Here is a 72,089-nt window from a genome sequence, read left to right on the forward strand (position 1 = left end):
ATTTTTGGGACTAACCTATTAACCTAGAGCCCAGTGTCAGTTTCTGTTTTTTCCTTGTTTTTGAGTTTTACAGAAAAGGAATACCAAACGGAGTCCAATTGATGTGCCAATTTTTGATGATTTTTTATGGACCAAAAGAAGCCCCCGGAGTAAAAGAGTTGGGCCAAAAGAGTCCCGGGCCGTCCACGAGGGTGGGGGCATGCCCTCCCCCCCCCCCCCCGGGCGCGCCGCCCTATCTCGTGGACGACTCAGGCACCTCCCTGACTTGGTCCCGACACCAAAAACTCCTATAAATACTGAAACCTCCAGAAAATAACCTAGATCGGGAGTTCCGCCGCCGCAAGCCTCCATAGCCACCGAAAACCAATCTAGACTCATTCTGGCACCCTACCGGAGGGGGGAATCCATCTCCGGTTGCCATCTTCATCATCCCGGCGCTCTCCATGACGAGGAGGGAGTAGTTCACCCTCGGAGCTGGGGGTATGTACCAGTAGCTATGTGTTTGATCTCTCTCTCTCTCTCATGTTCTTGATATGACACGATCTTGATGTATCGCGAGCTTTGCTATTATAGTTGGATCTTATGATGCTTCTCCCCCTCTATCTCCTTGTGATGAATGAGTTTTCCCTTTGAAGTTATCTTATCGGATTGAGTCTTTAAGGATTTGAGAACACTTGATGTATGTCTTGCATGTGCTTATGTGTGGTGACAATGGGATATTCACGTGATCCACTTGATGTATGTTTTGGTGGTCCACTTGCGAGTTCCATGACCTTATGAACTTATGCATAAGGGTTGGCACATGTTTTCGTCTTGACTCTTCAGTAGAAACTTTGGGGCACTCTTTGATGTTCTTTGTGTTGGTTGAATAGATGAATCTGAGATTGTGTGATGCATATCGTATAATCATACCCACGGATACTTGAGGTGACATTGGAGTATCTAGGTGACATTAGGGTTTTGGTTGATTTGTGTCTTAAGTTGTTATTTTACTACGGACTCTAGGGCTGTTTGTGACACTTATAGGAATAGCCCAATGGATTGTGTTGGAGTAATGGGCCACGGGTAGGCCAACCCGAGCCCCAAAACCTTTCAAGACATCGGGGCAGGCTGCGCCCCTCAAGACCCCAGGACGAAGAGCCGCCTTCGAGAAGTCGACGGCAAGATGGCCGGCTGACCCCTCACGGCCGAGTCCCAGGGACGACTTCAGAGAAAGCCGACTCCTGACTGGCGACTTCCAGAGAAGCCGGCTTTGGGGAGTCGGCCTGCGACTCCTACAAACCCCATGACCTCATCAAGTGGGACGGGGCAGGGGAGTGGCTACAGTGAAGCCCACTCCTGCCCCTTACCAAGGGCAGGCATGGCCACAGCACGCCGTACCCCGGAAGATCTCCGCGGCGTGGCACTGTTGCCATGCCGGCCCTGACATCAGCACCGCAGGACCGAATCTTGCACCCACGATGGCTTGTCTGTACGGCCCAGAGGCAGCGGGTCCCACCAGTTAGTGAAACCCCGGGAGACGGTAAGAGGACCACCAGCCGGCCCCGGGGAGTCGGCCGAGCCCTCCCCCGGGGCCCACGCACCATTAATCAAGATGTGATGGACAGTGGCAATAGTGATCGCCCGCCGGGCGGCGGGGCTGTTGCCACGAGCCCATTATCAAGCCCGCGTCATCAAAAGCACGGCTATAGTAATCAGCAGCCGGCAAGACCCGCCCACGGCGGACGTGGCCTGTCGGCTCCGTACCAGGCCAGTCGGCGGGGCCCACCAATCGGCGGGCCCCAGCAGTCGGCGGGGAAGACGGAGGCCAGAGGCGCTGACGGCTGGGCCCGCGTCCAGCCAGATTACCATTGTACCCCTGGGGGGTAGGCCTATATAAACCCCCCAGGGCACCCATGCAAAGGGTGGGAATCCATTAGTTCTAGGCCAGATCATATAGGAGGGAGAGAGCTAGCCTTGCCCTCTCCTACCTCCAGGAAACAGCTCAAGGAGCAATCGTGTAAGCACTTCGCCACAGTGATCATGCGGAGACCCCGCAGAGCAGCAGTAGGGGTATTATCTCCCCGGAGAGCCCTGAAGCTGGGTAAGATTCGCCGGCGTGCATGTCTATGACTCATCCCGTTTCCAGGCACCGGCGACGTTCTACTCGCCCCCACCATGATAAGCCATCCTTTGGCATATGTCGCACCTAACCCCCGACATTTGGCGCCCACCGTGGGGCCTGATGCACCGCCGTCCGGAGACCTATTCTGGACGGGAACCCTTTTCCTCCCCGACGAGCGCAGCCAGCCAGGCACGCCAGACGGAGTTTGCACCGACGCGCTGCGCGGTGTTGAGATCGCCTGCGCAGCCAGCTGCCTGGCCGAACTTGTCGGCGAGGTTCGCCTCTCCGACGAACCTGCATCCAACGCAGGCACGGGCGGCTCCGAGAGCCTCCTCGCGGGCCTCCTCGATCAACTCCACATTTCCGGCAAGCCTGCCGTAGACTTGGAGTCTGTAGGCTCCACCGACGCGATGCTAGTCGACTTCGACACCGCGTCGCTCGACGCGTTCCCCACTAATGTTGTGGTCTACGAAGAACCTCTCCCTCGCTCGGAGAGCGACGGAAGCACCGTCACCGAGGTGCTCGTCATCAGTCATGACGAGCTCCCCGGCGGAGGAGCGCACGACTCACTCGGCACGGCGCTACAAGACCTAACTGCGCCCATTCCGGAAGATGCTGACGCAGAGACGTTGGAGGCGTGCCGCCTTCAGCTCGTTGAAGGCGCGAAGAAGCTGGCCAGCATGAGACGCTTGTCAGAAGCCTACCAGCGGGAGATGGATCGCGCCGTCGGCGGCTCGCCGGCCCTGGCAGGGCCCAGCCGCCTTGGCATGGTCCAGCAGGGCGGCGTAGCCATCGCCAACCTGTTTGGGGCAAGCTGCCATGTGTACGCTACACCAGCAGAGAACATCCGAGCCACCCAGGCAGCGGCGGACGAGCTGGACAATTTTGAGGGCGAAGAACGCCGCCTGATGGTGGAGCGAGTCCAGCGGCTCCTCGACGCGGCTGCCGCGCAGAACGAGGCCGGCTGCCACACGGAGGTGCCGCAGCGGCAAAACGACGACCTTCGCCGAGATCAAGGCGCGACGTCTCGGACGCCGACTGGCAGCGCCCGAGGAAGAAGAGACAAGGATCCGGCTATCAGCCACAGTCAGACTCGCATTACCATAGAGCGCGACCGAGACGGCCGCCCGAGAGCAGTGGAACGACGGGACGACTGTCCGCCTCCCCCTCCTTGCAAGGAGAGGCGAGTCTACCCGCCGCCTGTTGACCATCCGACTCTCAGCGACCGCCTTGGCCGTCGAGAGGGAGTTGGATAGATTGACGCCCGCCACCAGATCGACCGACTTCACCGATCCCTAGCGTTGGAAGAAGAAGACGAGTTGGGTCCGCCTTGTTTCCGGCCCCGCATTTGAGACGAGCCCTTTCCCAGAGGGTTCACGCTCCCAAGAGACACGCCCATGTATACCGGCTCCGTGAAGCCGGAAGACTGGCTAGTCGACTACTCCATGGCTGTCAGCATAGCAAACGGCAACAAGCGTGTCTCCGTAAAGTACGTTCCGCTCATGCTCCAGGGCACGGCCGGACATGGCTGAACAGCCTGAAGCCCCGCAGCATCAACAGCTGGGTCGACTTCACCGAAGCGTTCGTCCGCAACTTCACCAGCACGTACAGGCGTCCTCCCAAGCCTCGTCAGCTCTCCTTGTGCGTGCAAGGCCCCGACGAGTCGACTCGCGATTACCTCACGTGTTGGGCCGAGCTTCGAAACTCCTGCGAGGGCGTGCACGAGGTGCAGGCCATCGAGTACTTCACAGCCGGATGCAGAGAAGGCACCCTCCTCAAGCACAAACTCCTCTGCGACGAGCCAGAAACCCTCCATGAGTTGCTGATCATAGCGGACAAGTATGCCACGGCCGACTCCTCCATGAAGGCGGAGATTCAAATCAGCACAGCTGGCAAAGTGGCCCCTCAAGCCCAAGAACTCCGGCGGGAGACGCCAACCGGCGACAACAGCAGGGCGACCACAAGCGCAAGGCCCCGCCGCCGGCTTCCAGCAGCCGGCAGGTCGCGACCGTTGAAGCCCAGCAGCCGGATGGGCAGCCTCCGCTCAAGCGACAGAAAGGCGGCAAGCCAAACTGGTTGCCGGCCTTCTCCTACGAGCATACTCTGGATGGACCTTGCAAGTTCCATAGCGGCGCGAAGCCGTCGAATCACACCACCCGGAAGTGCCACTGGCTCACCAGGATCGCCAAGGGAGACGGCCTCCTGCCTCCCCCGCCCGCTGGGCAGCCACCTCCGCCTCCGCCCCAGCAGCCAGCTGTCAAGCCAGTTGGCGCAGTACAAGACGAATACCCTGAAGAACACGGAGCCTACGTAGTGTTTACTAGTATGGCCGATGATCGACGCAGCAGGCGGCTGCGGCGACAAGAGGTGAATGCAGTAGCATGAGAAACGCCAGAGTTCATGCACTGGTCCGAGAAACCCATCAGCTGGAGCAGGGCTGACCACGCAGAGGTGATGCCAAGTCCGGGCTCCTATGCCTTGGTCTTGGATGCCACCTTTGCTACGGATAGACGAGCCACGCGTTTCTCGCGGGTTCTGATAGACGGAGGCAGCAGTATCAATATCCTGTACAAGGACACCGTGGAGAAGTTAGGAATCAAGCAAAGACAGCTTCAGAACAGCCGAACTGTGTTCCACAACATTGTTCCTGGGCTTTCCTGCTCACCAATCGGCAAGATCCTGATGGACGTCCTCTTTGGAGACAAAGATCACTTCCGCCGAGAGTCTGTTTGGTTCGAGGTGGTGGTCCTCGAGATCCCATACCATGCACTACTCGGCCGACCCGCCTTGGCCAAGTTCATGGCGGTCCCCCACTACGCCTACCTCAAGATGAAGATGCCCAGTTCCAGGGGAATTCTGACTGTGGCCGGCGACTACCGGAAGTCGTCTGCCTGCGCGGCTGAGAGTAGTCGGCTGGCCGAGTCCCTGGTAATCGCGGCCGAGAAGCGGCTCCTTGAGCGAGTTGTGGCGATGGCCGGCAAGCAGCAGAGGTATCGCCCAACCCGAAGGAGTCGGAGGTTGAAGGTTCGTTCAAACCGGCCAAAGAGACAAAGAAGATACCCTTGGATCCGGAGCACCCAGAGAGGTACGTTGTCGTAGGTGCAAGCCTCGACAGCAAATAGGAAGGCGAGCTCGTCGATTTCCTCCATGAGAATCAGGACATCTTCGCATGGTCCCCCAAAGACATGCCAGGTGTACCGACGGAATTTGTCGAGCACAAGTTACATGTCCGATCTGATGCAAAGCCGGTCAGGCAGCCCCTGCGCCGCCTATCAGAAGAGAAGAGAAGAGTTGTCGGAGAAGAGATAGCCCGACTCCTAGCAGCTGGCTTCATCATGGAAGTGTTCTTTCCAGAATGGCTAGCAAATCCGGTCCTGGTACTGAAGAAGAACAAGCAGTGGCGAATGTGTATTGACTACACGAGCCTCAACAAGGCCTGCCCCAAGGACCCGTTTTCTCTACCAAGAATCGATCAGGTGATAGACTCCACAGCCGGATGCGAGCTGTTGAGTTTTTTGTATGCATACTCAGGATATCACCAGATCAAGCTGAACCCGGCTGACAGACTGAAGACCACCTTCATCACGCCATTTGGAGCCTTCTGCTACCTCACCATGACGTTCGGCTTAAGGAATGCCGACGCCACCTTTCAGTGCTGCATGCAGAAGTGCCTCCTCAAGCAGCTCGGCAGGAACGCCCACGTCTACGTGGACGACGTGGTGGTGAAGACGGAAAAGCGTGGAACACTGCTGGAAGACCTCAAGGAGACCTTTGAGAACCTGCGCCGATTCCAGATCAAGCTCAATCCCGAGAAGTGTGTCTTCGGAGTGCCAGCTGGCCAGCTCCTTGGCTTCCTGGTCTCTGAACGCGGCATAGAATGCAACCCAGTAAAGATCAAGGCCATTGAGAGAATGGAGGTACCCAGCCGACTGTTGGATGTGCAAAAGTTCACCGGCTGCTTGGCGTCCATCAGCCAATTCATCAGTCGGCTGGGCGAGAAAGCTCTCCCCTTATACCAACTCATGAAGAAGACCACTTTTTTCGAGTGGAACCATAAGGCGGATGAAGCTTTTCTCCAGTTGAAGAAGATGCTGACTACTGCACCCATCCTGGCGGCTCTGACTCCCAAGGAACCTATGCTCCTATACATCGCCGCCACCAGCCGGGTAGTCAGCACGGTCATTGTAGTGGAACGCAAGGAGGAAGGCAAGGCACTACCTGTCTAGAGACCAGTATATTACCTGAGCGAAGTATTGTTGACCTCCAAGCAGAACTACCCCCACTACCAGAAGATGTGCTATGGCGTACACTTTACTGCCAAGAAATTGAAGCCTTGCTTTCAAGAGCATCCAATCACCGTGGTCTGCACGGCCCCACTTGCCGAGATCATCGGAAGCCGAGATGCTTCTGGCCGAGTGGCCAAGTGGGCCATAGAGCTGGCTCCCTACACCATCCACTACCAGCCCCGCACCGCTATCAAGTCACAAGCATTGGCCGACTTCCTCGTTGACTCGGCCGAGACCCAGTACCTACCTCCAGCGCCTGACTCCACCCATTGGCGGATGCATTTCGACGGCTCCAAGATGCGCACCGGCTTGGGAGCCGGCATCGTCGTCACCTCTCCTAAAGGCGACAAGCTCAAATATGCACTGCAAATCCATTTTGCCGCCTCCAACAACATCGCTGAGTACGAGGAGCTCATTCATGGGCTCCGGCTTCCCAAAGAACTTGGCATCCACCGGATCTTGTGTTATGGCGACTTGGACTTAGTGGTCCAGCAGTCATCTGGCGACTGGGACGCGAACATGCCGAGTTACCGTTTCCTCGTGCAGCAACTCAGCGGGTATTTCGAAGGGTGCGAGTTCCTCCATGTGCCAAGAAATGACAACGACCAAGCAGACGCCTTGGCACGAATCGGATCTACCCGCCAAGCAATGCCATCTGGCGTCGCCCTTCAATGCCTCCTCAAGCCGTCCGTCAAGCCTTCACCAGAATCAGACTCCATCTTTGTGCCGGCTCCTCCCGAAGACGTCGGATCCGACTCCAGAGCCCTGGCAGACGGTACGGGGATTTTGGCAGATGGCTCCAAAGCCGCCACAGTCGAACCCGGCCCGGGGACTGCGGCGGCGGACTCGAAGACTCTAGAACTCGACCCAAGGGCCGCTCCAGTCGGCCTGGGGACTTCATTAACCTAGCAAGCGGTTGTTGACTGCAACCCGCCGCCTCCCAGCCCAACCGCCCTCGTCCAAGTCGCAGTTCTGGCAGTCGAAGAAATAGCAGCACCCTCATGGGCCCAGCCCATCCTCAAATTCCTGGCGAGCAAAGAGCTGCCGACTGATGAGACCTCAGCTCGGCAAGTACAACGCCGGGCGGCAGCTTACACCATAGTTAACAGAGAGCTGGTCAGGCGCAGCATCACTGGTGTCTACCAGCGCTGCGTAGAGCCAGAGCAAGGCCAAGCAATTCTCAAAGACATCCATCAAGGCGAGTGCGGCCACCATGCGGCTTCAAGAGCACTCGTCGCAAAAGCCTTTCGACACGGTTTCTTCTGGCCGACTGCCTTAAAAGAGGCCAAGGAATTAGTCCAAAAATGCAAAGGGTGCCAGAAGTTCAGCTCCAAGCCGCACCAGCCGGCTTCTGCACTCAAGTCCATCCCCATTGCCTGGCCTTTCGCAGTTTGGGGTCTAGACATGGTAGGACCATTCAAGACAGCACGAGGTGGCTTAACTCACTTACTCGTCGCAGTGGACAAGTTCACCAAGTGGATAGAAGCAAAGCCAATCAAGAAGCTGAACAGTCCGACTGCCGTAACTTTCATCTCCGATATCACAATTCGGTACGGCATACCACATAGCATCATCGCCGACAACGGCACAAATTTTGCCAAAGGCGCCTTGGCCCATTTCTGCGCAACACAGGGCATCCGACTGGACCTAGCGTCCGTTGCCCACCCACAATCAAATGCCCAGGTAGAGCGAGCAAACGGCCTCATCCTATACGGCATCAAAACCCGGCTGATCGAGCCTCTGGAGCGCTCGGCTGGCTGCTGGCTCGACGAGCTACCAGCTGTCCTCTGGAGTCTGCGCATGACTCCAAACAAGTCAACCGGCTTCACGCCTTTCTTCCTCGTCTACAGTGCCGAAGCCGTCATCCCAACAGACATAGAGTTCGACTCCCCATGAGTCACCATGTACACCGAGGAGGAAGCAGAAGAAGCATGACAAGACGGCATCGATCTACTGGAAGAGGGCCGGCTGTTGGCACTCAGCCGGTCCAACATCTACCAGCAGAGCCTGCGCCGATACCACAACAGGAAGGTCAAGCCAAGATCTTTCCAAGAAGGCGACCTTGTGCTCCGGCTGATCCAGCGAACAGCCAGCCAGCACAAGCTGTCGGCGCCTTGGGAAGGCCGTTTCATCATCAGCAAAGTACTGGGCAACGACTCCTACTATCTGATTGACGCTCAGAAGCCCCGAGTACGCAAGAGGGACGACTCCGGCAAGGAGACAGAGCAGCCATGGAATGCAAATCTCCTCCGAAGATTTTACAGTTGATGCAGTATGTACCATGCTACCTTTTGTATTAAAGTATCAAGACTTCGGCCCCCCCGAGACGAGCTCGGGGACTGCCCTCTTTTGTCTGTATGATAAAAATCATGCCTACAAGTATGTTCCTCTTTGTTATGCCGCTTGGCACCGGGCTCGACAAGTCGGCCCGGGGACTTGCCGCCTTGCACTATGAAATGCTTCCTGCAGCCGGACAAGTAGTGTGTAACACCTAAACCGTCTCCTGTCAGAAGCCGCAGCTCGCAGAGCGACTGTACGATGGGCAGAGGTAAGGTAGAATGGGCGTTCCCATGAAAAATGGCTAAGGACTCAAAGCATAAAACATAGCTCAAGACGGCTTCCAGCCTTTTTTCGCAAACCGACTCCCGAATAGTCGGATTGCCGCCTTCTATCCAACTTGCTCAAAAACTCTTAAAAACGGCTAAGTACTTGCCTTCCCAAAGTAGCCAAGCATTTTATCCAGCGACAGTCCACAGAGCGGCTGTCCGATTGGCTAGGCAGGCAACTAAGAGAAAACGGCAAAGGAAAAAAGCCAAAAGAGCAATGAGCAAGAAAAGATAGAACTCGGATAAATATATTTACATAACGTAGGCCCTTGGCCGAATCTTCGAGCAGAAGTTCAAAATACACCCCGCGGGTGGAATTGTGCGAATTAACAAGTTCTTCAAAGACTACTGAAGCAGATAAAATAAAGATAAAATAGCAGCTTAGGAAGCAGCAGACGGATTCGGAGGCTCGGAGGAGGCGGCAGCGTCAGGCGTCGGGGCGGCCGGCTGGGTAATCTCGGCTTGATCGCCCCTGGCGGCAGTCGACTCGGTTGCACGCGGCTCATTGCTGGAGGCGCAGTCGAGCTGAGGCTGGCCGTCTGCTCCGTCTTCTGGTGCCTCCGTCTCGCCTCCGTCCTCCGCCTCGCCTTCCTCCTCGACGCTGGAGCCAATCACCTCCGCTGAGTCCTCACCGTAGTCTGGGTTCATCCCAAACCACTCTGGCGGTACCTCCTCGCCGTCTTTAGACCGCTCGGGGACGAAGATGCTGGTGTCGGTGTACTCGGCGATCGCCGCAGCATGCTTGACGAGGGCGTCTTCTGCAGCTGCCAGCTTCGGCTGGGCCTCCGACCGAAGTGTGGCCAGCCGGTCTAGATCCAGCCCCGGATACCACGCCTTGACGAACTCCAAGGCCCGGCATGCTCCAGCTCGGGCCGAAGAACCCTTCCAGGCCTCAAGATGACCAGCCGCGACCTCTAGCCAATCGGCCGTCAGGCTGGGGGTGCGCGGAGCCTGCATGTCCGGCTACAAGGCGGCAATCACCTGGGCACCGACACGCTGAAGCCGGCGCAGCATCCGGTGAGTCGGCCGAAGGCGAGCCTCGATGCTCAGGATGTGCTCGTCAAGGGTTCGGGGGGCGCCGGCGGTGATCTCTGCGCCCTCCGCCCTCCGACCTTCATGGTCAGCCTCGATGGCTTGGATGGCGGCCTGCGAGTGCCCAGGAAAGAAGTCTGCCAAGACAGAAGAAATGAAGAAGCAAGTCAAAAACCAGGAGTCGGCACGACTTATAATCGGCAGCTCGAAGAAAGAAAGTAAAGAAACTCACCATCAACGATGTCTTCAATCTCATGGAAGCCGGAGGCCAGCATCGCCTCCTTGTCAGACCAGGAGGAGCGCTCGCTCGCGAACTCGGCCAGGAGGGTGGTTTCCGTCTCTTCAGCCTCCCTCTGCATCTTCGCAAGCAGCTCCCTCTGCTCTGCCAATTGAGTGGCTAGTAGATCGCGCTCTGTGGCGAGCTTGCTGCACTCCTCCCCTTTGGCGCACAATGCGGAGTTGGCTTCGCTCAGCTGCTGTTGAAGAGCAGCGTTGGCTCCTGAAAAGAAGGAAGAAAGAAGGCGTTAAGTCATCAATAAAGAAGATCGCCAGGGAGATCCGGCCCGACTGCTCAGCAGTCGGCCTGAATCTCAGGGACTACAGCCCGCGGGTGCGCCAGCGCGCCCCCGCAAAGATGAAAAAGGACTTACTCCAGCTCTCCGACAAATTGGCAGTCCGCTTGCCCAGCTCTTCAATGTTACGGTTGAAGGCAGTGACGCGGAGGTTGTGGTAATCCCGCGTCAAGCGTTTTAGACAAAAAGTTAATACCCAGAGTTCATCAATTAGAGCTCCGGGCCGCCTGCTCAGCAGCCAGCCCGGAACTCGGGGACTACACCCAGTGGGTGCGCTGGCGCCCCCCCACAGAGAGGAACAAGAAAACAAAGACCAAAGGAAAAAATATACCCGGACGGCTGCCCGCGATGCCAGGTACGCCTTGGTACAATTCTGGAGAGCGTCGCCCTCAGCACAAAGCTTCACCTGGACGTCCAGAAGCGCCTGGTTCAGCGGCCCTGTGCCGCCTCCTCGCATCCACCCAATGGGCGCGGCACTTGTCGCTTTGGCGTCTGGGATCGCCGAGCTGGCGGTGCCGGCCTCCAGGGGGCGGGGTGCCGAAGTCGCCTTCTCAAGACGGCGGCGCATTGGCGAGCTGACTTGGAGGAGTAGCCTTGCCACGGCCTCGTCTTCAGTCGGCGGCACCAGAGGGTCCGCTGGCTGCTTGCCTTGCGCGCTCCCAGACGGCGGCGGAGGTGGCGGCGGAACGATCATGTCCGGCGTAGAGGGGTCGCCGCCTTCCCTCTCCACGACGGGGTTCTCGCCGCCGGCTTCACCAGTCTGCCCCGTGAACTCTGGAGGCGGCGGCACAGAGTTCAGTGGGGTGACGAACACCGCCGATTGGCGGCGTGCGGCCTCCTCAGCCTGCCGCTTCGTTGCGGCGGCGGCTTCGGCCTCCGCCAGTTTTTTCTTGGCGGAGGCCTCTGACCTATCGGCCTCCGCCTTCTCCAGGCGAGCGGCCTCTTCTTCGTTGCGCTTCTCCTGCGCATTCCGCTCTGTCGCCTCCCGGAGGTCAGCAGCAGGGTCAATCCGCCGAGTGGTGGCGCACGTCTCTGCTGGCCCCATGACGGAGGCAGCGGTGACCCTCTCAAGAGTGATGGGTGCCCTGAAGCAAGGGAAGCAAGCAAAAGACTCAGACAAAGCCACAAAGAAAGAATAAAGCATTGAAACAGAATACTCACGTGGAGACCAACGGCAGCTTCTTCACTTCCTTACGGAAGCGGATGGCCTTCGCAGCCGCCTCGTCCCGCCGGGTCGTCGCAGCCGAACCCTTGGGCTTCTTCGGCCGACTTCCGAACAAGGTCGGTGCGGCCCTGCTCTTCTTCCCGCCGCATGGAGCACCCGGCACGGTAGAAGAGCCCGCGCCAAGCTGGCTGGCTCCTGGCCGATGGCGGGGGGCGACTTCTCCCTCAGCATCGTCGTCAGGCCAGTCGGCGAGAGTGGCCGAAGGCCTGAAGTCGCCTGCCGCTCCTCCTCCTCCCTCGGTGTCGTCCTCCAGAGCCGCCACCCCCAGATCAGGGTCGTCGACGTCGCTCTCTGCCCGGTCGGCAAGGAACTCGCGGGCCGGCCCCGAGGTGCCAGCTGGTGGATGGAGGAGGGGATTCTGACCAAAGCCGACTGGTCAAAACAAACTCGGCGAGAAAGAAGACAATCCAAAGAAAGAAAGAAAAGGCAACTCACCACGGGCGGGGGGTTGGCGCGGGAGTACGGCTCCTTGCCGAACCGCCAATCCTCCAGGAGCTTGCTGTCCGAGAGGTAGTTCACCATGAAGGCCACCTCCTCGTGAGGCATGTCCTTGGTGCACATCTGACTCGGGTCGCGGTGCCCACTCATTTGGCATATCATATGGGGGTGGCCTTGGAGCGGGAGAACTCGGCACACCACGAAGGCGGCCAGCAGGTCTGGACCAGTCAAGCCCTCCGATTGCGTCAGCACTCGGAGTCGCGTGATGGCGCCGGCTCCCACATGCGTCAGCGACTTGGCCCGGTACGACCAGTTGGGCAGTCTCCCAGCCGGCGGGCCGGCTTCGAAAGCCGGCAGGTTGACCCAGTCGCCCCTCGCGGAGACGCTCCTGACGTAGAAGTACGATCTCTGCCACATCTTCACCGACTTTATCAGCGAGATGGAGGGGAAGGGGTTGTCGGCCCCCGACCTTCGCACAGCGATGAAAGCGCCGCATTGAGCCGGCACGCCTGCAGCCTGGGTGCCGAGCTTGGAGAAGAAGAACTCCCCCCAGAGCTCGAGGGTGGGGAGGACTCCGAGGAAGCCTTCGCACAAGGCCACGAAGGCGGACAGCAGCACCACCGTGTTGGGCGTGAGGTGGTGCGGCTAGGGGCCGTAGAACTCCAGGAAGGAGCGGAAGAAGCTGCTCGCCGGCAGCCCCAACCCGCGCAGGTAGTGCGAGCAGAAGATGACCCGCTCGCCCTCCTGCGGCGCGGGGGAAATCTCCCCCCTCGGCGCAAGACGCACCCGCACGTGATCCTCGTCGGTGAGCCGACGAGTCTTGCGGAGGAACTTGATGTGGTCGTCGTGAACTTCGGAGCCGTCCCAGGTGCCGGAGCGCACCGGGGGAGGCGCGGCGGCAAAGGAAGAGCTCATCATGAGCTGATCGCCGTGACGTCCGTCGAAGCTTGGGCGCACGGCGGTGCAAAGAAGAAGAAGGAGGAGAGCGAGGGGCAGTGAGAAGGAGGAGGGCGAGGAGTAGTGGGAAGGAGGGGCGCGCGTGCTCCGCCGCGCCCCCCTCTCTCCCCTACTTATAGCCTCGCGGGCTACGAAGCCGAGGGGGCGGTCATGGGATTTACTGCGCCCACGGCCCCACGACCCCCACGTTCCATGACAAAGTTACTGCGCGCAGTAACTCCACGGGAATCCCAACCGTCCGCCGGGGCTGCAGCGGATCCGCTCGGGCGCCGAGGCGCAGTAGTGGCGGGCCCCGCCTACGGGCTTGTCCCGTCGCGCGCGTAGGCTGGCAGTATGGCCCAGCCACGTGTTATCGCATGACAGGCCTAGAACGGGCGGCGGCCCGGAGGCTTAGCCAGCACGCTACTTGGATCCCGCCGCGATGTTCGAAATATTGTGCGAGTCAGAGTTGGGCGAGTCCGACTCCTTCTAGCCGGCCCGGCAGAAGTCAACCAAGAACCATGTGTTGAGCACCCGGAAAGAGAAACTGCTGAGGCTTCTCGGTCGATCTTCCGCGGCGCCTCACCAGCTTCGGGGACTACTAGTAATGGGCCACGGGTAGGCCAACCCGAGCCCCCGAACCTTTCAAGACATCGGGGCAGGCTGCGCCCGTCAAGACCCCAGGACGAAGAGCCGCCTTCGAGAAGTCGACGGCAAGATGGCTGGCTGACCCCTCATGGCCGAGTCCCAGGGACGACTTCAGGGAAACCCGACTCCTGACTGGCGACTTCCAGAGAAGCCGGCTTTGGGGAGTCGGCCTATGACTCCTACAAACCCCATGACCTCATCAAGTGGGACGGGGCAGGGGAGTGGCTACAGTGAAGCTTACTCCCGCCCCTTACCAAGGGCAGGCATGGCCACAGCACGCCATACCCCGGAAGATCTCCGCGCGGCGTGGCACTGTTGCCATGCCGGCCCTGACATCAGCACCGCAGGACCGAATCCTACACCCATGACGGCTTGTGTGTACGGCCCAGAGGCAGCGGGTCCCACCAGTCAGTGAGACCCCCGGAGATGGCAAGAGGACCACCAGCCGGACCCGTTGGGAGCCGGCCCCGGGGAGTCGGCCGAGCCCTCCCCCAGGGCCCACGCGCCATTAATCAAGATGTGATGGAGAGTGACAATAGTGATCGCCCGCCGGGCGGTGGGGCTGTTGCCACGACCCCATGATCAAGCCCGCGTCATCAGAAGCACGGCTACAGTAATCAGCAGCCGGCAAGACCCTCCCGCGACGGACGCGGCCTGTCGGCTCCGTACCAGGCCAGTCGGTGGGGCCCACCAGTCGGCGGGCCCCAGCAGTCGGCAGGGAAGACGGAGGCCAGAGGCGCTGACAGTTGGGCCCGTGTCCAACCAGATTACCATTGTACCCCTGGGGGGTAGGCCTATATAAACCCCCTAGGGCACCCATGCAAAGGGTGGGAATCCATTAGTTCTAGGCCAGATCATATAGGAGGGAGAGAGCTAGCCTTGCCCTCTCCTACCTCCAGGAAACAGCTCAAGGAGCAATCGTGTAAGCACTTCGCCATAGTGATCATGCGGAGACCCCGCAGAGCAGCAGTAGGGGTATTATCTCCCCGGAGAGCCCTGAAGCTGGGTAAGATTCGCCGGCGTGCATGTCTACGCCTCATCCCGTTTCCAGGCACCGGCGACGTTCTACTCTCCCCCACCATGATAAGCCATCCTTTGGCATATGTCGCACCTAACCCCCGACAGATTGATCGAAAGGAATAAATTTGAGGTGGTTTCGTACCCTACAGTAATCTCTTTGTTTGTTCTCCGCTATTAGTGACTTTGGAATGACTCTTTGTTGCATGTTGAAGGATAGTTATATGATCTAATTATGTTATCCTTGTTGAGAGAACTTGCACTAGTGAAAGTATGAACCCTAGGCCTTGTTTCAAAGCATTGCAATACCGTTTTCGCTCACTTTTACCACTTGCTACCTTGCTGTTTTTATATTTTCAGATTACAAAAACCTATATCTACCATCCATATTGCACTTGTATCACCATCTCTTCGCCGAACTAGTGCACCTATACAATTTACCATTGTATTGGGTGTGTTGGGGACACAAGAGACTCTTTGCTATTTGGTTGCAGGGTTGTTTGAGAGAGACCATCTTCATCCTACGCCTCCCACGGATTGATAAACCTTAGGTCATCCACTTGAGGGAAATTTTCTACTGTCCTACAAACCTCTGCACTTGGAGGCCCAACAACGTCTACAAGAAGAAGGTTGTGTAGTATACATCAAGCTCTTTTCTGGCGCCATTGCCGGGGAGGTTAGTGCTTGAAGATATATCTTTAGATCTTGCAATCAAATCTTTTTGTTTCTTGTTTTATCACTAGTTTAGTCTATAAAAGAAAACTACAAAAAAATGGAATTGAGGTTGCCTCATATGCTTCATATTTTTAATATCTTTCGTGAAAATGATGGAAAGGAAAATTGTGCTCAAGTGTTATAAGAAGAATGCATAAAATGTTTGGCACACAATATTTGAATGATGAGCATGATTGCAATGTTGTTAGTATGAATTCTTTGAATATCCATGACGCTAATGATATGCAAAGCCACAAGCTTGGGGATGCTATGTTTGATGAAGATGATATTTTTTGTCTCCCAAGTTTTGATGAGCAAATTTATTATGATGAAAGCATCCCTCCTATCTATGATGATTATTGTGATGACACGTATGCTATAAAGAATAATGATATCCATGAAACTTGTCATCATGATTTTAACTATCAGTTGGATTATGCCTCACATGATAGTTATTTTGTTGAGTTTGCTCCCACTACTATTCATGAGAAGAAATTTGCTTATGTGGAGAGTAATAAAAATTATATGCCTGTAGATCATGAAAAGAATGCTTTATGTGATGGTTATATTTTTGAATTCATTGATGGTGATACTGAAAATTACTATGAGGGAGGAATATATGCTTGTAGGAGTTGCAATAATTTCAAGTTTCCTCTCTACATGTTGAAAATCTTGAAGTTTTGCTTGCTTTACCTTCCTATGCAAATTGATTCTTGATCCCATAAGTTATTTGATCACAAAATCCCAATGCATAGGAAGTGGGTTAGACTTAAATGTGCTTGTTATATGCTTCATGATGCTCCCATTATTTTTCAATTCCTATCTTTATGTGAGCATCATTGAAATCATCATGCCTAGCTAAAAAGGCATTAAAGAAAGGCACTTGTTGGGAGACAACCCAACATTTATCCCTACTGTTTTTGTGTGTTCACATGATTGAGCTACTGCAGTAATCATGTTTTATAGCTGTTTTTAATAAAGTGACAAGTAAGAGCTTTGGGATGATCTATGGTGATAGTTGAGTTGATCCTGCTGAAAAACAGAAACTTTTGTGCCCAGGAGATTAGTTTTAATTTTTAACATAAGCGTGATAAAATACTAATTGTTTTTTCAAAGTATTTATAAACAAATTTCCCATGACTTCCTATTTTCTAAGGATTTTTGGAGTTACATAAGTATTCGAAATCTCCAGATTGCTACAGATTGTTCTGTTTTTGACAGATTCTGTTTTCTATGTGTTGTTTGCTTATTTTGATGAATCTATTAGTAGTATCGGAGGGTATGAACCATAGAGAAGTTGGAATACAGTAGATATTACACCAATATAAATAAAGAATGAGTTCACAATAGTACCAAAAGTGGTGATTTTTGTTTCCTTATACTAACGGAGCTTACGAGTTTTCTGTTGAGTTTTGTGTTGTGAAGTTTTCAAGTTTTGGGTAAAGATTCGATGTACTATGGAATAGGGAGTGGAAAGAGCCTAAGCTTGGGGATTCCCAAGGCACCCAAGGTAATATTCAAGGATAACCAAGAGCCTAAGCTTGGGGATGCCCCGGAAGGCATCCCCTCTTTCGTCTTCGTTCATCGGTAACCTTACTTGGAGCTATATTTTTATTCACCACATGATATGTGTTTTGCTTGGAGCGTCATTTTATTTTCTTTTGTTTTGCTTGTTGTTTGAATAAAGTACTTAAGATCTGAAATTTTATTTATGAGAAGGAGTCTTCACATAGTTACATAATTATTCAACTACTCATTGTGCTTCGCTTACATCTTTTGGAGTAGTTTGTCGTTTGCTCTAGTGCTTCACTTATATCTTTTTAGAGCACGACGGTGGTTTTATTTTGAAGAAATAGATGAAATCTCATGCTTCACTTATATTATTTTGATATTCCTAAACAGCATGGTAATTTGCTTTGTTTATAAATTTAGTCCTAATATGATAGGCATCCGAGAGGGATATAATAAAAACTTTCATATAAAGTGCATTGAATACTATGTGAAGTTTGATCCCTTATGATTGTTTTGAGATATGAGGATGGTAATATTAGAGTCATGCTAGTGAGTAGTTGTGAATTTGAGAGATACTTGTGTTAAAGTTTGTGATTCCCGTAGCGTGCACGTATGGTGAACCATTATGTGATGAAGTTGGAGCATGATTTATTTTTTGATTGTCTTCCTTATGAGTGGCGGTCGGGGACGAGCGATGGTCTTTTCCTACCAATCTATCCCCCTAGGAGCATGCGCGTAGTACTTCATTTCGATAACTAATAGATTTTTGCAATAAGTATGTGAGTTCTTTATGACTAATGTTGAGTCCATGGATTATACGCACTCTCACCCCTCCACCATTGCTAGCCTCTCTAGTACCGCGCAACTGTCGCCGGTACCATAAACCCACCATTTACCTTCCTCAAAACAGCCACCATACCTGCCTATTATGGCATTTCCATAGCCATTCCGAGATATATTGCCATGCAACTTTCCACCGTTCCGTCTATTATGACACGCTCCATCATTGTCATATTGCCTTGCATGATCATGTAGTTGACATCGTATTTGTGGCAAAGCCACCATTCATAATTATTTTACATACATGTCACTCTCGATTCATTGCACATCCCGGTACACCGCTGGAGGAACTCATATAGAGTCATATTTTGTTCTAATTATCGATTTGTAATCCTAGAGTTGTAAATAAATATAAGTGTGATGATCATTGAGGGAGTCCTGGATTAGGGGGTGTTCGGGTAGCCGGACTATACCTTCAGCCGGACTCCTGGACTATGAAGATACAAGATTGAAGACTTCGTCCCGTGTCCGGATGGGACTTTCCTTGGCGTGGAAGGCAAGCTTGGCGATGTGGATATTCAAGATCTCCTACCATTGTAACCGACTCTATGTAACCCTAACCCTATCCGGTGTCTATATAAACTGGAGGGTTGTAGTCCGTAGGACCTCAACTCCATATACAACAATCATACCATAGGCTAGCTTCTAGGGTTTAGCCTCCTCGATCTCGTGGTAGATCTACTCTTGTACTACCCATATCATCAATATTAATCAAGCAGGACATAGGGTTTTACCTCCATCAAGAGGGCCTGGACCTGGGTAAAACATCGTGTTCCCTGCTTCCTGTTACCATCCAGCCTAGACGCACAGTTCGGGACCCCCTACCCGAGATCCGCCTGTTTTGACACCGACATTGGTGCTTTCATTGAGAGTTCTTCTGTGCCGTCGCAATCAGGAAGGATGCCTCCTCCCGTCTTTAAAGACGGCGCCGTTGCTAAGGGAGCCTTGGCTATCGGCCAAACTCTTCGGCTAGGTGGTTTCCTTATGACCGCCTGTTCGGCTGTTGCGCCGACGGTGACCTCTCGGGTCATCAAAAGCAACCTACATGTCAGCTCGGAGCTCGTCGAGCAGCTAGATCCAATGGAGCTCTCTTCCGTAAACGAGATCTTGGATCGCATCGCCACCCTGGGGTCGCTACGGATTACAACCAGGTTGGGCTTAAACCCGATCTAAGAGAAATTAACTCTCCCCAAGCCACCCACCATGTTGCCATGGTAGAGGCGTAGTGCGGCGACCCTTCATGTATTTTAAGGACTAGCTACGTCCGAATTTCCGACCCCTCCAAGCCCGATACCTGCGGAGGGGAGGATGTAACTCAAGACCCGAGCTTAGGATCAGGTAACGGGCTAGATTCATTGGACAACATCCAAGAATCCGAACTTCAGAGTTCGGAAACTCTTCGGCCTCCGAATCTTGGATTGGGTGAGGTTTCAGATTCAACGACACCCGCCCACCTGATCATAAGCGATCTCTCCCAAATCAGGCAGAGGCCCGAGGAAACAGTACATCATTACTGAGCCAGATTCCTCCTGGTTATGAACAGGATAAAGGATTGCCGCGAGGAAGATGCAATCTCAATTTTCTACAGTAATTGCACGGACGAGGGAATCCTTAACGCCGTAAGTCATCGTGATATTACACGCTTCGCTGACTTGGCGTCCATAGTACAAAAATACTGTGCGATGGAAAGCGCCTGGAAAACCGAAATAAAATTTTGGGATATCCGGCCTTGAATAGTAATCCCGTCCGAACTAAGAGGGTGCATCATCATAGGACACCCGGGATAAAAAAGCCAAAACCCGCTACAGGGCATGGAACCGTACTGGAAAGGTGGCTTGATGGACCCTGTAGAATTCACAGTACAGAGGACGCCACACCAACTCACAGCCTTAGAGCATGTTGGATACTCCGGCAGGTGGCCAAAATTGGCGAGGACCTCTTAATTCTGGAGGCCGCAGAAAGCCAGCCCAAGGACACCAGTACTGTTCTCACAGTCTTCGAGACTTTCGCATCAAACAATATGCGAAAAAGAACACTCCGCAGCCTCGCCGAAGTCTATCAAGTTGCAACAATAAATCCATGGAGCGACACTGCCATTACCTTCAATGCAAGTGATGAACCTAGATTCCGAACAGCCCGAGCACCAGCCGCATTGGTCCTCAGTCCCATAGTGGACGGCTTTCGCCTCACCAAGGTGCTCATGGATGGAGGCAGCGGACTGAACCTCATTTATGAGGAAACCCTTCAAAAATGGAAATAGACTGGAACCGCGTCGAGCGAAGCAGCACAACCTTTAGAGGAATAATCCCCAGTCGGGAAGCGCGCTGCACAGGAAAAATCACACTAGATGTGGTGTTCGGCACGCCAGATAATTACAGGTCCGAAGAAGTCACGTTTCAGGTGGCCCCGTTTAAGAGCGGATATCACGCTTTACTAGGGTGGGAAGCATTCACAATCTTCCAAGCAATACCCCATTACGGGTACATGAAGCTTAAAATGCCCGGGCTGAACGGAATTATCACTCTAGCTAGTGATCCGGACATAGCACTCCGCGCCGAAAACAAGACGGCCGCATTAGCCCTTGAGGCACTATCCGAAGCCTTAGCGGCCGAGGAACTGACTGCGCTGCGCTCCATGGTTAACAGGGATGATGTGATACTCAACAAGAGATCCAAATCCACATCCTTCAAGCCAGCTGACGAAATAGTCAAATTCCAGGTCCATCCAACGGACCCCAATAAAACAGCTTCCATCGGGGCACGACTGAACCCTGATGTAGACGCCGCACTGCGAGAGTTCCTACAAGAGAACTGGGACATCTTCTCCTGGCACCCTTCAGACATGCCAGGGATCCCACGCAGGCTGGCCGAACATAGCTTAAATACCCTAAAAGGATTTAAACCTGTCAAACAACCCCTTCGGCATTTTTCCGAACCCAAGAGACAGGCTATGGGAGAGGAGCTAGCCAAGCTATTGGAGGCCGGATTCATCAGAGACATAAAACATCTGGACTGGCTAGCAAACCTGGTGATGGTACCAAAGAAGGACAAATCCTGGCGCCTGTGTGTCGATTTTAAAGACCTTAACAAGGCTTGCCCAAAGGATCCCTTCCCCCTCCCCCGTATCGATCAAATTATCGATGCTACCGCAGGACACGATTTGTTGTGTTTCCTCGAGGCATACTCCGGTTACCATCAAATCAAGATGGCAGAATCAGACCAAGCCGCAACAGCATTCATCACACCATACGGCCCATTCTGCTTCAACACAATGCCCTTCGGGCTGAAAAACGCCGGTGCAACATATCAGCGCATGATCCAGACATGTCTAGCAAACCAGATCGGCAAAATAGTGGAGGCGTATGTGGATGATGTGGTCGTCAAATCTAGACATGTCGAATCTCTAGTAGACGACTTGAGGCTTACATTTGATAACCTCCGAAAATATGACATCAAGCTCAACCCGGAAAAATGCGTCTTCGGCGTTCCAGCCGGAAAGCTCTTGGGCTTCATTGTATCCGGTAGAGGAATTGAAGAAAATCCAGCCAAGATCCGAGCTTTGTCACAATTGGATGTCCCAAAGGACCTTAAACAAATACAAAAATTAACCGGATGCGTGGCGGCTTTAAGCCGCTTCATCTCCCGCTTGGGAGAAAAGGCACTACCCCTCTCTCGCCTCCTTCGGCGCACCGAACACTTCGAGTGGACGGATGCCTCCACGGCCGGACTTGATGAAATAAAAGCCATATTGGCAACAAACCCAGTCCTGGCCGCGCCAAACACCGGCGAACCAATGTTATTGTACATTGCAGCAACATATCAAGTTGTCAGCGCAGTGCTCGTTGTCGAGCGGGAAACGGACAGACACAAATTCCCCCTTCAAAGGCCGGTCTACTACGTGTCCACTGTCCTCACTCCATGCAAATCACGGTATCCGCATTATCAAAAGATTGCATACGTGGTATTCATGGCATCCCGGAAGCTACGACACTACTTTCAAGAGTGTTCCATAACAGTAGCCTCGGAAGTACCACTCAACGATATTATCAACAACCGCGACGCAATGGGCCGGATTGCAAAATGGGCCATCGAGCTTCTCCCATTCAATATAACCTATAAGCCACGGCGAGCTATTAAATCGCAAGTTTTGGCTGACTTCGTCGCAGAATGGACGGAGGCCGAGCTCCCTAAAGAGTACAGCACATATTCAAACTGGATTATGCATTTCGACGGCTCCAAAATGTTGGCCGGACTGGGGGCCGGCGTCGTCCTGACGTCCCCCATAGGAGACACAGTCCAATATGTGCTCCAGATCATGTACACGGATTCCAACAATGCAGCCGAATATGAGGCCCTCCTACATGGCCTCCGGATAGAAGTATCCATGGGTATCCAGCGCCTAGAGGTACGCGGGGATTCAAACCTCGCGATATCCCAAATAAATGGAGACTTCGACGCCAAGGACCCAAAAATGGCAGCTTACCACAACGCCGTCCTAAAAATGTCAGCTCGGTTCGAAGGGCTGGAGTTTCACCATATAGCCCAAGAAAACAATCAAGCGGCGGACGTCCTAGCACGCATCGGAGCAAAACGCGACGCAGTCCCCCCAACATCTTTTTGGAAAGATTGTTCAAGCCATCTGTAGCATGGGAGGGGGAACCCGCAAGTAACAGCCCGAACCCAGCCGCACCACTCGACGCCGAACAATCTGACACAATTGGAGGCTCTGCCAATGAAATTACACCTTCAACCCACGTAATAATGGCGGTTATCGCCCCGTGGACAGAACCATTCCTAGCCTATCTTACTAGGCAGGAACTCCCAGAGGACCAAAAAGAGGCCCGCTGCATAGTGCGGCGATCTAAAGCCTATAGAATCCATGAGGGAGAGCTTTATAAGAAAAGCACTACTGGAGTCCTTCAAAGGTGCATCTCCGAAGAGGAAGGGCGGAACCTTCTGGCTGAAATTCATGCCGGACTCGGTGGTCACCACGCCGCTGCTCGGTCCCTTGTTAGCAAGGCTTTCTGTACAGGCTTTTATTGGCCGACGGCCCGAGCAGACGCTCGGGACCTAGTCCAACGATGCGCTGGTTGCCAACTTTTTGCCAACCAAAGCCATATGCCACCTACCGCACTCCAAACTATACCCATCACCTGGCCTTTTGCGGTCTGGGGGCTTGACATGGTCGAACCCCTTAAAGGTGAGACCAATAGGAAAAAATACTTACTGGTCATGGTGGATAAGTTCACCAAATGGATAGAAGCCAAGCCTGTTAAAACGGCCGAATCCAGACCTGTGATAGACTTCGTATCCGGGGTTGTACACCGTTATGGCGTCCCCCACAACATCATAACCGATAACGATACAAACTTTACCGCCGACGAGGTAAAACTCTGGTGCAAAAACATGGGCATCAAGCTCGATTATGCTTCCGTCTATCACCCACAAACCAATGGCCAGGTCGAACGTGCAAATGGTCTTATCATGACCGGAATTAAACCCAGACTGGTGCGGTCCCTCAAGGAATCTAACACGCACTGGGTAGAGGAGCTCGACTCCGTGCTATGGGGGCTGCGGACCACGCCAAATCGCACCACCGGATACACACCATTTTTTATGGTGTACGGCGCAGAAGCAGTTCTGCCCTGCGACATAATTCGTGACTCACCTAGAGTGCGCATGTACGAAGAAAGAGAAGCCGAGCTCGATCGGCAGGACAACTTGGACGCCTTGGAGGAGGAGCATGACGTGGCAAAAGCCTGTTCCGCATTTTATCAATAGCAGGCCCGAAGATATCAAAGCAGAGAGGTATGGGCCAAAACTTACAATGTTGGCGAACTAGTTCTACGCCTGCCGGATAAGAAAAAGGACAAACTCAAGCCCAAGTGGGAAGGTCCATTCATAATCGACCAAGTCCTGACTGGTGGGGCGTACCGCCTGCGAGATGCGTCGAACAACCGACTCGAGCCGAACCCGTGGAACGCCACCCGTCTCCGAAGATTCTATGCCTAGCGCCGGACTCTGTGTTCGTCTCCTTCCTCTGTCCATTCCTTTTTGCATTTTTCTGTCTTACATTGCTCTCCTTCCCATTTTTTTCTTTATAGCCCTTAAAAGCTCATCTAGTGACGCGCCACTCGCGCTCATTAAACCTGGGGGCTTCTTTAACAGAAGCTTATTTATACGGCCTTCACGCCCAACACATGCGTCAAACTTCCGCATGTACCTTTTTCTTCACCATTATATGCATCGATATGACTTAAGTTTTGGCCAACCTGGGTTGCCTGGCTCTTGTGCTTACCCCTACGTTCCCGATTGTTCGGCTAGGCGGTAAGGGAGCACCTCTGCGATTGTTATTGCCGGGTCAGCCGAATGTGTACCTCAGACTGGGTGAAGCCGAAAGCTAGCGTTCTTAAGGGAATATTCGGTCGGTGAAATAAAAGATGATCTTTTTACTCATTTTATGCGCCCCCAAATGCTTTTTTCTGCGTCTTTTCACGCAGTCCGGACATGCACCTTAGGGCATGCCTCCCAGCGAAAGGAACCCTTAACAGAACTATTCTCTCTGAAAGATGTTTCTTACTAACCATGTAATATAACATAACTAGTTGGGCACTTGTCTGATAAAGTACTGATGACCCCTACGCCTGGTCTCCACGCATACCCCGGTTCTTATATAACCGCTAGGGTATTCGGACACACTCCGGACCGTCAGGTCCCGAGGTTGAAGCGAAAAGGTCGGCAACGACAAATGATCTACAATCCGGCTAGAAGGCATTACACATGTCAATTCAAAATTACACAGTCATTCTGACTAATTGTATTCCTCTTCTATACCATCTAACATGCTGTCTAATTTATAGTCCTGCTGGGAATACTTCGCGGCCAACTCTACTTGGCCGTATACTAAGCTTACAGGGATCTCCTTCCCGTCAGGCCCCACTGGTCCGACCTCGGCCATGTGGTTTGGATCAGACTTCGTAAAATGGGTCTTCACCATGGCCCAGGCCTCCCTAGCGCCTTGTCGGCAGGCCCATATCTTCCACAACCGGAAGCGCCGCCGAGCTCCCTTCAGCTTCTCCGCAAGCTCTCCAAGACCCTCGGGCATGGAGTGGGCAGGCCATAAGGCTTGGGCAACGCCTCGCATCGCCTGCCAAATTCGCTCGTGCAGTTGCAAGAGTTCGGGAAGAAGGTCACCCGTAGAACCGGGCATCTCCTCCGCAGGACGACCTGTGAGCATACCTACAGACATTACTCTGTTAGTCGACTTCCTTGCTGAACCCTTTTTTCAAAGTTCTTTCAAGCACTTACTAAATATGCCGCGTCGAAGCCGCTGATTCTCCTTCGTGGAGTCCGACAACAGGCCACGAACATCTTTAAGTTCGACGTCCAGCTCGGTGTTGGCATCCTGAAGATCATTCTTCTCTCGCCTCACCTTTGTCAACATACTCTCACCGGCCTTTAGCCGGCGTAAGAGTTGTTGCTTTTCCGGATCGAGTCCGACGCCATCTGCAATATGATTTGTCAGATTTGCACCCACACCGCACAATACTAATCTTTCGAAGTGTATCTTACTGGAGGGGGTCTCTTTGGGCTCCCCTGCTGCGGCTATTGCGACCTCTAGTTGGGCCTTGCACTTTTCCAGCTCCTGGGACAGTACGGTATTCTTCTTTGTAAGAACCTGCATATTAAATGATCCTTAAATCAGTTGCTCTAACTGCTTCAAGTCTCGGGGGCTACTGGCATATATATATTTGACCAAAAATTTCTTACCCATATACTGCTCCGTGGCTCTGGCTAAACCATTTTGAGCGGCACGGAGGTACGCATCTCCCGAATTAAAGGCATCTAAAGCCTCTTGGGAGAAACAAGCGTCGCGTAGAACTGTCCGGCGACGCCTGTGGTTCATGGCACTCTCCACTTCAGAATTTGTGGCAGACAGCCTGTCCGCATCCTCTGTCGGAGGAGCGTCCGGTGCGCGCCTTGTGCTCGCCTCCGCTTCCTGGCCAGACGTTGGAGCCTGGCTGGTGGAGGCGCGATTGGCAACCTCTCCAGATGTAGTCCGGCGAGGTCTCTTCGTTCTGAAGATAGCACGAACGTTAATATGCCCTGACAAAATAACCCCAGGGAAACAGAGGGTGTGCTATACCTTTGCGCCGGCATCTCAGTCTGGACTACATTCCTTTTTGCCCCACGGGGCCCTGCGGCCTCTCGTTGGCTAGCCGCCGCAGGTTCGGCCTCCTGCCTCGGAAATCTCCCCTGCAAAACACGGTTGTCGTCAGAAACACCGGAATACGTGAGAGTGGAATCTCTTTCAAGGGAATGAGACTCCGGTTTCTGTCACCTGGGAGGCCGGGATTAACCCTGGGTAATCAGCCGTAATGGCTACCAAGGTATTGTCCTTGCTTAGCTGATGGAACACCCCGTCGATAAGCTCCACCGATATGTCCGGATCCTCTTTGGAGTCCGGATCGAGGGACCGTTCTGGGTCCTCGGGCTATGGAGGGCGGCTGTTTATATCCTTTACCTCCTGTTGCAGTTCCTGCATTGAAGTCATTAGACTATCTATCTAACCGTGGGAGTATAAAACAAACGGGCAAGCGCAATTGTTCACTTACCCAACTCGGAGGATCGTACATACTAAATCCGGCCCGCGGGTTGACGCAGAGGAATTCCTCCTTTTCTCCCTTGTACAAAGAGGATAAGATCTTTACTAGGGCGGCAGCTGAGGCTGGCCCCTTACGACCGTAACGGGTGGCATCATCCTCCCCGTTGAAATCCCACATGAGGTGGCCTCTATATTGAAGCGGCTGCACCCCCCGCATAATGCATGCGGCCATGACTCCAATCATGGTTAGTCCGGAATGAGCCAACAGTCTTATCCGGCCCATCAAAGGACGTCTCTGTCGCTTTCTCTCTGAGAGCTCCGCGGACGCCAGCTCAAGCGTTTCTTCAATGGGGCACTGTTGAACTCAGGGAGACCGACCCGGATAGGGTCCGGTAGCGGGACGTCATCTATGTAAAACCATTCCGAAGGCCAGTCCTCGGACGCCTTCTTCGGGGTTCCGGATAGGTATCCGGTCCCGGCGATGCGCCATACTTCGGCTCCGCCCACTTGGTAGATAGACCCCTCTTGAGAACGGGGCACCAGGCAGAATAACCTCTTCCACAGCGCGAAATGAGCCTCAACGCCTAAAAATAGCTCGCAAAGGGCGACGAAACCCGCAATATGTAATACGGAGGCAGGCGTGAGATTGTGCAGCTGGAGGCCGTAGAACTCCAAAAGCCCGCAGAGAAATGGATGAATTGGAAATCCCAGTCCCCTTACTAGATAGGGGACGAGGCACACCCGCTCTCCTCTATAAGGATTGGGGGTGCTCTCCGTTTGTTTTCCGCCATTATAGGTGGCGAGACCGGCTCGGACCGGGACCATGTATGCCTGGGGGAGAAATCCCTTGGCCTGAAGCGACACTAACTCGCTATGCGGGATGGTGCAACTCTCCCAGTCCCAGGGTTTGGGACCGGAGGGGCGAGGGGAGGAGCTGCGACGGCTGGTCATGTTGGAATGGACCTTTGCTGGAAGCGCTCTGATGATAACTCGCGGAGAGGAGAGGATGTGGTTTGGACCTGAATCCCCATCCCGTTAAATAGGCGGCTCGTTTATATGGCTAGGGGTGTGGATGTAAAAATGCCCCGGCTTTTCGCATTCGTTTGACACGTGGAAGACGGCCATTATTGGGCCTGGAAGCCGAAGAGCACTACATTACAAAAATCGGACATTATTCCTACAGGTACATAGGATTTGGAGAAGAACCCGCCTTGCAATGCTGAACAATCTGCGCGCCGGACTTATCGTCATTGAAGCCTGGTTCGGGGGCTACTGAGGGAGTCCTGGATTAGGGGGTGTTCGGGTAGCCGGACTATACCTTCAGCCGGACTCCTGGACTATGAAGATACAAGATTGAAGACTTCGTCCCATGTCCGGATGGGACTTTCCTTGGCGTGGAAGGCAAGCTTGGCGATGCGGATATTCAAGATCTCCTACCATTGTAACCGACTCTATGTAACCCTAACCCTATCCGGTGTCTATATACACCGGAGGGTTGTAGTCCGTAGGACATCAACTCCATATACAACAATCATACCATAGGCTAGCTTCTAGGGTTTAGCCTCCTCGATCTCGTGGTAGATCTACTCTTGTACGACCCATATCATCAATATTAATCAAGCAGGACGTAGGGTTTTACCTCCATCAATAGGGCCCGAACCTGGGTAAAACATCGTGTTCCCTGCCTCCTGTTACCATCCGGCCTAGACGCACAGTTCGGGACCCCCTACCTGAGATCCGCCGGTTTTGACACCGACAATCATCATTATTAGAGCACTGTCCCGTGTGAGGAAATAAAAAGAGAGGCCAAAGAAGCCAATGAAAAAAAGGAGGCCAAAGAAGCCAAAAAAAAGGGAGAGAAAAAGAAAGAAGGGACAATGCTACTATCCTTTTTCCACACTTGTGCTTCAAAGTAGCACCATGATCTTCATGATAGAGAGTCTCTTACTCTGTCACTTTCATATACTAGTGGGAATTTTCATTATGGAACTTGGCTTGTATATTCCAACATTGGGCTTCCTCAAATGCCATAGGTCTTCGTGAGCAAGCAAGTTGGAAGCACACCCACTTAGTTTTGTTTGTTGAGCTTTCATACATTTATAGCTCTAGTGCATCCGTTGCATGGCAATCCCTACTCCTCACATTGACATCAATTGATGGGCATCTCCATAGCCCATTGATTAGCCGCGTCAATGTGAGACTTTCTCCTTTCTGTCTTCTCCACACAACCTCCATCATCATATTCTATTCCACCCATAGTGCTATGTCCATGGCTCGTGCTCATGTATTGCGTGAAAGTTGAAAAAGGTTGAGAATACTAAAGTATGAAACAATTGCTTGGCTTGTCATCGAGGTTGTGCATGATGGGAGCATTTTGTGTGACGAAAATGAAGCATGGCCAAACTATATGATTTTGTAGGGATGAGCTTTCTTTGGCTATGTTATTTTGAGAAGACATAATTGCTTGGTTAGTATGCTTGAAGTATTATTGTTTTTATGTCAATGTTAAACTTTTGTCTTGAATCTTTAAGATCTGTATATTCATGCCACAATAAAGAAAATTACATTGAAAATTATGTTAGGTAGCATTCCACATCAAAAATTTTGTTTTTCTCATTTACCTACTCGAGGACGAGCATGAAATTAAGCTTGGGGATGCTTGATATGTCTCCAACGTATCTATAATTTTTATTGTTCCATGCTATTATATTACCCATCTAGGATGTTTTATATGCATTTATATGCTATTTTATATGATTTTTGGGACTAACCTATTAACCTAGAGCCCAGTGCCAATTTCTGTTTTTTCCTTGTTTTTGAGTTTTACAGAAAAGGAATACCAAACGGAGTCCAATTGACATGCCAATTTTTGATGATTTTTTAAGGACCAAAAGAAGCCCCCGGAGTAAAAGAGTTGGGCCAGAAGAGTCTCGGGCCGTCCACGAGGGTAGGGGCGCGCCATACCCCCCGGGCGCGTCGCCCTATCTCGTGGACGACTCGGGCACCTCCCTGACTTGTTCCCGACACCAAAAAATCCTATAAACACTGAAACCTCTAGAAAATAACCTAGATCGGGAGTTCCGCTGCCGCAAGCCTTCGTAGCCACTGAAAACCAATCTAGACCCGTTTCGGCACCCTGCCGGAAGGGGGAATCCCTCTCCGGTGTCCATCTTCATCATCCCAGCGTTCTCCATGACGAGGAGGGAGTAGTTCACCCTCGAGGCCGAGGGTATATACTAGTAGCTATGTGTTTGATCTCTCTCTCTCTCGTGTTCTTGATATGGCACAATCTTGATGTATCACGAGCTTTGCTATTATAGTTGGATCTTATGATGCTTCTCCCTCTCTATCTCCTTGTGATGAATTGAGTTTTCCCTTTGAAGTTATCTTATCGCATTGAGTCTTTAAGGATTTGAGAACACTTGATGTATGTCTTGCATGTGCTTATCTATGGTGACAATGAGATGTTCACATGATCCACTTGATGTATGTTTTGGTGATCAATTTGCGAGTTATATGACCTTGTGAACTTATGCATAGGGGTTGCACATGTTTTCGTCTTGACTCTCCGGTAGAAACTTTGGGGAACTCTTTGAAGTTCTTTGTGTTGGTTGAATAGATGAATCTGAGATTGTCTGATGCATATCGTATAATCATACCTGCAGATACTTGAGGTGACATTGGAGTATCTAGGTGACATTAGGGTTTTGGTTGATTTATGTCTTAAGGTGTTATTTTACTATGTACTCTAGGTCTGTTTGTGACACTTATAGGAATAGCCCAATGGATTGATCGAAAAGAATAACTTTGAGGTGGTTTTGTACCCTACAGTAATCTCTTCGTTTGTTCTCCGCTATTAGTGACTTTGGAGTGACTCTTTGTTGCATGTTGAGGGATAGATATATGATCTAATTATGTTATCCCTCTTGAGAGAACTTGCACTAGTGAAAGTATGAACCCTAGGCCTTGTTTCGAAGCATTGCAATACCGTTTTTGCTCACTTTTACCACTTGCTACCTTGCTGTTTTTATATTTTCCGATTACAAAAACCTATATCTACCATCCATATTGCACTTGTATCACCATCTCTTCACCAAACTAGTGCACCTGTACAATTTACCATTGTATTGGGTGTGTTGGGGACACAAGAGACTCTTTGCTATTTTGTTGCAGGGTTGTTTGAGAGAGACCATCTTCATCCTACGCATCCCACGGATTGATAAATGATAACCCACAAGTATAGGGGATCGCAACAGTTTTCGAGGGTAGAGTATTCAACCCAAATTTATTGATTCGACACAAGGGGAGCCAAAGAATATTCTCAAGTATTAGCAGCTGAGTTGTCAATTCAACCACACCTGGAAACTTAATATCTGCAGCAAAGTGTTTAGTACCAAGGTAATATGATAGTAGTGATAACGGTAGCAAAACGTAACAGTAGTAAAAGTAATGTTTGGTATTTTGTACTGATGATAGCAATAGCAACGGGAAAGTAAATAAGCGAAGAACAATATATGGAAAGCTCATAGGCAATGGATCGGTGATGGAGAATTATGTCGGATGTGGTTCATCATGTAACAGTCATAACCTAGGGTGACACAGAACTAGCTCCAGTTCATTGATATAATGTAGGCATGTATTCCGTATATAGTCATACGTGCTTATGGAAAAGAACTTGCATGACATCTTTTGTCCTACCCTCCCGTGGCAGCGGGGTCCTTACGGAAACTAAGGGATATTAAGGCCTCCTATTAATAGAGAACCGGAACAAAGCATTAACACATAGTGAATACATGAACTCCTCAAACTATGGTCATCACCGGTAAGTATCCCGATTATTGTCACTTCGGGGTTAACGGATCATAACACATAATAGGTGACTATAGACTTGCAAGATAGGATCAAGAACACTCATATATTGATGAAAACATAATAGGTTCAGATCTGAAATCATGGCACTCGGGGCCTAGTGACAAGCATTAAGCATAGCAAAGTCATAGCAACATCAATCTCAGAACATAGTGGACACTAGGGATCAAACCCTAACAAAACTAACTCGATTCATGATAGATCTCATCCAACCCATCACCGTCCAGCAAGCCTATGATGGAATTACTCACGCACGGCGGTGAGCATCATGAAATTGGTGATGGAGGATGGTTGATGATGACGATGGCGACGGATTCGCCTCTCCGGAGCCCCGAACAGACTCCAGATCAGCCCTCCCAAGAGGTTTTAGGGCTTGGCGGCGGCTCTGTATCGTAAAACGCGATGATTTCTTCTCTCTGATTTTTTTCTCCCCGAAACTCAATATATGGAGGTGGAGTTGGAGTCGGAGAGGCAACGGGGGGCCCACGAGGTAGTGGGGCGCGCCCTAGGGGGGCAGGCGCACCCCCCACCCTCGTGGCAAGGTGGTGGGCCCCCTGGCCTTCATCTTTGGCAGGTATTTTTCTTATTTTCTGAAAAGTGTCTCCGTGAAGTTCCAGGTCATTCCGAGAACGTTTGCTCCTGCACATAAATAACACCATGGTAATTCTGCTGAAAACAGCGTCAGTCCGGGTTAGTTCCATTCAAATCATGCAAGTTAGAGTCCAAAACAAGGGCAAAAGTGTTTGGAAAAGTAGATACATTGAAGATGTATCAACAACTGGTTTAGCATCTTTCTCCAATTTAATTGTGTGCTGACATAGAGTGGGACTAATTCCCTTAAGATCATCAAGAGTATATCCAATAGCGGCACGGTGCTTCTTCAGAGTTTTCAATAATTTCTTTTCTTCGTGCTCTGAAAGGTTAGCACTAATAATAACATGATGTATCTTCTTTTCATCAAGATAAGCATATTTCAGAGTATCAGGTAATGGTTTAAGCTCAAACACGGGATCACCCTTAGGTGGAGGAGGATCCCCAAGGATTTCAACAGGAAAATTGTGTTTCAAAATAGGTCCTCGATTAAAGAATACTTCATCTATTTCCCTTCTTTCATTCATAAACATATCATTTTCATGGTCTAGCAAATATTGTTCTAAGGGATCAGCAAGAGGCACATCAATAGAAGAAAGACCAATAATTTCATCCTTACTAGGCAATTCTTTATCATGGGGTTGTCTATGAAATTTAGACAAGTATAGGGGATCACGACAGTTTTCGAGGTTAGAGTATTCAACCCAAATTTATTGATTCGGCACAAGGGGAGCCAAAGAATATTCTCAAGTATTAGCAGCTGAATTGTCAATTCAGCCACACCTGGAAACTTAATGTCTGCAGCAAAGTGTTTAGTAGCAAGGTAATATGATAGTAGTGATAATGGTAGAAAAAGGTAACAGTAGTAAAAGTAATGTTTTTGGTATTTTGTAGTGATGATAGCAATAGCAACGGAAAAGTAAATAAGCGAAGAACAATATATGGAAAGCTTGTAGGCAATGGATCGATGATGGAGAATTATGCCGGATGCGGTTCATCATGTAACATTCATAACCTAGGGTGACACAGAACTAGCTCCAGTTCATTGATATAATGTAGGCATGTATTCCGTATATAGTCATACGTGCTTATGGAAAAGAACTTGCATGACATATTTTGTCCTACCCTCCCGTGGCAGCGGGGTCCTTACGGAAACTAAGGGATGTTAAGGCCTCTTTTTAATAGAGAACCGGAACAAAGCATTAACACATAGTGAATACATGAACTCCTCAAACTACGGTCATCACCGGTAAGTATCCTGATTATTGTCACTTCGGGGTTAACGGATCATAACACATAATAGGTGACTATAGACTTGCAAGATAGGATCAAGAACACTCATATATTGATGAAACATAATAGGTTCAGATCTGAAATCATGGCACTCGGGCCCTAGTGACAAGCATTAAGCATAGCAAAGTCATAGCAACATCAATCTCAGAACATAGTGGACACTAGGGATCAAACCCTAACAAAACTAACTCGATTCATGATAGATCTCATTCAACCCATCACCGTCTAGCAAGCCTACGATGGAATTACTCACGCACGGCGGTGAGCATCATGAAATTGGTGATGGAGGATGGTTGATGATGACGATGACGACGGATTCGCCTCTCCGGAGCCCCGAACAGACTCCAGATCAGCCCTCCCAAGAGGTTTTAGGGCTTGGCGGCGGCTCTGTATCGTAAAACGCGATGATTTCTTCTCTCTGATTTTTTTCTCTCCGAAACTCAATATATGGAGGTGGAGTTGGAGTCGGAGAGGCAACAGGGGGCCCATGAGGTAGGGAGGCGCGCCCCCACCCTCATGGCAAGGTGGTGGGCCCCCTGGCCTTCATCTTTGGCAGATATTTTTCTTATTTTCTGAAAAGTGTCTCCGTGAAGTTTCAGGTCATTCCAAGAACGTTTGCTCCTGCACATAAATAACACCATGGTAATTCTGCTGAAAACAGCGTCAGTCCGGGTTAGTTCCATTCAAATCATGCAAGTTAGAGTCCAAAACAAGGGCAAAAGTGTTTGGAAAAGTAGATACGTTGGAGACGTATCAACTCCCCCAAGCTTAAACCTTTGCTTGTCCTCAAGCAATTCAGTTGACAAACTGAAAGTGATAAAGAAAAACTTTTACAAACTCTGTTTGCTCTTGTTGTTGTAAATATGTAAAGCCAGCATTCAAGTTTTCAGCAAAGATTATAACTAACCACATTCACAATAACGCATAGGTCTCAAGTTTACTCATATCAATAGCATAATCAACTAGCGAGCCATAATAATAAAACTCAGATGACAACACTTTCTCAAAACAATCATAATATGATATAACAAGGTGGTATCTCGCTAGCCCTTTCTGAGACCGCAAAACATAAATGCAGGGCACCTTTAAAGACCAAGGACTGACTAGCATTGTAATTCATGGTAAAAGAGATCCAGTCAAGTGATACTCAATGTAAACTAACAATAATGAATGCAAATGACAGTAGTGCTCTCCAAATGGTGCTTTTTAATAAGAGGATGATGACTCAGCATAAAAGTAAATAGATAGGCCCTTCGTAGAGGGAAGCAGGGATTTGTAGAGGTGCCAGAGCTCGGTTTTGAAACAGAGGTGAATAATATTTTGAGCGGTATACTTTCATTGTCAACATAACAACCAAGAGATAGCGATATCTTCCATGCTACACACATTATAGGCGGTTCCCAAACAGAATGGTAAAGTTTATGCTCCCCCTTTCACCACAAGCATCAATCCATGGCTTGCTCGAAATAACGAGTGCCTCCAACTAACAAGAGTCCCAGGGGGAGTTTTGTTTGCAATTATTTTGATTTTGTTTGCATAAAGCATGGGACTGGGCATCCCGGTGACCAGCCATTTATCTCGTGAGTGAGGAGCGGAGTCCACTCCTCTTGAGAATAACCCGCCTAACATGGAAGATACAGACATCACTAGATGATACATGAGCTATTCGAGCATACAAAACAGGATATTTATTTGAAGGTTTAGAGTTTGGCACATACAAATTTACTTGGAACGGCAGGTAGATACCGTATATAGGTAGGTATAGTGGACTCATGTGGAATAACTTTGGGGTTCAAAGGGATTGGATGCACAAGCAGTATTCCCGCTTAGTACAGGTGAAGGCTAGCAAAAGACTGGGAAGCGACCAGCTAGAGAGCGACAACAGTCATGAACATGCGTTAAAATTAATCAACACTGAATGCAAGCATGAGTAGGATATAATCCACCATGAACATAAATGTCGTGAAGGCTATGTTGATTTTGTTTCAACTACATGCGTGAACATGTGCCAAGTCAAGTCACTTAAATCATTCAGAGGAGGATACCACCCTATCATACCACATCATAACCATTTTAATAGCATGTTGGCACGCAAGGTAAAGCATTATAACTCATAGCTAATCAAGCATGGCACAAGAAACTATTATCTCTATTGTCATTGCAAACATGTTTATTCATAATAGGCCGAATCAAGAACGATGAACTAATCATATTTACAAAAACAAAAGAGGTCGAGTTCATACCAGCTTTCTCATCTCAGCCAGTCCATCATATATCATCATAATTGCCTTTCACTTGCACGACCGAACAATGTGAATAATAATAATATTGCACGTGCATTGGACTAAGCTGGAATTCCCACAAGCTTAGGCTTTTGGCCTAAGTTGGTCTATGGCCACGGCTGGCCTGGCAGATATCCATAATAGTAGCTGGGGTCGTACTGTGATGTAGCAGCTATCGCCTGCTGAGCTGCAGCGTGGCGACGAGCGGCCTCCTCTCTCCTCTCGTACTCATATGCCTCCTCTCTGGTAATAGTATATCCTCCGCTTGCATGATAATCAAAGAAAGCAGGGGCAGGGAGAGTAATACGGATAGCACGGCGTCTGTCAAAGATTAGTCGGTACTGGACAGGTGATTCGTTCCTCTCGACAAAATGGTGATGAACCATAGCATTAAGATCTAGATAGGCAGGAGGTAATTCAATATCATCTTCGCGTATGTCTATACCAAGAAAATTAGCTACGCGGGTTGCATAAATTCCACCAAAGAAATCTCCATTAAATCTATTAAGATGCAACCTCCGTGCAACAATGGCTCCCAAATTATATGATTTGTCTCCTAACACAGCACTCCTAAGAATACTGAGGTCAGGGACACACATGTGACATGCCTCATCTTTATCATTTATGCATCTACCTATGAAGAGAGCAAAATAATGTATAGCAGGAAAGTGAATGCTCCCTATGGTAGCTTGTGTAATATCTCTAGATTCTCCCACAGTTATATTAGCAAGAAAATCTCTAAATTCAGATTTGCGAGGATCACTTATACTAATCCATTGTGGAAGTTTGCATGCAGTGGTAAAATCCTCTAAGTCCATGGTATAGGATTTATCATAAAGATCAAACAGGACAGTTGGAGAATTACATGAAGTGGAAAATTCAAACCTCCTCACAAAGGAACTAGTGAGATTATGATATTGGGTGCACTTCTCTCCCTCGAAGCTCACAAGATCAGCGTTACGCAAATATGCGTTGAATTCTTCCTTAATTCCCGCTCGATCCATAAAATTTTCAGAAGGACACTCACAAGGACGCACTGGAGCGTCTCTTGGTGGCTCTTCGTCAGCATCACACATTGCAAGCCTGGGTCCTTGCTTCTTTGAAGAACCACCTTGGAACATTTTCCTAAGCATTTTTCTTCCTCTGAAAAATTCTGAAATTTTTTAGTAACTTCAAAATAAAAGTAAACCAAACTCAATAATATTGATAGCAACTACTCCTACAAGTGCCTAGGGCCTATATCATGCATCAAAACTACTTTTGACCATATAAATTTGACATGCAAGCTCAAGAATAGGGTCACCTAAGCGGCAAAAATTTGCAATGAATAAAGCACTAGAACAAAAACTAATTGGACCAATGGAGGAGTCACATACCAAGGAACAATCTCCCCAAGCAGTTTTGTGAGAGGTGCTTTGAGCAAGGAGATCGAAAATGGCAACAAGATGAGCTAGAACTCGTGCTTGAGCTGGTTATTCGTGTTTGGGGGAGGAAGATGAAGTGTGTGGGTGCAGGAATAAGTGGAGGAGGGCCACCATGGGCCCACGAGGCAGGGGGTGCGCCCTCCACCCTCGTGGGTAGGTGGTTGACCCCCCTGGTGTGTTCTCAGTTCCATAAATCCTCAAATATTCTAGAAAAAATCATATTTAATTTTCAGGGCATTTGGAGAACTTTTACTTCCAAGGTATTTTTATATTGCACGGATAATCAGATAACAGACAGAAAAATATTTATTTTTGTTTTATTTAATATAAATAACAGAAAGTAGAAGTGGGGTACAGAAGGTTGTGCCTTCTAGTTTCATCCATCTCATGATCATCAAAAGGAATCCACTAACAAGGTTGATCAAGTCTTGTTAACGAACGCATTCCGAATAACATGGAACCGGAGAAATTTCGAATAACACTATGTTACCTCAACGGAGATATGCACATCCCCAATAATAAGAATATCATATTTCTTCTTGACAGTAGGAAGAGGAAATTCAAAACCTCCAAATATAATCGATGGAATTTTTCCAATAGAGTTGATACTATAAACTTGAGGTTGTTTCCTCGGAAAGTGTACCGTGTGCTCATTACCATTAACATGAAAAGTGACATTGCCTTTAGTGCAATCAATAACAGCCCCTGCAGTATTCAAAAAGGGTCTTCCAAGAATAATAGACATACTATCATCCTCGGGAATATCAAGAATAACAAAGTTGATTTATCAGCCATTTGCAAAGATATTTCAGTAGGTGTCAACTTATTCAAATCAAGTCTACGATATAAAGAGAGAGGCATAACACTAACACTGGCTCCAAGATCACATAAAGCAGTTTTAACATAGTTTCTTTTAATAGAGCATGGTATAGTGGGTACTCCTGGATCTCCAAGTTTCTTTGGTATTCCACCCTTAAAGGTATAATTAGCAAGCATGGTGGAAATTTCAGCTTCCGATATCTTTCTTTTATTTGTAATAATATCTTTCATATACTTAGCATAAGGATTTGTTTTGAGCATATCAGTTAATCGCATACGCAAAAAGATAGGTCTAATCATTTCAGCAAAGCGCTCAAAATCCTCATCATCCTTTTTCTTGGATGGTTTGGGAGGAAAAGGCATGGGTTTCTGAACCCAAGGTTCTATTTCTTTACCATGTTTCCTAGCAACAAAGTATTTCTTATCATAACGTTGATTCTTTGATTGTGGGTTATCAAGATCAACAGCAGGTTCAATTTCTACATCATGATCATTACTAGGTTGAGCATCATCATGAACATTAACATTACCATTATCACTAGTTTCAGGTTCATTACCAGGTTGTGTTTCAGCATCAGAAATAGAAATATCATTTGGATTCTCAGGTGTTTCAACAATAGGATCACTAGAAGCATGCAAAGTCCTATCATTTTTATTTTTCTTCTTTTTAGAAGAACTAGGTGCATCTATATTATTTCTCTGAGAATCTTGCTCAATTCTCTTAGGGTGGCCTTCAGGATACAAAGGTTCCTGAGTCATTCTACCAGTTCTAGTAGCCACTCTAACAGCATAATCATTATTCTTATTATTCAATTCATTGAGAAAATCATTTTGAGCTTTAAGTACTTGTTCTACTTGAGTGGTAACCATAGAAGCATGTTTACTAATAAGTTTAAGTTCACCTTTGACATTAGCCATATAATCATCCAAGTGTCCAAGCATATTTGAATTGTATTTCAATTGTCTACCAAAATAAGCATTAAAATCTTCTTGCTTAGCCATAAATTTATCAAACTCATCTAAGCATGGGCTAGCAATCTTAGTAAATGGGATTACAGCTTTATCATATCTATGGAGAGAATTTACCTTTACTACCTGTGTCGGGTTATCAAGACCATGTACTTCTTCAATAGGAGATGGATTAAGATCATGTGTTTCTTCAACAGGCGGTAAATTAAGATCATGTGTTTCTTCAATAGGAGGTAAATTCTTAAAATCTTCAGCTTTAATACCTTTTTCTTTCATAGATTTCTTTGCCTCTTGCATATCTTCAGGACTGAGAAATAGAATACCCCTCTTCTTCGGAGTTGGTTTAGGAATAGGCTCAGGAATTGGCTCCGGAGGTGTCCAATTATTTTCATTTGTCAACATATTATTCAATAGAATCTCAGCTTCATCCGGTGTTCTTTCCCTGAAAACAGAACCAGCACAACTATCCAGGTAATCTCTGGAGGCATCAGTTAGTCCATTATAAAAGATATCAAGTATTTCATATTTCTTAAGAGGATGATCAGGCAAAGCATTAAGTAATTGGAGAAGCCTCCCCCAAGCTTGTGGGAGACTCTCTTCTTCAATTTGCACAAAATTATATATATCCCTTAAAGCAGCTTGTTTCTTATGAGCAGGGAAATATTTAGCAGAGAAGTAATAAATCATATCCTAGGGACTTCACACACAACCAGGATCAAGAGAATTAAACCATATCTTAGCATCACCTTTTAATGAGAACGGAAATATTTTAAGGATATAAAAGTAGCGAGTTCTCTCATCTTTAGTGAACAAGGTGGCTATATCATTTAATTTAGTAAGATGTGCCACAACAGTTTCAGATTCATAACCATGGAAAGGATCAGATTCAACCAAAGTAATTATATTAGGATCAACAGAGAATTCATAATCCTTATCAGTAACAAAGATAGGTGAAGTAGCAAAAGCAGGGTCAGGTTTCATTCTAGCATTTAGAGATTGCTTACTCCATTTAGCTAATAATCATTTAAGTTCAATTCTGTTTCTGCAAGCTAAAATGGCTAAAGAAGCTTCTTGATCAAAGATATAACCCTTAGGAATAGCAAGTGATTCTTCATCACCACTTTCATCGATATCATCAGATTCAATATTTTCAATTTCTCTACCCTAGCAAGTTGTTCATCAAGAAAATCACTAAGTGGCATAGTAGTATCCGGCATAGAGGTAGTTTCATCATAAGTATCATGCATAGCAGAAGTGGCATCATCAATAACATGCGACATATCAGAACGAATAGCAGAAGCAGGTGTAGGTGTCGCAAACTTACTCATAACAGAAGGTGAATCAAGTGCAGAGCTAGATGGCAGTTCCTTACCTCCCCTCGTAGTTTAGGGATAGATCTTGGTTTTTGGATCTCTCAAGTTCTTCATAATGATAAGCAGATATATATCCCAAGTGACTCAAAGAATAGAGCTATGCTACCCGGCAACGGCGCCAGAAAATAGTCTTGATAACCCACAAGTATAGGGGATCACAACAGTTTTTGAGGTTAGAGTATTCAACCCAAATTTATTGATCCGGCACAAGGGGAGCCAAAGAATATTCTCAAGTATTAGCAGCTGAGTTGTCAATTCAACCACACCTGGAAACTTAATATCTGCAGCGAAGTGTTTAGTAGCAAGGTAATATGATAGTAGTGATAATGGTAGCAAAAGGTAACAGTAGTAAAAGTAATGTTTTTTGTATTTTGTAGTGATGATAGCAATAGCAACGGAAAAGTAAATAAGCAAAGAACAATATATGGAAAGCTCGTAGGCAATGGATCGGTGATGGAGAATTATGCCGGATGCGGTTCATCATGTAACAGTCATAACCTAGGGTGAGACAGAACTAGCTCCAGTTCATTGATATAATGTAGGCATGTATTCCGTATATAGTCATACGTGCTTATGGAAAAGAACTTGCATGACATATTTTGTCCTACCCTCCCGTGGCAGCGGGGTCCTTACGGAAACTAAGGGATATTAAGGCCTCTTTTTAATAGAGAACCGGAACAAAGCATTAACACATAGTGAATACATGAACTCCTCAAACTACGGTCATCACCGGTAAGTATCCCGATTATTGTCACTTCAGGGTTAACGGATCATAACACATAATAGGTGACTATAGACTTGCAAGATAGGATCAAGAACACTCATATATTGATGAAAACATAATAGGTTCAGATCTGAAATCATGGCACTCGGGGCCTAGTGACAAGCATTAAGCATAGCAAAGTCATAGCAACATCAATCTCAGAACATAGTGGACACTAGGGATCAAACCCTAACAAAACTAACTCGATTCATGATAGATCTCATCCAACCCATCACCGTCCAGCAAGCCTACGATGGAATTACTCACGCACGGCGGTGAGCATCATGAAATTGGTGATGGGGGATGGTTGATGATGACGATGGCGACGGGTTCGCCTCTCCGGAGCCCCGAACAGACTCCAGATCAGCCCTCCCAAGAGGTTTTAGGGCTTGGCGGCGGCTCTGTATCGTAAAACGCGGTGATTTCTTCTCTCTGACTTTTTTCTCCCCGAAACTCAATATATGGAGGTGGAGTTGGAGTCGGAGAGGCAACAGGGGGCCCACGAGGTAGTGGGCGCGCCCTAGGGGGGCAGGCACACCCCCCACCCTCGTGGCAAGGTGGTGGGCCCCCTGGCCTTCATCTTTGGCAAGTATTTTTCTTATTTTCTGAAAAGTGTCTCCGTGAAGTTTCAGGTCATTCCGAGAACATTTGCTCCTGCACATAAATAACACCATGGTAATTCTGCTGAAAATAGCGTCAGTCTGGGTTAGTTCCATTCAAATCATGCAAGTTAGAGTCCAAAACAAGGGCAAAAGTGTTTGGAAAAGTAGATACATTGATGACGTATCAATAAACCTTAGGTCATCCACTTGAGGGAAATTTGCTACTGTCCTACAAACCTCTGCACTTGGAGGCCCAACAATGTCTACAAGAAAAAGGTTGTGTAATAGACATCATGCCCCAAGACAATACCTTCATTAACCATAAAGTGGCACTTTTCCCAATTCAAGACAAGATTAGTTTCTTCACATCTCTGCAAAACTCAATCAAGGTTGCTTAACAAATCATCAAAAGAAGTTCCATAAATGGAGAAATCATCCATGAAAACCTCAACAACCTTTTCACAAAAATCAGATAATATTGCAGTCATACATCTTTGAAAGGTAGCAGGAGCATTGCATAAACCAAAAGGCATACATCTATAAGAAAAGGTACCGAAAGGGAAAGTAAAAGTGGTTTTCTCTTGAACATCTTTTGACACAAGTATTTGAGAGAAACCAGAATAACCATCTAGAAAGCAAAAATAAGTATGTTTGGATAGTCTTTCTAGCATTTGATCGATAAAAGGTAGAGGGTAATGATCTTTTCTAGTAGCTTTATTTAATTTGCGAAAATCAATTGCCGTTCTATAACCTGTAACAATTCTTTGAGGAATCAATTCATTCTTATCATTAGGGACAATAGTAATACCTCCCTTCTTAGGGACACAATGAACATGACTTACCCATTGACTATCAGCAATAGGATAAATTATACCTGCCTCCAGAAGCTTTAGTATTTCATTTCTTACCACTTCTTTCATCTTAGCATTTAACCGTCGTTGGTGATCAACAACTGGTTTAGCATCTTTCTCCAATTTAATTGTGTGCTGACATAGAGTGGGACTAATTCCTTTAAGATCATCAAGAGTATATCCAATAGCGGCACGGTGCTTCTTCAGAGTTTTCAATAATTTCTATTCTTCATGCTCTGAAAGGTTAGCACTAATAATAACATGATGTATCTTCTTTTCATCAAGATAAGCATATTTCAGAGTATTAGGTAATGGTTTAAGCTCAAACACGGGATCACCCTTAGGTGGAGGAGGATCCCCAAGGATTTCAATAGGCAAATTGTGTTTCAAAATAGGTCCTTGATTAAAGAATGCTTCATCTATTTCCCTTCTTTCATTCATAAACATATCATTTTCATGGTCTAGCAAATATTGTTTTAAGGGATCAGCAAGAGGCACATCAATAGAAGAAAGACCAATAATTTCATCCTTACTAGGCAATTCTTTATCATGGGGTTGTCTACGAAATTTAGAGAAATTAAAATCATGAGACATATCCCCTAAACCAACAGTAACAATATCTTTCTCGCAGTCTATATTAGCATTGATAGTATTTAAGAAAGGTCTACCAAATATAATGGGACATACATTATGTTGTGGGGAACCAAGAATAAGAAAATCAGTAGGATATTTAATTTTCCCACACAAGACTTCAACATCTCTAATAATCCCAATTGGTGATATAGTATCTCTATTAGCAAGCTTAATAGTAACATCAATATCTTCTATCTCACCAGGTACAATATCATTCATAATTTATTTATATAAGGTATAAGGAATTGCACTCACACTAGTGAAGGAAATATGCCCTAGAGGCAATAATAAAGTTATTATTTATTTCCTTATATCATGATAAATGTTTATTATTCATGCTAGAATTGTATTAACCGGAAACATAATACATGTGTGAATACATAGACAAACAGAGTGTCACTATTATGCCTCTACTTGACTAGCTCGTTGATCAAAGATGGTTATGTTTCCTAACCATAGACATGAGTTGTCATTTGATTAACGGGATCACATCATTAGGAGAATGATGTGATTGACTTGACCCATTCTATTAGCATAGCACTTGATCGTTTAGTTTCTATTGCTTTCTTCATGACTTATACATGTTCCTATGACTATGAGATTATGCACTCCCGTTTACCAGAGGAACACTTTGTGTGCCACCAAACGTCACAACGTAACTGGGTGATTATAAAGGTGCTCTACAGGTGTCTCCGAAGGTACTTGTTGGGTTGGCGTATTTCGAGATTAGGATTTGTCACTCCGATTATCGGAGAGGTATCTCTGGGCCCTCTCGGTAATGCACATCACTTAAGCCTTGCAAGCATTGCAACTAATGAGTTAGTTGCAGGATGATGTATTACGGAACGAGTAAAGGGACTTGACGGTAACGAGATTGAACTAGGTATTGAGATACCGACGATCGAATCTCGGGCAAGTAACATACCGATGACAAAGGGAACAACGTATGTTGTTATGCGGTCTGACCGATAAAGATCTTCGTAGAATATGTGGGAGCCAATATGAGCATCCAGGTTCCGCTATTGGTTATTGACTGGAGACGTGTCTCGGTCATTTCTACATTGTTCTCGAACCCGTAGGGTCCGCACGCTTAAGGTTTCGATGACAGTTATATTATGAGTTTATGAGTTTTGATGTACCGAAGGAGTTCGGAGTCCCGGATGAGATCGGGGACATGACGAGGAGTCTCGAAATGGTCGAGACGTAAAGATCGATATATTGGACGACTATATTCAGACATCGGAAAGGTTCCGAGTGATTCGGGTATTTTTCGGAGTATTGGAGAGTTACGGGAATACGTATTGGGCCTTATTGGGCCATACGGGAAAGAAGGAAAAGGGCCTCAAGGGTGGCCGCACCCCTCCCCTTGGTCTGGTCCGAATTGGACTAGGGAAGGGGGGCGCCCCCTTCCTTCCTTCTCCTTTTCCCTTCCTCTTTTCCTATTCCATATGGGAGGTGGAATCCTACTAGGACTAGGGAGTCCTAGTAGGACTCCACACTTGGCACGCCCCCTCCTAGGGCCGGCCTCCTCCTCCCTTGCTCCTTTATATACGGGTGCAGGGGGGCACCCCAAAGACACAACAATTGATAATTGATCTCTTAGCCGTGTGTGGTGCCCCCTTCCACCATAATCCTCGATAATATTGTAGCGGTGCTTAGGCGAAGCCCTGCGACGGTAGAACATCAAGATCGTCACCACGCCGTCGTGCTGATGGAACTCTTCCCCGACATTCTGCTGGATCGGAGTCCGGGGATCATCATCGAGCTGAACATGTGCTAGAACTCAGAGGTGCCGTAGTTTCTGTGCTTGATCGGTCGGGCCGTGAAGACGTATGACTACATCAACCGCGTTGTGCTAACGCTTCCGCTTTCGGTCTACGAGGGTACGTAGACAACACTCTCCTCTCTCGTTGCTATGCATCACCATGATCTTGCGTGTGTGTAGGAATTTTTTTGAAATTACTACGTTCCCCAACAACTAGCACCCACATCACATAGGCCATGATAACAATGATATCCTATTTTAACAGAAACAACAGGCATATGCCAACAACAGGTCTATGTTTATCTTTCATATCGGGTTTAGCGATTCTAGCTGCTTCATCATAGAAATAAATAACATGCCCATCAATATTATCGACCAAGAGATCTTTAACCATAGGAATACTGGGTTCAACTTTAATTTGCTCAAAGGGTTTGGGTGTTCTAATATTACTTTTGTTGACCACAGTTGAAGCTTTAGCATGATCCTTTATTCTAACGGGAAAAGGTGGTTTCTCAATGTAAGCAGTAGGAACAATAGGATCAACATTATAAATAATAGTTTCTTCTTCAACTTTAATAGGTTCAACTACTTTAACTTCGATGAGAGGATGATACTTAAACCACTTCTCCTTAGGGATATCAACATGAGTAGCAAAAGATTCACAGAAAGAAGCTACTATCTCAGAGTCAAGTCCATATTTAGTGCTAAAATCACGAAAAGCATTGGTATCCATAAAAGATTTAACACAATCAAACTTAAGGTTTATACCTGACTCTTCACCTTCGTCGAGTTCTCAATCTTCAGAGTTGCGTTTGATTCTTTCCAATAATCCCATTTGAATTCAATATCGTTCTTCATATAGGAACCAATACAAGAAGTATCGAGCATGGATCGATCATTATGAGAAAGCCGAGCATAAAATTTTTGAATAATGATTTCTCTTGAGAGCTCATGATTGGGGCATGAATATAACATTGACTTAAGCCTCCGCCAAGCTTGAGCGATACTTTCTCCTTCACAAAGCCAAAAATTATATATGTAATTCCGATCACGATGAACCAGATGCATATAGGATAAAACTTCTGATGAAATTCCAATTTCAATCGATTGTAGTTCCATGATCCAATATCATCTGATAGCCTATGCCATGTCAATGCCTTTCCCTTAAAATATAAAGGGAATACCTTCTTCTTGACAACATCCTCGGGCATACTTGCAAGCTCAAATAACCAACAAACTTCATCCACATAGATTAGGTGCATATCGGGATGTAATGTTCCATCTCCTGCATAAGGATTAGCTAGAATTTTCTCTATCATACCCGAAGGAATTTCATAATAAATATTTTCAGTAGGTGCAGTGGGTTGAAGAGCAACTAATTTTGGTTCCAGTCGAGGTGAAGATACCCCGAACAAACCCCTCAAAGGATTATTTTCCATAGTAACAAGTAACAGTAAATTTCAGCATACTATATAAATGTTTCCTTACCAAATTCCACTTACCAAAGGCGCTTCACTCCCCGGCAACGGTGCCAGAAAAGAGTCTTGATGACCCACAAGTATAGGGGATCTATCATAGTCCTTTTGATAAGTAAGAGTGTTGAACCCAACGAGGAGCAGAAGGAAATGACAAGCGGTTTTCAGCAAGGTATTCTCTGTAAGCACTGAAATTATCCGTAACAGATAGTTTTGTGATAATATAATTCATAACGGGTAACAAGTAAATAAAGTAAATAAGGTGCAGGAAGGTGGCCCAATCCTTTTTGTAGCAAAGGACAAGCCTGGACAAACTCTTATATAAAGCAAAGCGCTCCCGAGGACACATGGGAATTGTTGTCAAGTTAGTTTTCATCATGCTCATATGATTCACCTTCGTTACTTTGATAATTTGATATGTGGGTGGACCGATGCTTGGGTGCTTCCCTTCCTTGGACAAGCCTCCCACTTATTATTAACCCCTCTCGCTAGCATCCGCAACTACGAAAGAAGTATTAAGGTAAACCTAACCATAGCATGAAACATATGGATCAAAATCAGCCCCTTACGAAGCAACACATAAACTAGGGTTTAAGCTTCTATCACTCTAGCAACCCATTATCTACTTATTACTTCCCAATGCCTTCCCCTAGGCCCAAATAATGGTGAAGTGTCATGTAGTCGACGTTCACGTAACACCACTAGAGGAGAGACAACATATATCTCATCAAAATATTGAACGAATACCAAATTCACATGATTACTTATAACAAGACTTCTCCCATGTCCTCAGGAACAAACGTAACTACTCACAAAGCATATTCATAATCATAATCAAAGGAGTATTAATTATCATTAAGGATCTAAAAATATAATATTCCACCAGATAAACCAACTAGCATCAACTACAAAGAGTAATCAACACTACTAGCAACCCACAGGTACCAATCTGAGGTTCTGGGACCAAGATCGAATACAAGAGATGAACTAGGGTTTGAGAGGAGATGGTGCTGGTGAAGATGTTGATGGAGATTGACCCCATCTCGATGAGAGGATCGATGGTGATGACGATGGCGACGATTTCCCCCTCCTGGAGGGATGTTTCCCTGGCAGAATAGCTCGCCAGAGCCCTAGATTAGTTCTGCCCAGGTTCCATCTCAAGACGGCGGTGTTTCATCTCAAAAGCTTCTTGATTTTTTCTAGGCCAAACCATATAGCCAAAGATGGGCACCGGAGGCCTGTCAGGGGGCCCACAAGGTCGGGGGGCGCGCCCTCCACCCTTGTGGCTGGCTGGTGGCCTCCTCTGGTACTTTATTCACCCAATATTTTTAATATATTCCAAAAGTAAGCTCCATGAAGTTTCAGGACTTTTGGAGTTGTGCAGAATAGGTCTCTAATATTTGCTCCTTTTCCAGTCCAGAATTCCAGCTGCCGGCATTCTCCCTCTTCATGTAAACCTTATAAAATAAGAGAGAAACAGCATAAGTATTGTGATATAATGTGTAATAACAGCCCATAATGCAATAAATATCAATATAAAAGCATGATGCAAAATGGATGTATCAGGCCGTGGCGTGGGAGAGAGAGAGAGGTGGGCCGTGTGCTGGGTTTCTATTCAAAAGGGTTTTCTTCTATTTGAAAAACAGAGATAAAGAAAATGAATAGAAATATACTATATACATATTATGTACCGAAATGATCAAAAAAATAAATCCTAAAACATGGATATCATTAAGTGTAACAATAATCCTAAAACAACACGGTAGTATGACGTTAGAAGAACAATCATATTGAATTGACCCAAACTTGTTTGTTATACTTTGTGATAATATCGTCAGAAGTCAATTGTTATAACACAGAGTGTTAATGTGTGTTTTCTTTTCTTAGACCATGAGAGTATCGTAGTTACTTCTTACCGTACAACGGACTTTGGGGTTTCTCAAACATCATATGTAACACAGTGATCATAAGGACAATTTCAGGTACATCAGAAAGTTTGACAGGGGACAAGATAGCTCAAGAGTGGAATTTGCTCCTCTAGCAATGGAGAGATATTCTCAGGGCCCTCTCGGTGTGACAACATCCTTCATCGTCTGGCCAGACACATGTGACTATGTCACGGGGATGCCAAAACATGTCAACAAGAAAGAAGAACAAAACCGGTAACAAGGAGACCGGTATAGTGAGCATGTGTACGACTCAAGAGGATACCGATATATCTCACCTAGGGTTTTGTAAAGTGTCGCATAGCACATGATAACGAAAGGTTCACTCAAATGTCATTCATGTATTCATAGGGATTGATATGGATGTTCATGGTCCCGCTATCGGTCATTGAATAAAGGGGATTTTGTTCATGTCTATGTTTTACCGAACCTATAGGGTCACAAGCTTAAGGTAAACATGATATTATGAGTGTTAGTAGCACAGGAGTAATGAGGAAATACTTGTGAAAAAATAGTTTCGTTAATATTCAAAATAGTTCCGAGAGGAACCGGAAGCGTTTCGATGTCATCGGAAGGGTTTCAAAGTTTATCGGGCAATACTGGGTATTACTCATAAATAATATATAGGTGGAAAATGTTTCTGGAGATGTTAAATTAATATAATAAAAGGATCTAATAATAGTTAGGAGGCTTTTATATTTAATTAAATATCAACGGGCCTTAAAAGACCAAGTGATGGAAGGAGAATGGGCTACCAGGGCCCAATAGGGAGAGGCGCCACCCTTTCCACTTGAGGAGGCTGAATTGGAGTGGGGAAGGACTCCTCCTCCCCCCCTAGGCCGAAGAAAGGAGGGAATCCCTTTCCCTCCTTGTGGTGCCCCTCCTCTCCCCTCCAACCTATATATACTAGAGATTTTGGGCACTTATGTCTACACAAGTTTTTGGAGCCTCCTCTAGTTCTCTAGTTCTAGTTTTAGTTGGTCCTAGTTGATAAATTAGAGATATACCTATATCCTCTAATCCTCATAATTAGAAGCCCAGTGTGGTTCTAATCTCCTCACTCTAATTCTCCACGACGATCGGCTATGGACGGTGAAGCGATGTTGGATTGTGAAGACCGTACGCTTGCAATTCGTAGAGAGGTTGTGCTTTCGGTCTTTTGTTCGAGGAACCGTCATGGGCGGTTCGTGGGATCATTCATCCATGATTCGAGGACTCCATGTACGATCTACACTGACTAGTCTTCTTTCGCTGCAACTCAGAGTCGGTAACGATTTGATCCAAACCTTTCATCGCATCTTCACACTATTGCTCGATGATTGTAGGGCGATTTTTTCGTTTTCTACTATGTTTCCCAACAACATTTTTTGGTTAAACTGGGTGTGTTTTTATCATGCACGAAGATGTAGTTTGAATGGAGATTTCCGTATTGTAGATGTGCTCATGCAACTCCTCTATTTGGGGTGATTCCTCATCGGATGATGAATTTGACATTGCAAGGAAGAGGACATTGGTTTGCTTGTACTGATGCACAAGAAGAAGAAGTTGAAGCATGACGGTTCTGTTTTGACTGTGAGTACGTACCGAGAGAATGGCTAGAGGCGCACAAAAGATTGATGCACAACTATTTTGGTACTCCACCAGTTTTTCCAGGGAGGAACTTTCGACGTAGTTTCAAGATGCCGAAGGATTTGTTTATTCACATTTGCAATTCTGTGAAGCAAGATGATTGATTGTTTGAGCAGAGGAGGAATTGCACTAGAAATCTTGGACATAGCACCGAGGAGAATGTCACTACCGCATTGCGCATGATGGCCTATGGTGTTCCGCCAAATTACATTGATGATAATTTGGCAATGGCAGAGAGCACTTCTATCTTTTATGTCAATTTTTTTTGCAAAGACTATGGTAGAAGTCTTCGGTCCAGAGTACTTGAGATCACCCAATGCTCAGGACACTCAGAGGCTTTTGGAGATGAACAAACCCCATGGTTTTCCAGCTATGCTTGGCTCTATTGATTGCATGCACTGGAAGTGGAAGAGTTGTCCTACGACATGGCATAGACAGTTCAAAGGACGTAGCAAGGATGCCACCATCATTCTTGAAGCTGTGGCCGATATGGAGACATGGATTTGGCATGCCTGGATCTTGCAGTGACATCAATGTGATCAAGTGATCACCTCTTTTTGTGAAGTTAGGCAATGGAAAGGCTCCACCAGTGACTTTCCAAGAAAATGGGTGCACATACAACCATGGGAATACCTTGCGAATGAGATCTATCCGAAGTGGGCTACTTTCGTGAAGCCAATCTCAAGCCCCCAAGGTAAGAAAGAACTTTATTTTCACAAATGCTCAAGCAGCGGCTACGAAAGATGTGGAGAGTGCTTTGGAATTTTTCAATCCCAATTTGCTATTCTGTGAGGATTGGCTAGATTTTGGATCAGGAGAACCTTTGGTACATCCTACTTCTTGCGTGATCATGCACAATATGATCATTCATAATGAGTGGGGACAAAATTTTGATTACACCTTTTATGACCTCATGGGAATACGCATTCAGACGACTAGAAGGGAAGACCGAATCAAACGCTTTATGGAGGTGTACCATGACATCAGAGAGACCGATACGCACAATGATCTTCAAAAAGATATCATGGAGGAGTGCTGGACATGGCATGGGAAACAAGCCTCCTAGTTTCATCTCTATATTTGTTGTATTATGCATGAACTATGTTGTATTGTTTGCTGAACTTCGTTGTATTTGTTTTGCATCTCATGTTGTGGATTTGATGAATTATGTAATAATTTGATGTTGTGAATTCATGAAATTAGTGTTATGTTTGTTTAAGGATCAATTTGAGATGATTTTTATTCAAATATGTCTGAAATAATTGTTAAGTTGTTGTTGTGCGACTGACCTATTTTACATCATCTATTGGAGCGGCCGCCCTATTTTACATCATCTGTTGGAATTGCATGTTTTTGAGGCCTTGGTGAGCGAACCATGCAGGACCCCGATGGCGCCGCGCCGGCCGCGGCTGGCACGCCTCCGCCGCCCGACGCTCCGCTCCCGCTCACCGCGGGACCCCCCGCCCCGTGCTCTACAGCCCCCGTCATGGAGACGATGCCGCTGCGTTGGGCGGATTTGGCGGAGGATGACGACTCTACCGCTGGCCGTTCCACCGCCCGGCGCACGCCTCTGGCTCACCGAGCTGTGTTGCGCTCGGCGTTGGTCGACGCGCCGAGTCGGGGAGTCCCCTCCCCATCGCATGCTCGCCGGCCTACATCGCTTCCCCTTCTCCCGACACCTGGCCAAAGGGCCAACCTTGAATCGCGGACCGCTCGCCGCCGTCGCGCTCCGGCGTGGGGCGTCGCGGGGCGGCCTGACCTGGGTGGTGCCTGGGCCTCATGGCGCTCGTCGGCGGCTCCCCTGGCTCTCGGCCTGCTCCCTTCTCGGCGGCGGCATCTCTGCCTGTGATCGCCCGCACCTTGCCATTCCAGCCCTTCATCGCATCATTTGGCTCCTCCTTTCTCCGGTTTACGCCTAGCCTTCCTCGTCGTCGCCCCCTGGCCTCTGGAGCTCCTGCGCCGGCGCCGGTCATGGCCGCGTCGGCGGTCGCAGCACTAGGGGAAACCCTAATCGCTACTGCCCCATCTCGCTGGCTGGGATGCCCGGTGGTGGGCCGCCCTCGAGTTGGACCAGGAATTGGGCCTTGGGCCTGCGCTAACGGCTCCGCTTCCAGGCCCAGCCTTGGCCTCGGTACTGGTGGGCCGGCCTGTCCGGCCATCCGGCCTATTTGGCTGCCCGCGGGCTTCCCTCGCCCTCCCACTCAACCCTCCAGTGCCCTAACCCTCGCACGCCCGTCTCCCGCCGCCTGCACCCCGCTCCCTCCCCCGTCGCTGCCGAATTCGCCGCCGGCCTCCATGCCCCGCGAGTGGAACGACGCGGAGACGCGCCCCAAACGGCGCGCCGACGACCGCCGCCCTGACTCCTCCCATGCGGAGGAGCGGCGCGACTCTTCCCGCCCGTCCCCCGACGCGATTCACCATGAGACCGAGCTCCTCCGGCAACTTTCCTCCCGTGGCGACCGCCGGTCTCCTGCCCGCGATGACCACCGCTCCCCTTCATGCCGATCTCCTCCCCGCGCTGACCGACGTGGTCGCTCCCGCTCCCGCTCGCCCCCTGGTCGCGGACCGGCGCGATGCCCGTCGCAGGTCGCCTTCCCTGCCACGCCGATGGGATTCCAGCCGCTCCTCGGCCTGTGGCGGTAGGGCCCGTTCCCCCGGCCGCTCCCAAGGACATCAAGCCCCACCTCCCGCTACCGCAGCGGTTCGCCGTTACCAGCTGCCTCGAGGCGAGCCATGCCTTCCCCCGGCCGGCAATGGGGCGGGACAGGGCCGATCCGGTGCAAGCGCAAGAAGAAGTGCGGTCTTGGGCGCGCAAATGGCGCTGCCCCAGCCAACGGCTCCACCCGTGAGCTCGCCGCCTCGACCACGACCGCTCTCCTCCCCGACGACCGCTCCTCCGACCTCGTCAAGTGCTTCAACTGCGGCCTCTCCAGCCACTCCCAGGTGGCATGTACACGCCCTCAGTGTTGCTACCTCTGCTCGGACCTGGACCACCCCGCCTTCCTTTGCCCTGACCGTCCGGTGGCGGAGGAGCTGATGATGTACGGGCACGGGATCGAGGGCCTCGGCTACTTCCACATCGAGGTGCCCGACATCCCCGCCCCCTCACCATCGCTCCTGGCCATTGTTACCGTGAAGGATGGGGTGGCCTCGTCGAAGATGATTGAGGCCGAGGTCAACCACCTCTACCACTACACCTGGGATTGGCAGGTCACCATGCTGTCTGGAGGCCAGTTCTCGGTCGTCTTCCCGGACGTGGTCAGCCACGGGTATGGCACCCGTAGCGAAGACATCACCCTAGCTCTCAACAAGTTAGTGGTTGACATCTCCGTGCCGGTACGGGACCCCATGGCGGTCGCGGTCCTGGACATGGCTTGGATCCTCATTGGTGGCCTCCCGGACATCACCCGCTCTGAGCGGGTCATCCGGAACATGTCTCGCATACTCGGTAAGGTGGTGGTGGTCGACGAGCTCTCCCTCCGCAAGGAGGAGGAGGTCCGGGTTAAGGTCAAATCTCTCGACTCCTCCAGACTCCGTGCCACCATCCGAGTGTTCTTCAACGATCAGGGCTTTGACCTCCGCATCTCCCCTGAGCCCCCCAACCACATTGGCCACCCCCGCATCGACGACAGCTTCCTGGGGGGCGGCACAGGTGGCCACCGCAGCGACCGCGACCCGTCACGGCCACCCCTCTGGCTTGGACGACGACGACGACTTCGAGGACATCCCCCACCACGACCAGCCTCTTGCGCCCGCCGCTAGAGGTGGGGCTGGGGCGGGTCATTCCCGCGCGGCGGCTCCACCGTCCCCCGATGACGGCCTCGACGCCTCAGATGCTAGTCTCCAGGTCTTTCCGGCATCTTCGCCCCGCTCCCCCGACGACTCCTCCCTCGGCATCATCGCCTCCCCACCCGCCTGGGCCGACCCGGCGCTGCTCGACCCAACCCCCCCCCCCCCCCCCCCCCCCGCTGCGCCCGATCTCCAGATGGCGCCGCTGGGGGTGACGAACTCGGCCCCGGTCTCGCCACATCTGGTGCCTCTGGAGGAGGAGACTGGACCATCTACATGGTCGGTCAGTCCGCCCATGGTGGATGACACACCTACGGACCCGCCTCCCTCCCCTGGCGCTCCATGCGCGACGACTCCCACTCCTCCCCTGGCGCCTTCGTGCTCTACTTCCGTGGGTCTGGTGGTGGTGGTGACCACTCCGATGGCCGGTTGATACGTCTCTGTCGTATCTACTTTTCCAAACACCTTTGCCCTTGTTTTGGACTCTAACTTGCATGATTAGAACGGAACTAACCCGGACTGATGCTGTTTTCAGCAGAATTGCCATGGTGTTATTTTTGTGCACAAATAAAAGTTCTCCAAATGACCTGAAAATCAACGAAGAATTATTTTGGAATATATAAAAAATACTGGAAGCAAGATCCACGTCAAGGGGGCCTCCAGCTGTCCACGAGGGTGGGGGCGCGCCCCCTGCCTCGTGGGCCCCCTGACGCTCCACCGACCTCAACCCTGACTCCATATATTCACTTTCAGGGAGAAAAAAACGAGGGAGAAGGATTCATCGCGTTTTACAATATGGAGCCGCCGCCAAGCCCTAAACTCTCTCGGGAGGGCTGATCTGGAGTCCGTTCGGGCTCCGGAGAGGGGAATCCATCGCCACCGTCATCATCAACCATCCTCCATCACCAATTTCATGATGCTCACCGCCGTGCGTGAGTAATTCCATCGTAGGCTTGTTGTACGGTGATTGTTTGGATGAGATTTATCATGTAATCGAGTTAGTTTTGTTAGGGTTTGATCCCTAGTATCCACTATGTTCTGAGATTGATGTTGCTATGACTTTGCTATGCTTAATGCTTGTCACTAGGGCCCGAGTGCCATGATTTCAGATCTGAACCTATTATGTTTTCATCAATATATGAGAGTTCTTGATCCTATCTTGCAAGTCTATAGTCACCTACTCTATTAAAAGGAGGAATTATGTAACATCCCAAATTTTCAATTTGGAATGTTATACATTAGATCATCATGCATATCATATTTTATCGTGCATTTTAGTTGATCCTAGAAAATTCTACGCAACTCAAGGACCCACGGAGAGAGTTGCGGATTTCGTAATTTTCATATTTGAGTTTTCTCAAATTTTGAGAATAGGATCATTTGGTTTTATTTATTTTATCATCAATTATTTCTATTACAAAAATATGAGAGAGGGAATAAAATGACTTTCCCAAAATAAAGAAATATTGAGTATTTAATAATAAATCAAATAAGATTTTATTTCGAAGTTTTTCGGTGTTTTATTTGAATTTAGGAAAAAAAGTGCGTTTTTCAAAATTGCATTTAGGGCCCAAATAAATGTTCACCTTGTGCGGCTTGATTTTAGAAGCCCGTGAAAATTTATTTCGGAATATTTGGAGTCCGTTTAGTATTTCTTTTTATTTTTCTTCTGAGTGGAAGAATTAAAAAAAACGAACCGACTTCGGGCCGTACCCGAGCAGGACACCGCCCGGAGGCAGCCTTTAAATAGCGCCGCCCCGAGCCGCCCCAGCCCATCAGCCCCGCCTCGATCCTCGCGCGCCGCCGGAGCCGCCGCCGCCTCCGCCGATCCCGCCGCCCGAGGTTCATCGCGCCTCATTTTCCGTGCCGAAAAAAAAGAGAAAAAAAATAAAAAAATATCAGCGTTCATCGTTTTCCTTTTTCTCGGATTAAATCCGCGATTTTTCTGATCGCGATTCCTGATCCGATTTTTGTTTTAGTTTAACTTTTCGCTCGTTTATCGAAATCAGGCGATTCAAGCGCCTAGGGATTCGTCTCGAAACCCTCTATTTGTTTAACCAACTTAAACTAGTTTTTGTTACTGTAAAATTTGCCCTAGATCTAGATTAGTAGAATGAAGTTGTTTTGTTTTGCCGTTTGTCTTTCGTTGCTTCGTTCGATTTGATTCTTTTTGCCAACCGGAGTTCTTAAGTTGAACCTTCTGGTTAGATCTCTTATTTGAGTTTTACCTGTGCATTAGATGAGTACTTATTGTATGCTTGTTTGTTTGTCTGCGATAGAATACCCGGAGTGCGCCGCCTGTTACTTTGAATCGTTAGGTTTCGCGGATCATCAGCAAGGCAAGTAACACTTTGATCATACCTTTTCTACTACCCAGTTTTATTGCATTAGATCAATCCTCACACATTGCATGATTAGGATCTAATTAAATTGTGGGATGGGAAGTAGATGAGGTAGTACCTATTACCTGTTTATTATCAAACCTTTGGGAGTTACTTCTACGTTTGCTTATTATGCCATGCTATGCTAGTAGACGTGGATTGGGTGAGTGAAATCCATGACAGATGTGAGATTTTTAATTAATGGTTTATCTAAGGAGGCAACTTAAACACACATCTGGGTGGATTGAGGCACCTGGGTATTCCAGGACTTGCCTGTTTTCTTTTGGACCACCACCCAGGCTCAAAGGGATCATGAGACTATTCATACTAGAAACTTTCGTGTGCAGACAAGCTATTATGGGCTCTAGCATAGTTGACTAAGTCGTGCGAACTCTTACAGTGGTAGACTAGCAGATGTAGGGGATGTAGGTGGTACGGTCTACCCATCGTAAGGTGCTAGCGCTTCTGGAAGACTATGTCTCGGTCATCCGTCTTCTCAAACACCATGTAGTGCGAGAAACCAAGCGGAGGCGATCGAGTCTTGTGGGGAAAAGTGTGCAAACCTCTGCAGAGTGTAATAAACTAATCATGGTTAGCCTTGTCCCCGGTTATGGACATCTTGAGTATCTAGTACTTGGATTATCATGTGAATCTCAACATGTTACTCTAAATTAATTTTGTTGGGTTATGTTTAATGATGATGCTTAATTGGGATTGAGAATGCTGTCAACCATTCTCAATGTTTAACAACCACCATGATAGTAATTAAATTTTATTTCTTTGAAGTAGGGAAAAATTGGCTTTACGCAAAACTGTAACCATAGAGCTTTCCACCAGCCAAATATGCATATAATATAGCTGTTTCATTCCATTACTCTCTATGTGTTACCTTGCCAGCATATTCCATGTGCTGACCCGTTTCGGGCTGCAATGTTAATGTTGCAGACTTTTCAGACGACGATTAAGGAGTTTTTAGGTCGTGGTTCTATACTCAGTGATGCCGTTGGAGTTGATGGACTCGCTTATCTTCCAAGCCTTCCGCTGTTATCGTTATTAGATGGCCTTAAGCCATACTTATTGTAATAAGTTCTCTTTTGAGACACTCGATGTAATAAGTGTGTGATTGCTACTCTGTTATAAATCCTCCGAGTACTGTGTGGTGTCGGCATTACTGATACAGGGATGACACCGGAGCACAGAGATCAGACTATTAGAGGTCTGGTCGCTACAGAGATGGTATTAGAGCACACGCTGACTGTAGGACACGACCACTAAGCTACAGACCTAGATCACTCTCTTCTCTTCTGACCTCTCATCTTTTCTACTCTTTAGGATGGCGGATGCAAGGAACAAGTTTACACAACCGGGAGAAGATACACCCTTTGGACGACACTTGAAGGAAGTCACTAGATACCTGAACATAGGAGTACCAAGTTTCACAGGAACCTACAACGCCACTTTACCTGAAGAAGAGCGCTGGATGATTCAAGTTCAAGTTCCAGGAAGGACGTTCATGCCAGTCACTGAGCCCATAGAGTTTTCTTTTGATGCACCAACTTGGAGTCTAGGAAAGAGCATGGCAGCTCACATCGCCATGGGACGTATTGGAGAAGTCTACCGCAATGATCTCAAGGATACTATCTACCAGATTTGTGGGTGCCGAGATGAACATTGGGAGATGATCAGCACCAGGAAGGATAGATCAATCGCAGCTTTTATCCAGGAGCTAAACTAGCACATTCGACGATAGGAGAACCAGATGTGCACCGACTTGATAGATCTGAAGAAGGCAAAGACTAGAATCAAGGAACTGGAGGAAGAACTCAAGGCTACACGTGAAGATTATGAAGAGGAAATTGAAGTATTGGTGGATAAGAATGCCGACCTAACAAAGAAGATTGGAATATTTATGGGAGGCCCTACGCCAGTAGATGAATACGAAGAACCCACGGAGATTAGCCCGGAAGACTACATCATCATCGACGGCACCGACTCGGAACCAGATAGTAGCGATGATGACTATGTTGATGAAGCTGGAGCAGATATCATGGAGTCTGCAACCGAAGAATATTTCTAGTAGACCACCTTATTAGTAGTAGTAGTCCACCATGTAAATATAGTAGTCCGAGCACTTTTGCGATAGATAGATCGATTGTATGCCCTTGTTTGATTGATTGAAGTGAATTGTTTGTTTTGCCTCATGTGCATATGGGTAGTGTTTTCTCTTTAGACCCCCTCTATTCTTATATATCATCTTTTCTAAACCCTTAGATGCCTCCGAGACGTGACCCCGGATTTACCTTTCCACCGGAGCTCACCCAATTGATCCAGCAGCAGAACACGTTGATGCAGTTGCTAGTCCAGAATCAGAATCAGGGGAACAACAATAACAACCCACCACCACCACCACCACCACCTGTGACCACTTAGCCCGTTTTCTTAGGCTGGATCCGCCGGTGTTTTCCAGTAGCACCGAGCCAATAGTAGCAGATGATTGGCTCCGCAAGACAGCTAGGGAGTTGACCAAAGCAAGATGCACAGATGCAGAGAAAGTGAAGTTTGCCGCACATCAGCTAGAAGGACCCGCGGCATCATGGTGGGAGAATTTCATAGCCACTTTCCCTGTCGACACTGTCACTTGGGACCAGTTTCAGCAGGCTTTTCGTACTGCCCATGTTTCAGCAGGAGCTATGGCCATGAAGAAGCGTGAGTTTCACAACTTGCGCCAAGGAGGACGGACAGTTGGCCAGTATGCGGAGGAATTTAGTAAGTTAGCACGTTATGCCCCAGATGACGTCGCTACGGATGCAGCTAAGCAGGAGAAGTTTCTGGAAGGACTGAACGATGAGTTGAGCATGCAGTTGATGGTAGCAACCTTCAACCACTACCATGAGTTGGTAGATCATGCTCTTATGATTGAAGGGAAGCAGCAGCAAATTGAGAATCGCAAGAGGAAGTATGGACAAGGAAAGTATAATTCAGGAGCTCAGCAGAAGCCACGTTTTACCCCTAGACCGGGAGGACATTTTCAGCATACTCATGGAGGAGGTAGCTCGCACAATCACAATGGCACCAAGAATGGTAATGGCAACAGAGGAAGCAACGGCCAGAACCGCACCAACCCCTCAACCCCAGCCAAGAAGGACCTAAGCCAAGTCACTTGCTTTAAGTGTTCAAAGACAGGACATTATGCCAATGAATGTCCTGAATTACAAAATGGAAATAGAAATGGAAGTTCTGGGAAGAAGCCGAACCCTTTCAACAGGGGACAGGTGAACCACGTTAGCGTGGAGGAGGTTGAAGCTCAGCCCGATGCAGTAATAGGTAAGTTTTTGGTTAAGTCATTTACTGCACTCGTTCTTTTTGATACTGGCGCATCACATTCATACATCTCAAGGGGATTTGTGGATAAGTATAACCTACCAACCCAAGCCCTTAGGTCACCCATGTTAGTAACCTCGCCCGGAGCAGAGTATGTGGCTAGTCTATGGTGTGATCGGTTACCATTAAGGATTGGTAACTATGTTTTTCCCTCAGACCTAATAGTATTGGAATCTCAAGGATTGGATGTGATATTAGGCATGGATTGGTTATCAAAGTATGAAGGGAATATTGAATGTGCTAGCAAGTCAATTTTGCTTACCACACCAGAAGGGAGAAGGATCAAGTATGTATCCCGACATGTGCCAAAGAGGACTCAAGTAAATTGCCTAACAGGAGTTGTGTAGGAGGAAGTACCAGTGGTAAGGGATTTTCCTGATGTATTTCCAGAGGAGTTGCCAGGCATGCCACCGGATAGAGATATTGAGTTTTTGATTGAGCTACTACCAGGCACAGGGCCAATATCAAAGAGACCATATAGGATGCCAGCAAAGGATTTGGTGGAAATTAAGAAGCAGATTAAGGAGTTACTGGATAAAGGATATATTCGCCCAAGTTCTTCACCTTGGGGATCGCCAGTACTTCTAGTGGAGAAGAAGGATGGATCGTTAAGGATGGTTGTTGATTATCGAGGATTGAATGAAGTAACGATCAAGAACAAGTACCCACTACCAATGATCAATAATCTGTTTGATCGATTGCAAGGAGCTAAGGTATTTTCCAAGATCGATCTACGATCAGGATACCACCAGTTGAAGATTAGAGAACAGGATATTCCAAAGACAGCTTTTACCACCAGGTATGGGCTGTACGAGTATACCGTTATGTCATTTGGTCTGACTAACGCACCTGCCTATTTTATGAACATGATGAACAAATTGTTTATGGAGTTTTTGGATAAGTTCATTGTAGTGTTCATTGATGATATCCTGGTTTATTCGAAGAATGAAGAGGAGCATAAGGAGCATTTGCGTTTGGTACTTGGAAAGCTCACAGAACATCAATTATATGCCAAGTTCAGCAAATGTGAGTTTTGGTTGAAGGAAGTAGGATTCCTCGGACACGTTATATCTGGAGAAGGTATAGCAGTTGATCCCACCAAAGTTGAAACCGTGACCGAGTGGGAAGCCCCAACAACAGTTGGAGAGATCCGGAGTTTTCTTGGACTCGCGGGATACTACCGGAGATTTATTGAGAATTTCTCAAAGATTGCGAAGCCTATGACTGAGTTGTTAAAGAAGGATACCAAGTTCATATGGACGGAGGAATGTGAGGCTAGTTTCCAGGAGTTGAAGAAACGCTTGGTTACCTCACCAGTGTTGATTTTGCCAGACCAGACCAAGGATTATGAGGTGTATTGCGACGCTTCACGTCGAGGACTTGGAGCAATGCTTATGCAGGAAGGGAGAGTTGTTTCATATGCCTCAAGACAACTGAAGCCTCATGAGTTGAATTATGCTACGCATGATTTGGAGTTAGCAGCCGTAGTGCATGCTTTGAAAACATGGAGACATTTCCTCATTGGAAATCATTGTGAGGTGTACACGGATCATAAGAGTTTGAAGTACATTTTCACACAGAAGGAGTTGAATATCAGACAAAGGAGATGGTTGGAGCTTATCAAGGATTATGATATGAAATTGCCTTATCACCTCGGAAAGGCTAATGTAGTAGCTGACGCTTTAAGCCATAAGAGCCATGTCAATACATTAATGACGGGAGAAATACCCAAGGAGTTAGCAGAAAATCTTCATGAACTATGTTTGGAAATAGTTCCGAGAGGCTATGTGGCAGCAATGGAGATTTAGTCAACTTTGATGGATAGAATCAGAGAAGCTCAGAAAGCTGACAAAGAGATTGCCGCTATAAAGGAGAAACTGAGTAAAGGAAAAGCTAAAGGATTTCATGAGGATGAACACGACACCCTATGGTTTGAAGACCGTGTTTACGTGCCCAATGACCTGGAGATCAGGAAGTTGATACTGCAAGAGGCACACGATTCACCATATTCGATTCATCCAGGAAATACCAAGATGTATCTAGATTTGAAGGATATTTTCTGGTGGACCAGAATGAAGAAGGATATAGCGGAGTATGTAGCAGTTTGTGATGTATGTCAGAGAGTAAAGGCGGAGTGTCAGAAGCCAGCAGGATTGTTACAACCATTGCCGATACCCGAATGGAAGTGGGATAAGCTAGGCATGGATCTTATCACGGGATTGCCCAGGACTCGTTCAGGCTATGACTCGATTTGGGTTGTAGTTGATCGATTGACAAAAGTAGCTCATTTCATCCCATTAAAGACCACTTACACCAGTGCTAAGTTGGCAAAGATATACATGACTAGGATCGTATGTCTGCATGGAGTTTCGAGGAGTATCGTATCGGATAGAGGAACCCAGTTTACCACAAAGTTCTGGAAGCAGTTGCACGAAACTTTGGGAACCAGGCTAGAATTCAGTACAGCTTTTCATCCACAGACAGATGGACAGACCGAGAGAGTCAATCAGATTTTGGAGGATATGCTGAGAGCCTGTGTGCTAGATTATGGATCTAGTTGGGACGATAATTTGCCATATGCAGAGTTCTCTTACAACAACAGTTACCAAACCAGTTTAAAGATGGCCCCTTTCGAAGCCTTGTACGGAAGGAGGTGCAGGACACCGTTGTCATGGGACGAAGTTGGAGACCGCCAATTGTTTGGACCCGACCTGATTAAAGAGTCTGAACAGAAGGTGAAGTTGATTCGTGATAGGCTCAAGATAGCCCAGTCCAGACAGAAAAGTTATGCAGATTCTAAACGCAAGGAGACAGTTTACGAAGTCGGAGATAGAGCTTATCTTCGAGTATCTCCACTTCGAGGAACAAAGTGTTTTGGAGTTAAAGGGAAGTTAGCGCCACGATTTGTAGGACCATATCGAGTTCTGGAGCGTATGGGAGAAGTGGCCTACAAGTTGGAATTGCCCGAAGGATTGTCAGGAGTTCATGATGTGTTCCATGTTTCTCAGTTAAAGAAATGTCACGCGGAGATGGCTGACATACCGTTGCGAGACACAGTGCCTTTGGAAACTATTCAGTTGGATAACGATTTAACCTACGAGGAGAAACCAATTAAGATCCTCGAGTTTGCCAGCCGAGTTACCCGCAGCAAGGTTATCAAGTTTTGCAAAGTTTAGTGGAGCCACCACACGGAGGATGAAGCCACCTGGGAGCGAGAGGAAGATTTGCTCAAGGACCACCCTCACCTATTTTCTAGGGCTAGATTCATCTTAAGGGGGTAGGTTTGTAACATCCCAAATTTTCAATTTGGAATGTTATACATTAGATCATCATGCATATCATATTTTATCGTGCATTTTGGTTGATCCTAGAAAATTCTACGCAACTCAAGGACCCACGGAGAGAGTTGGGGATTTCGTTATTTTCATATTTGAGTTTTCTCAAATTTTGAGAATAGGATCATTTGGTTTTATTTATTTTATCATCAATTATTTCTATTACAAAAATATGAGAGAGGGAATACAATGACTTTCCCAAAATAAAGAAATATTGAGGATTTAATAATAAAATCAAATAAGATTTTATTTCGGAGTTTTTCGGTGTTTTATTTGAATTTAGGAAAAAAAAAGTGCGTTTTTCAAAATTGCATTTAGGGCCCAAATAAATGTTCACCTTGTGCGGCTTGATTTTAGAAGCCCGTGAAAATTTATTTCGTAATTTTTGGAGTCCGTTTAGTATTTCTTTTTATATTTCTTCCGAACGGAAGAATTAAAAAAACGAACCAACTTCGGGCCGTACCCGAGCGGGACACCGCCCGGGGGCAGCCTTTAAATAGCGCCGCCCAGAGCCGCCCCAGCCCATCAGCCCCACCTCGATCCGCGCGCGCCGCCGGGGCCGCCGCCGCCGACGACGACGATCCCGCCGCCCGAGGTTCGTCGCGCCTCATTTCCCGTGCCGAAAAAAAGAGAAAAAAAATAAAAAACATATCGGCGTTCGTCGTTTTTCTTTTTCTCGGATTAAATCCGTGATTTTTCTGATCACGATTCCTGATCCGATTTTCGTTTTAGTTTAACTTTTCGCTCGTTTATCGGAATCAGGCGATTCAAGCGCCTAGGGATTCATCTCGAAACCCTCTATTCGTTTAACCAACTTAAACAAGTTTTTGTTACTGTAAAATTTGCCCTAGATCCAGATTAGTAGAACGAAGTTGTTTTCTTTCGCCGTTTGTCTTTCGTTGCTTCGTTTGATTTGATTCTTTTTGCCAACTGGAGTTCTTAAGTTGAACCTTCTGGTTAGATCTCTTATTTGAGTTTTACCTGTGCATTAGATGAGTACTTATTGTATGCTTGTTTGTTTGTCTGTGATAGAATACCCGGAGTGCGCCGCCTGTTACTTCGAATCGTTAGGTTTCGCGGATCATGAGCAAGGCAAGTAACACTTTGATCATACCTTTTCTACTACCCAGTTTTATTGCATTAGATCAATCCTCACACATTGCATGATTAGGATCTAATTAAATTGTGGGATGGGAAGTAGATGAGGTAGTACCTATTACCTGTTTATTATCAAACCTTTGGGAGTTACTTCTACGTTTGCTTACTATGCCATGCTATGCTAGTAGACGTGGATTGGGTGAGTGAAATCCATGACAGATGTGAGATTGTTAATTAATGGTTTATCTAAGGTGGCAACTTAAACACACATCTGGGTGGATTGAGGCACCCGGGTATTCCAGGACTTGCCTGTTTTCTTTTGGACCGCCACCCAGGCTCAAAGGGATCATGAGACTATTCATACTAGAAACTTCCGTGTGTAGCCACAAGCTATTATGGGCTCTAGCATAGTTGACTAAGTCGTGCGAACTCTTACAGTGGTAGACTAGCAGATGTAGGGGATGTAGGTGCTATGGTCTACCCATCGTAAGGTGCTAGCGCTTCTGAAAGATTATGTCTCGGTCATCCGTCTTCTCAAACACCATGTAGTGCGAGAAACCAAACGGAGACGATCGAGTCTTGTGGGGAAAAGTGCGCAAACCTATGCAGAGTGTAATAAACTAATCATGGTTAGCCGTGTCCCCGGTTATGGACATCTTGAGTATCTAGTACTTGGATTATCATGTGAATCTCAACATGTTACTCTAAATTAATTTTGTTGGGTTATGTTTAATGATGATGCTTAATTGGGATTGAGAATGCTATCAACCATTCTCAATGTTTAACAACCACCATGATAGTAATTAAATTTTATTTCTTTGAAGTAGGGAAAAATTGGCTTTACGCAAAACTGTAACCATAGAGCTTTCCACCAGCCAAATATGCATATAGTATAGCTGTTTCATTCCATTACTCTCTATGTGTTACCTTGCCAGCATATTCCATGTGCTGACCCGTTTCGGGCTGCAACGTTAATGTTGCAGACTTTTCAGACGACGATTAAGGAGTTTTTAGGTCGTGGTTCTATACTCAGTGATGCCCTTGGAGTTGATGGACTCGCTTATCTTCCAAGCCTTCCGTTGTTATCGTTATTAGATGGCCTTAAGCCATACTTATTGTAATAAGTTCTCTTTTGAGACACTCGATGTAATAAGTGTGTGATTGCTACTCTGTTATAAATCCTCCGAGTACTGTGTGGTGTCGGCATTACTGATCCAGGGATGACACCGGAGCACAAAGATCAGACTATTGGAGGTCTGGTCGCTACACATTAATATCCCTTAGTTTCCAATAGGATCCCGCTGCCACGGGAGGGTAGGACAAAAGATGTCATGCAAGTTCTTTTCCATAAGCACGTATGACTATATTCAGAATACATGCCTACATTACATTGATGAACTGGAGCTAGTTCTGTGTCACCCTAGGTTATGACTGTTATATGATGAACCGCATCCGGCATAATTCTCTATCACTGATCCATTGCATACGAGCTTTCCATATATTGTTCTTCGCTTATTTACTTTTCCGTTGCTATTGTTATCATCACTATAATACACCAAAAATATTACTTTTGCTACCGTTACCTTTTACTACCGTTACCACTACTATCATATTACTTTGCTACTAAATACCTTGCTGCAAATATTAAGTTTCCATGTGTGGTTGAATTGACAACTCAGCTGCTAATACATGAGAATATTCTTTGGCTCCTGTTGTGTCGAATCAATAAATTTGGGTTGAATACTCTACCCTCAAAAACTATTGTGATCCCCTATACTTGTGGGTTATCAAGACTATTTTCTGGCGTCGTTGCCAGGGAGCATAGCTCTATTCTTTGAGTCACTTGGGATTTATATCTGCTTATCATTATGAAGAACTTGAAAATCCAAGAACCAAGATTTATCCCTCAACTACGAGGGGAGGTAAGGAACTGCCATCTAGCTCTGCACTTGATTCACCTTCTGTTTTGAGTAAGCTGGCGACACCTAAACCCGCTTCTTCTTTTAATTCTGATATGTCGCATGTTATTGATGATGCCACTTCTGCTATGCATGATACTTATGATGAAACTACTTCTATGCTTCTGTGCCACTTTGTGAATTTCTTGATGAACAACTTGCTAGGGCTATAGAGAATGAAATTATTGAAACTGATAATATTGATGAAAGTGATGATGAAGATTCTCCCCCTATATATGAATTGCCTGTTGTGCCTGAGGGCTATGTTATGGATGAAGAAACTGCTAGAGATTTTCTTGCTTGCAATGATAGGAGTGATCTTAAGAAATTATTAGCTAAGCTGAAACAAAAAACTCTGAATGCTAGAATGAAATATGATCCTGCTTATGCTACTTCACCTATCTTTGTTATTGATAAGGATTATGATTTTTTTGTTGATCCTGAGATAATTACTTTAGTTGAATATGATCCTTTCTATGGCTATGAATCTGAAACTGTTGTGGCAAATCTTACTAAATTAAATGATATAGCCACCCTGTTCACTAATGATGAGAAAACTCGCTATTATTATATCCTTAAATTATTTCCGTTCTCATTAAAGGGTGATGCTAAGATATGGTTTAATTCTCTTGATCCTGGTTGTGTGCGTAGTCCCCAGGATATGATTTATTACTTCTCTGCTAAATATTTCCCCGCTCATAAGAAACAAGCTGCTTTAAGGGAAATATATAATTTTGTGCAAATTTAAGAAGAGAGTCTCCCACAAGCTTGGGGGAGGCATCTCAAATTACTTAATGCTTTGCCTGATCATCCTCTTAAGAAAAATGAAATACTTGATATCTTTCATAATGGACTAACCGATGCTTCCAGAGACCACCTGGATAGTTGTGCTGGTTGTGTTTTGAGGGAAAGAAAACCAGATGAAGCTAAAATTCTATTGAATAATATGTTGACTAATGAAAATAATTGGACACTTCCTGATCCAATCCCTGGTCCAATTCCTGAACGAACTCCTAAGCCAACTCCGAAGAAAAGGGGTATTCTATTTCTCAGTCCTGAAGATATGCAAGAGGCAAAGAAATCTATGAAAGAAAAAGGTATTAAAGCTGAAGATGTTAAGAATTTACCTCCTATTGAAGAAATACATGGTCTTAATTTACTGCCTGTTGAAGAAATACATGGTCTTCATAATCCGACACAGGTAGTAAAGGTAAATTCTCTCTATAAATATGATAAAGCTGAAATCCCTGCTACTAAGTTTGCTAACCAAAGCTTAGATGAGTTTGATAACTTGATGGTTAAGCAAGAAGATTTTAATGCTTATGTTGGTAGACAATTGAAACATAATTCTTATATGATTGAACACTTGAGTGATTATATGGCTAATGTTAAAGGTGAACTAAAACTTATTAGTAAACATGCTTCTATGGTTACCACTCAAGTAGAACAAGTACTTAAAGCTCAGAATGATTTGCTCAATGAATTAAATAGTAAGAAAAATGATAATGTTGTTAGAGTTATGACTAGAGGTGGTAAAATGACTCAGGAACCTTTGTATCCTGAGGGCCATCCTAAGAGAATTGAGAAAGATTCTCAGAGAAATAATATTGATGCACCTAGTCCTTCTAAGAGGAAGAAAAAGAAAAATGTAGGACTTTGCATGCTTCTAGTGAACCTGTTGATGACACACCTGAGAATCCCAATGATATTTCTATTTCTGATGCTGAAACACAATCTAGTAATGAGCATGAACCTAGTAATAATGTTAATGATGATGTTCATGTTGATGCTCAACCTAGCAATAATAATGATGTAGAGATTAAACCTGCTGTTGATCTTGATAACCCACAATCAAAGAATCAAGGTTATGATAAGAGAGACTTTGTTGCTAGGAATCACGATAAAGAAAGAGAACCATGGGTTCAGAAACCCATGCATTTTCCTCCTAAACCATCCAAGAAAAAGGATGATGAGGATTTTGAGCGCTTTGCTGAAATGATTAGACCTATCTTCTTGCGTATGCGTTTGACTGACATGCTCAAAATGAATCCTTATGCTAAGTACATGAAGGATATTGTTACTAATAAGAGAAAGATACCGAAAGCTGAAATTTCCACCATGCTTGCTAATTATACTTTTAAGGGTGGAATTCCAAGGGAACTTGGAGATCCAGGAGTACCAACTATACCATGCTCCATTAAAAGAAACTATGTTAAAACTGCTTTATGTGATCTTGGAGCCGGTGTTAGTGTTATGCCTCTCTCTTTATATCGTAGACTTGATTTGCATAAGTTGACACCTACTGAAATATCTTTGCAAATGGCTGATAAATCAACTGCTATACCTGTCACTATTTGTGAGGATGTGCCTGTTATGGTTGCAAATGTTACTATTTTAACGGACTTTTTTATCCTTGATATTCCCGAGGACGATAGTATGTCTATTATTCTTGGAAGACCCTTTTTGAATACTGTAGGGGCTGTTATTAATTGCACCAAAGGCAATGTCACTTTTCATGTTAATGGTAATGAGCATACGGTACACTTTCTGAGGAAACAACCTCAAGTCCACAGTATCAATTCTATTGGAAAAATTCCAACTATTACTATTGGAGGTTTTTAATTTCCTCTTCCTATTGTCAAGAAGAAATATGATATACTTATTGTTGGGGACATGCATATTCCTGTTGTGGTAACCTAGTGTTATTCGAAAATTCTCCGGTTCCATGTTATTTGGAATGAGTTTGTTAACAAGACCTGATCAACCTTGTTAGTGGATTCCTTTTGATGAGCATGAGATGGATGAATTTAGAAAACACAACTCTCTGTATCCTCTTTTTACTTTATGTTATTTATATTAAATAGCAAAAATAGTATTTTTTTTGTCTGTTTTTTGAATTATCAATGCAATAAAAAATACCCCAAAAATAAAAGTTCTCCAAATGCCCTGAAATTTAAATATGATTTTTTCTGAAATATTTGAGAATATCTGGCACTAAGAACACAGCAGGGGGAGCAAGCACCTGGCCACAAGGGTGGAGGGCGCGCCCTACCCCCCTGGGCGCGCCCCCTGCCTCATGGGCCCACGGCGGCTCCCCTCCACTTATTCCAGCTACCACACACTCCTTCTTCCTCCCACAAACATCACTAACCAGCTCAAACCTGAGTCCAAGCTCATTTTGCTGCCATTTTCGATCTCCTTGCTCAAAGCTCCATTCAAAAAACTTCTTTGGGGTATTGTTCCTTGGTATGTGACTCCTCCAATGGTCCAATTAGTTTTTGTTCTAGTGCTTTATTCATTGCATATTTTTTCTGCTTAGGTGACCCTATTCTTGAGCTTGCATGTCAAATTTATATGGTAAAAAGTAGTTTTAATGCATGATATATCCTCTAGGCACTTGTAGGAGTAGTTGCTATCAATTTTGTTGAGTTTGGTTCACTTTTATTTTGAAGTTACTAAAATTTCAGAAATTTTTCAGAGGAAGAAATATGTTTAGGAAAATATACCAAGGTGGTCCTTCAAGGAAGCAAGGACCCAGGCTCGCAATTCGCGATGCCGACGATGAACCACCGAGGGAAGCTCAAGTGCGGACTTGTGAATGGCATTTAGAGGACTTTATGGATCGAGCAGGAATCAAGGAAGAATTTAACGCGTATGTGCGTAATGCCGATCTTGAGAGCTTAGAGGCAGATAAGTGCCGCCAATACCACTATCTCACCGATTCCTTTGAGAGGAGGTTTGAATTTTCATCATCATGCAATTCTCAAACTGTCCTATTTGATCTTTGTGAAAATTCTTATACTATGGACTTAGAGGATTTTAATACTGCTTGCAAACTTCCACAATGGGGCAACACTAGTGAGCCTCGCAAATCTGAGTTTAGAGATTTTCTTGCTAGTATAACTGTGGGGGAATCTAGAGATATAACATAAGCTACCATAGGGAGCATTCATTTTCCTGCTATAGATTATTTTGCTCTCTTCATAGGTAGATGCATTAATGGTAAAGATGAAGCATGTCACATGTGTGTGCCTGATCTTAGTGTTCTCAGAAGCGTTGTTTTAGGAGATAAACAATACAACTTGGGGGCTATCGTTGCACGTAGGTTGCATAATAATCATATTCATGGAGATTTCTTTGGTGGAATTTATGCAACCCGTCTAGCTAATTTTCTTGATATACCCATACGTGGGTATGATATTGAGTTGCCTCCTGTTTATTTAGATTATGAGGCCATGGTTTGTCATCAGTTTGTTGAGAGGAACGATCAGTTCCTCCAGTACCGACTAATCTTTGACAGTAGATGCACCTATCATGTCGCTCTCCCTGCTCCTGCTTTCTTTGACTCTCAGGCAAAAGGGAGATATATTATAACCAGGGAGGAGGCGGACGAGTATAAGAGGAGGACGGAGACGACCCGTCTCCAAGAGGCATCTCATGAGGCAATAGCTGTTGCATCTCAGTACGACCCCAACTACAACTTTGGATATCCGCCAGGCCAGCCGTGGCCATAGACCAACTTAGGCCAAAAGCCTAAGCTTGGGGGAGTATGTATTTTTTTCATGTTCACACACTCATGCTAGTTGTCGGTGCTCATACTTTTTCATTGTATCATCCATGCTAGTTTATTTTCCTTTTTATGTTTTCTTCTTGTGTGTTTCATAAACCTTAAGAAAAACAAAAAAATTGGTTGTAGCTTTTAATTAGTTCAATTTCCATGCTTTTAGTAGTAATTAAAAAGAAAACCCCAAAATATTTCTCGTTCTTCTTTTGCTTGTTGGGAGCTTTCTCGTGTAAATAGTTCTATTTCTTTTCTTGTTCTTTGGGGGTCGAGAGGAGAAGACCATAATGAAAATGTTAAAGTGGCTCTCATATGCATTATTGTTGATCTAACAAAGAGCCCATATTACCTTGTCTTCTCTCTTGAATTGAATGCTTGCAGATTCCAGCTTAGTCCAATGCATGTGCACTATTATTATTATCCACACTATTCGGTCGTGCAAGTGGAAGGCAATAATGATGATTATATGATGAAATTATTGAGATGAGAAAAGCGGGTATGAACTCGACCTCTCTTGTTTTTGTAAATATGATTAGTTCATCGTTCCTGATTCAGCCTATTATGAATAAACATGTTTGCAATGACAATTAGAGATTATAGTTGCTTATGCCATGCTTAATTAGCTAGGAGCTTATAATGGTTTACCTTGCGTGCCAACATGCTATTAAAATGGTTGTGATGTGGTATGATAGGGTGGTATCCTCTTTTGAACGATTCGAGTGGCTTGACTTGGCACATGTTCACGCATGTAGTTGAAACAAAATCAACATAGCCTCTACGATATTTATGTTCATGGTGCATTATATCCTACTCATGCTTGCATTCGGTGTTGATTAATTTTAATGCATGTTCATGACTGTTGTCGCTCTCTAGCTGGTCACCTCCTAGTCTTTTGCTAGCCTTCACCTGTACTAAGCGGGAATACTGCTTGTGCATCCAATTCCATAAACCCCAAGGTTGTTCCATATGAGTCCACCATACCTACCTATATACGGTATCTACCTGCCCTTCCAAGTAAATTTGTATGTGCCAAACTCTAAACCTTCAAATAATCATTCTGTTTTGTATGCTCGAATAGCTCATGTATCAACTAGGGTTGTCCGTATCTTCCATGTTAGGCGGGTTATTCTCAAGAGGAATGGACTCCGCTCCTCACTCACGAGAAAATGGCTGGTCATCGGGATGCCCAGTTCCATGGTTTATGCAAATCAAATCAAAATAATTGCAAACAAAACTCCCCTGGGACTGTTGTTAGTTGGAGGCACTCGCTGTTTCGCGCAAGCCATGGATTGATGCTTGTTGGTGGAGGGGGAGTATAAACTTTATCATTCTGTTTGGGAACCGCCTATAATGTGTGTAACATGGAAGATATCGCCATCTCTCGGTCGTTATGTTGGCAATGAAAGTATACCGCTCAAAATATTATTCACATCTATTTCAAAACCGAGCTCTGGCACCTCTACAAATCCCTGCTTCCCTCTGCGAAGGGCCTATCTATTTACTTTTATGTTGAGTCATCATCCTCTTATTAAAAAGCACCAGTTGGAGAGCACCGCTGTCATTTGCATCCATTACTGTTAGTTTACATTGAGTATGACTTGACTGGATATCTTTTACCATGAATTACAATGTCTAGTCAGTCCTTAATCTTTAAAGGTGCTCTACATTTATGTTTTGCGGTCTCAGAAAGGGCTAGCGAGATACCATCTTGTTATAACATATCATGATTGTTTTGAGAAAGTGTTGCCATCCGAGATTTATTATTATG

Source organism: Triticum urartu, chromosome 5 (genome assembly GCF_003073215.2).
Source record: "Triticum urartu cultivar G1812 chromosome 5, Tu2.1, whole genome shotgun sequence".
Lineage (NCBI taxonomy): Eukaryota > Viridiplantae > Streptophyta > Magnoliopsida > Poales > Poaceae > Triticum > Triticum urartu.